Genomic DNA, 70,773 nt, shown 5'->3' with positions numbered 1-70,773 from the left:
CATGTCGGCTCTGGTCTCCCACATCTCCGCGTCTCTGCCTCTGGGTTATGCTCTCCCTTTTATCTACAATAAACTTTCTCCTCTACCACACCTGGGAGCAGTCATGTCCTTCCTTTTTACTTCTTTTTTTCATTCAGTTCTAATTTGTCTCCCTTCCTCAGTGACTGACAGGGCTTGCACTGACTGTAGGTGGCTGTGGAGAGTGCTTGCTGCCATCTTGCTAGCCTCCTGACCTATGATGCTGCTCTCCATCCAGGGCTCCCCCTGCTTTCAGTGATGCTCTATGGTTTTTGTTCCTAAGTATTTTATTAGAACTGAAGCCACTTTATAAATTTCGTTTCAGACCGTTCACTGCCCGTATGTAGAAATGCCATTGATTTTGTGTATTGATCTTTTGTCCCTCAACCTTACCGAACTGGCTCATGAGTTCTAATAATGTCCTGTTGGTCCCTTACTGTTTTCCCTATATAAGCTTATGGCATCTGCAAACAGAGATATTTTTGTTATGTTTATTTGTGGTTTTCTCTTTGAGATAGGATGGTGGTGTGTAGCCCAGGCTGGCTTCCCCCTGCTAGCTATCCTCCTGCCTCAGCTTTCCAAGTGCTGGATTCCAGAGATGCCTCACTGTACCTTGCTGAACCCTTGCCCATGTCACTGTGAGAATGTCCTTTTCAGAAATGTCCTAGGACTGGCAGAAATGAAGATATTACAAAGAGACACTTGTGTCTTTCAGTATGACTATCAGATTATGGAAGCAAGGGACCCCAGAGAAGTGGGAATTTCCCCAGAAATCTCCTTCTGGGTCAAGCATCAGGGAGCTTGTCTCTGAAAGATTCCAGAGGGCTCTAAGGACTGGTCAGACCACCTTACAGGAAGAGACTGAAGCCAAACATGGCCAGTGGCTGGCCGGCCCATCTGCTAGCTAGGATGGTTTCCATGTGTGCATCTTGGCCCTCTGTTTATAAACTTGATCTTCACTTCAGAACACACCCACCCCTCAACCCCAACCCCTGCCTCCGAAGTAAAGTCTCTCTAAGTAAAGTTTCCCAAAGTTCTTTTCAATGTGATCACACTGAGTAAATCTCTCTCCCGCTTTCCACTATTAGTTTGGCTCTTTTGAACTATTTTTAGATTTATGTATCTTATGTATTTGAGTGTTTTGTCTACAAGTATGTATGTGCATGGTGTCCTTGGAGATCAGAAGAGGGTATCAGATCCTCTGGGACCGGAATTACAGATGGTAGTGAGCTGCTACATGGGTGCTGGGAATCAAACCCAGGTACTTTGCAAGAGAACAGGCGCTGTTACTGCTGAGCCATCTCTCTAGCTCACTTTGGCTGTTTTAATTGGCTTGTTGAACACAGGTGGCTGAACCTGCCTTGGGCACAGGCTTTCATCTCCAAGTTTGATAACAAAGGCAGCCAAATTTCTCCAGGTTACACTGACATGGGGGCTCATGGGCACACAGTCTCCTTTGATCTAGTTCCAACAGTCCTGCTCTCAGAGTGGACACGGCTCTGCAGAGACATAACTATAACAAGGCTCTGGGGGGCATTTTCACATTAGCCATTCTCCAACCTGTCAAGCTCCCCACCCCTTAATGACTGCTTCAATGATCAATGCATTGTGCCAGATCATTTTCTGTGGCCAGTTGACTAGGTCATAATACTTGTTATAGGATGGGGTGTGATCCGAGATCTTTCTATGAAAGTCTTATTTTGTTGTTGCTGTTGTTTTTTCAGACAAGACAAACATCTAACATTTAAATCAATAAACTTTGAGTCTAGCCAATGGGTCTTCATTCAATTACTTGGAAGGAATGCAGGCCCTTGCCTACAGACTGACTTGAGATTCGGACAGCCATGTCACCTCCTTCCTGACTTCAGCCTGTGGTCTACTCTGACCAGCAAGCCTGTATCAATAGTCTATCTGTCTGTCTATCTATCTATCTATCTGTCTGTCTGTCTGTCTGTCTGTCTGTCTATCTATCTATCTATCTATCTATCTATCTATCTATCTATCAGCTATATATATAAAAAATCTAGCTAGTCTATCATCTACCTATCAATCCATTTATCTTATCTATCTTACACACACACACACACACACACACACACACTGTTCTGCTTCTCTGGAAAGCTTTAAGTCTGGCATACACACAAGGAAGTGCTCACAAGTGAGCAGCCTGGTGAGTTTTTACACACTGACAGATGAGATCAGGAAGCAGGGCATCAAGCAAGCACCTTCCCGTAAGTCTGCTGTCTGCTTTTGATTTCACTGGGTCACTGACCACAGAGGCAGGCACCTCCCTCACGTCTGACCATACAGAATTGACCATGCTGCTTCGGAGCTCTGTCTGGGTGGATACAGCTTTGTGTCTGGCTCTCACACTGCCTTCCATGTTTGAGAGTGATCCTTCTGTCTGTGAGCCGTGTACCTGGCTCCTCTTCCTTGCTCTAAAGAGTTCATGGGGCTGGGGATTTAGCTCAGTGGTTGAGCACTTGCCTAGAAACAATAACAGAAAGCCAGGTGGTGGTGGTGCACGCTTTTAATCCTAGCATTCAGGAGGCAGAGACAGGTGGATCTTTGTGAGTTCAAGGCCAACCTCATCTACAAAACAAGCTCCAGGACAGCCAGAACTGTTACACAGAGAAACTCTGTCTTCCAAAACCAAAAAAAAAAAAAAAAAAAAAAAAAAAAAAAGTTCACAGTGTGCCTTACCACAGGGAACATATCTATCCCTTCAGCTCTTGTGGGCTGTTTCTCACTTGGGGCTGTTCAAAGTGGTGCTAACTCAAACATTCTGACATATGTAAACAGTTTCCAGTTGAGGTTTTGTTTGGTATTGAGACAGGGTCTCATGGAGCTGATCCTCTTCCTTCCAGCTCCCAAGCCTGAAACCACAAGTGTAATCACCCAAATCCATTATTTTCATTGTGTTTTATCTTTCCTTTCATTTAAATTTTCTGAAATGGAACTCATGGGTTGTAATACACACATACTCCAGTGCAACGCCTAGTCTGTCATATAAAGAGGGAATGAAAGGGAAGCTATCTATAATAAAATAATATTTCAATGTATTCCTGGAAACAACCACCAGGAAGGCAAAAGAAAAATATCCGACTCAGGGCCACCCATAATGAGTAAGTTCGGATTCCAAGACTGTGAGCACCCAATGACCCTTAGACCCCGGAAGGTGAAAGAGCAGGGGCTTCAGCTGGAAATGAAAGTAAAGCCTGTTGCTAGGGTGGGACATAACAGCATGCGCTCTAGTATGTGACCAGAGAAAGCCGGAAAAGAAGAGCATACAGGGAGACACATGGCCACCTGTCACTTGGAGTGTGTCAGCAAGGGGCCCCCAGAGCACACTGATGAGTGGTTCCCAAGTGACATCACAATTAGAAAGAACACTCCCAGCTCAGAGATGCGTCCTGCCCAAAGAGGCTAGCAAGAAGCCAAGTGGTACATCTAGTACTCGAGTCTAAGCAAGCCTGTAGAAGCCTCGCCTTTCCATTCAGCACTCACGGTTGGCTTTGCTGTTGCGGTCATCACAACCACGCTCAGAATCTTTTTCCTATAACTCTGCAAAAGTTCAACTTTTTGGCCAGACAGGCTGTGTGGAACGAGAAGATGATTCAGAAACTGAGTCACTGTCCTCACTCCATTTCTACTTCCCTGTCAGTAACAACCTGTTCCAAGCTAGAGTCCTTCCTGGGACTTCCTGTAAAGCCCTTTGGCTCTGCTGTGGACGAAAGCCTGACCTATTTAGATCTGCAGTGGGTTTTGTTAGTGGGTGTTTGAGTGTAGTGAAGGAAGTAGGGTGAGGTTCTGTGGGAGGAGACTGCTCCGGACATTTTGGGAGACCCAGGATCCCTGATTCTTGAACCCAAAATATCACTCTAGCCCTTAATTGTTGTGACCTCCAAAATAACCTTATAAATTGTAAAATGCCCCCCAGAGACCTGCTGACTTACACTCACACTGCCTGGGAGTTCGACTCTAGGTGGTGGCTGAGTCCAAGCACAGGCTGTTGGAAATGCTCCCTGTGTTCCAGCTCATATACCCAGCCCTCCAGTGCTGCTGCTCCAGGTCTCCGGACATTTTGGTTCTGATGTCCTATGACATATTGCCTCTCATGAGTCATCTTTCTATTTTAAACTGATCTACAGACAATTTGTTGACCTCACAGACCGAGCCTGTCCTGAAGAAAGCGTGGATGCTAGTGTTCATTGGTGGAAATGGCACAGGTATGAGCAGGATCACTCAGTGAATCAGTGGAGCCAGGACCCAGCAGCCTGCCTTAGGCTTAACCTGCTCCAGGCCCCTGGGGAGGGGCTGATTCCTCTGAGAGTGACTCAGTAGCCTGGAGTAGGACCACACACTGCTCAGATCTGGCCTAAAAAGGGGTGGAATCCAGGGGCCTGCTCTGGCCAAGTGCACAGTGTCCACAGGCTCATTTCAACACCTGGCTTGACGCCATGCAAGGGCAGTGAGCCAGCACTAGTAGAGGGAATAGGGTGAACAGCCCTGTCTGATTAGCGACACCATCGGTGCCAGAATGGTGGATAGGGCAAGACTGGCATGTGAACTCCAGGGAGCCCTGGACTCAGCTTTCCCACCAGTAGAGTGAAGCAACCCCTCCATGATGGTTAGTTCATGTCGATTACCAACTTGACAGGAACTTTAATCACCTAGGAGACAAACCTTAGATTGAGTTACCTTGTGGGGGAGGCCCCAGGCTTGGTGTGGGCGGTACCATTCCATGCATTGGATCCTAAGAAACTAAGGGCAGAGGTTCATCACTCTAGGATCCTGACTGTGGATGCGACGTGACCCACCACTGTAGCTCCTGCCCCTGTGTCCTCCCCACTGTGACAGAGTGCACGCTCCAGCTATGAGCCAAATAAATCCTTCCTTCCTTAAGTTGCTTTGGTCATGTTTTTGTTAGAGTGACAAGAAACATGATCATTATACCCTCTTCCCTTGCTCACCCCTCAAAAGTTTTTGTACCAAGGGAGCCTCCACTATTTAGACCATCTAGAGCCATTGCAAAGACACTGACCTGTCCTGAGATGGGAGCCCTTGAAGCACTCAGAGCTGGGAGAAGTAATCCACCTTGGTCAGGTTTTAGCTGGATGCTCTTGATGCTGGGGGAGGGGCCATATAGCACCGAGGGGAGCCTTGAAACCAGTGGGCAACGAGGGGCCACTGCCACAATCCAGATGTGAGATGACAGTGGGGCAGATGTGAAAGGGTCAGAGGTCAGATTCTGGGTATCCTCTGCATGGTGTGAGAGACAGCTGCCAAAACTGAATGGGGCGGGGTGAGGGTGGGGGTTCTGACCCCAGCAGAAGGCAGATGTCACTGTCTGCAATGGGGAGGTACTGAAGGAGGCTTAGCCCTGGACATGGGAAGTGAGTTGCCTCAGACATCCAAGTTGGAATATCCAGTCTATCATAACTGAACAAATAAGCCTGCTGTCCCCTCCCTGGTTAGCCAGTGACCTCAACACTTTGTCCTTGACTTTCTGAGGAAGAGCAATGTGGTCACACATGAACGTCTCGCTTGGGAGCACCCATTCTGCGGCCACTGGTATTTCTCCCTGCTGGGCCTTCCTCCCATCAGCTTTTCCTTATGTCCCAGCTCCAGTCTGCTGCAAGGTGCTGCATTTCCTCTGAGATACCCCGGGGAGCTCCTGGAAACCCAAAGAGAGTACTCAATGTCTAGGCACTTGGTATTTAAAATCAGACAGTCTGGGGCTAGAGAGAGGGCTCAGTGGTTGAGAACACTGGCTGCTCTTCCAGAGGACCTGGATTCCCAGTACCCACATGGTGGCCTGTAACTCCAGTCCCAGGGGACCCAGCACCCATCTATGTCCTCTGTAGGTACCAGGTATGCATGTGGTGCACAGACATACATGCAAATAAAACACCCATACAAGTAAATAAATAAACACTTCATTAAAAACAAACAAACAAAAAGAAAAAAAGAAAGAAAGAAAACAAGACTGTTCCCCAGCCCCCTCCTCCACCCATTTGATGGGCAACAAGTAAGAGTATTTTCCTGCCAGGCAGTGGTAGTGAATGTCTTTAATTTCAGCATCCAGGAGGCAGAGGTAAACTGATCTCTGAGTCTGAGTTTGAGGCAAGCTGGTCTACAAAGCAAGTTTCAGGCCTGCCAGAGCTACACAGAGAAACCCTGTCTTGATCTTGAAAAACCAAAAAAAAAAAAAAAAAAAAGGAGAGAGTATTTTCTTTAGTAAGTCATTGTTCACTCAGAAGGCATCAGAACCACCCTGCGTACAAACCTGTGTCCTGTAAATGGCCATCAGCTCACCCAGACAGCAGGAAAACAGCAGACAGAGTGAACTCTAGCTGTGTCCTCCTGCCTCTGAGTCAGAGATTGACAGCTCCTGGAGCTCCTTGGCTGCCCAGTCACCTGAGGCTCTGAAATCCCCACTAGAGTCAAGATGATTCTGAGTCCTGATCACCTATGTGCAGGAGAGTGAAATCCAGGTCTAAACCCAGGCTGTGGCGTTCCCACGTCACTCAGCAATGTGGTCTCAGCTGGGGCTGGGACCTGGGCTCAACCTTGGTCCAGGACATCCTCTGTATGCACATATCCCCAGGTCCCTTAAAGCAGCCCCCTCCTGCTCCTCCTGATATTCTGTTGCCCAGAGTCTCCCTCTTTCTTCCCCCCTCCACAGTCTTTGTCTGTGCCTCTGTCCATCTTCCAGGTTCTACTCAGCCAACCAGCCAGACCTTTACATGCCGGCTGTCCTTCTAGACTTCAAAGGACCAAAGGATAACCTCTGTGGAGATCTGCTGTGTGAACTGTGGTCATAAGCAACTAAGTGTGTCTCCAGACCTCTTAGCAACCTTCAAACTACTATCAACCCATTTTACAGATGAGCACACTGAGGCTCAGAAAAGGCTATAAAACAGATCTGGGATTCAAAATAGCAGTCTCCATCCCTTCCCCCACCAGGCTCTGTTATCCAGAAACCTTGTCCTGGGGCAATCAACCCACCTCAATGGTCAACACTCCAGCAAACCCATGCTGGAGCCACTGCATTCCTGTGGACCAGGAGAGCCAGGCCTCTTGGAATTGCCTCCAACAGAGACAAACCCAGGCAAAACGTTGAGGAGGCCGAAGCAAACCGAGTGAGTTAGGTGTCTGAAAGGGTGGCTGGGGCCAGGCCAGCTGAAGCTTGCCTGAGTCAAGGAGTGATAACCAAGGAAGCCAGACTTGGAGAACAAGCCTCCGTCCTCAGCAGTACAGCCCAACTAGGGACCTCAGCGGCAGAGCCATCTACCCACGGCCATCTACTTCCACCTCAACTCCAGTCCCTGTCATGGAAACAGAAGCCCTCCCCTTCTCTCTCTGACTGTGTAATTTGACCCTTTACTGTGCCCAGATGTAGGAAATAGGAGAAAGGGCCCCAGAATGCCTGCAAGGATTTCTGGGTTGTTCATTCATCAAGTAGGGAAACTGAGGCAGAGAAACGGTTTACCCAAGGACCTAGGAATTGAATTCCAATCTGCCCGATGCTGAAATCCAGCTCTCCACGCAGGCCTGCCTGGAAAGTGGGGAATGGTTTAGGACAGGACATTGGAGGCTACCGTCTCCAGAAGGGATGTTCAAGGACATCCTGTCAGATGTTTCCACAGCACCAGGGGCCACGCTTTTTTTGGCAAAGAGAGGTTAGCAATGGGCACCTTGAGGTTGAAATCATCTTGCTAGAAAAGAGAGAAAAGAAAAGGGAAGTGGAAATTTAAAAAGCCAGACAGACTCCCAGTGGACAGCTAGCCTCTTGATGCTGAGCCACAGGCTTAGATGGAAAAGCTGGAGGTGGCTGGGTGCTGACATCATTCCTTCACTCATAGGCTTCATTAGACCCTGATCATGACTCACTGTATTCCCAGCCTGATGGAGGCTAGGCCATTGGACCAGCAGGATCCAGTTGAACATGAGCCAGTCCCAAGACTCTAGACATATCAAGAGGCTGGGGACACACATACCTAAAGATTAGACTGCTTGCCTACCATGCCAATGGCCAGGGTCTGATCTCAGGCAGCTGGAGTTTAGGTTTCATCACAAACATGTACAAATGTGACCACCTCTGTGCTGGACAAGGGACAAACTTCAACCTGAGGTGGTTTGGTCAGAGAGGCCTTCCCGATGGCACTGGGGTGCTCGGCAGGAAGTAGGCACCAGCTGGGAAGGCAAATGGGACTGGCAGGTGCCAAGGCCTGGACAAACAGAGAATGGCTTCTTTAGGGAACTAAAGGTGGCTTGGCATGGGGAGGCCTGGAGAGAGAGGCAGCATGGCCTCTGAGTCCAGACGCTCAGACCACAAGATGCTGGGCACTGAGCTGAGGATACTTGGCAGAGGAGGAAGATGAAGGCCAGGAAGGTTCTATGGTACTTCCTGGATCAGATACCTGGCACACCCTCAGCTCAGGGACAGGGCAGCTTCCTGATCTGGTGTTATACATGAGGGTCTTGGTATGCAGCAGGGTAGAGGCTATCTAGAGTCAGACTATAATGATGGTGATGGTGAGGCAGTATGCCCACAGTGGACCTAGCAGGACCTTGCCATTCCCTCTGCAGTACGCAGGGTTGGTGAGTAGCCATTTGGTTCCTGACCAGGCTTCGTGGTCCCCTCACTGTCTGAAAAACGCTTCTGATCTGCTCCCCCCATTCTTTAGCACACACACTGTGCATTCATACAACCAGTAGTCCTCAGTACCCAGTATGCCCTGGGCTTAGGACAGGAGAGTGAACAACACGTCCAGGCAGTACATCTCAACATGGAATGCATACATAACGCAACTGTGTGACTGACGTCAGAGGCACTGAGGAAATGTGGCCAATGAAGAGCAAGAACGTGGTTTCCCGAGAACAGAGGATGCTGACCTGAGTGCTTCAAAGAGGACTTCCTGGAAGAAGGGACCTCCAATCTGAGAGCTACAGGCAGAAAGGTTATATGCAGTCAGCACCCTGCACTTCCTTCTGACCTCAGTCTGGGGGCCTTCAGCTTGCTTCACTGAGCCACAGTTTGCTGTAGGCAGCTTAGACTGAAGGGCTACCTTGACTCACATGTGCACTGAGCTATGAAAATGGCCATCTTCCCAGTTGTCCCAGGGTTCTCTGCTCCTCTGACCGCAAAGGCCCTGTGGTCACCTTGCAACCTCCCTTAACCTCCTGAGGGCCCCACTAATCTGCCTGGGTTACAAAACCATTGCCCAGTTCCTGAAATGCCACTAGCTCCCTCAGGCGCCCTTGAGGCCCAGGGTTACCCCTTTATGCTCAGGAAATGTCAGCTATGGGACACGCTGACCTGGGGTCAAGGCTTTCAGAGAGCGTTCCATTTCTACAGAAAGACTGGCTTTGATGACATCAAAGCCTGGGCAGCTGTCACCATCATTACCCGGTTCATGTCTCAATCTTATCAGGCTTGTAAGTCTCCGTTCATCTGACAAATGTTTGCAGAGTTCCTGCTGCACCCCAGAGAGACATCCTGATCCCAGGCCAAGCAGAAGGCAAGCCACAGGGTGGCTCTGCCCTGTGGTGGTGCTCACATTCCACAAGCAGTGTGGGTAGATAACCAGGCAGGTGCCATCACACCTGGTCACAAGGTAACAGAAGGACTAAGGACTAGATGCTAGATGGGGGCTGAAGAGATGCCTCAGTCAGCAAAGTGCTTGCTGTATGAGTATGAGGACCTGGGTTCAGGTCCCAGGCACTCCCATGCAAGCTGGGGAGTGTGTGTCTGCGATCTCAGCTGGATTCCTGGAGTTCACTGGCCAGCAAGCCTAGCTGTTCTGATACAGGAACAGTGGGGTGTCTTTGAGAATGATAAGCCCTTTTCAAGAGCTAGGGCCCAGGAACTCTAAAGCTGCCAAAGCTGGCCTAAAAAAATGGCTTTGGGGTTCTTGTCTCAAGATTTTTTTTTTTAAAAACTTGTGGGCCATAGAGGAGGAATTTTAGAACGAGGTTTATTATAGATTCATAGGTGGGAGCCTAAGAGAGAGGGGACAAAGCTCCTGGATAGCAAGAGGGGTCTTAGGAAATAGGGTGCCATTGTGTTGTTATTCTAGGGCTTTTAAAAGGATTTATATCAGAAACTGGGGTGAGCTATGGGAGGGGGTGAGCCCACTGGCCCACCAAGTGTCCATTGCCTGTTCTGTTTCAGTCACATTGTGGGGTCATTTTCTAACAATCTCCAGGCAGGAGTGCTCATTTAGGAGCTGACACAGAACAGGAACCAGAACCCTTCTGGCATGCTGGCTTTCAGCAGGGACAGTCTGGCAGCAGGTGCTTCTGAGAGCTCACCATGCCTGACCGTCTCCAATCACCTGTTCATCAGTCCCATGGGCTCCAGGTTCAGGGAGAGGCCCTAGTTCAGAAATGAGGCAGGTGATGTCAACTTCTGGCCTCCTCGGGGCTGCTCACACACTCTCATTGAGCACTGCCCCCAACACCCAGGCGATAAATGAGACGTCACACAAGACCTTCCTCAAGAGGCATGGGAGCTGGAGAGATGGCGAAGTAGGTAACTCTTGCCGATGACCCAGGTTCACCTCCCAGCACCCACATGGTAGAACACAACTATCTGTAAGTCCAGTTCTAGGTGACATCATGCCCTCTTCTGACCTCTGCAGGCATGTGGGGCACACACGCACGTGTATAGCCAAACACTCACATAAAGTATATAAATCTTAAAATATTTGAAGAGGTGACATCTTCTGAAGAGAGAACCAAAGGAAACAAGTAAGCTATGTGCTCTGAGAGAACAGGCACCAGGCTTGGTGCGTGTGGGGTGTAAGCATAAAAGCCAAGGCAGGCGTGCAGTGTGTGTGTGTGTGTGTGTGTGTGTGTGTGTGTGTGTGTGTGTGTGTGTCTATCTGTCTGTCTGTCTTGAGTTAGACATCTTCAGGGTTGCATGCCACAGTGCATTCTTTGAGATTAAGTCTTCCCACATAGCCCAGGCTAGCTTCACAGTTGTGCTCTTCCTATCTCAGTCTCTTAAAGTCCTGGGATTATGGGCATGTGTCACCATGTCCAAGGAGATTCTATACATGTGTGTGTGTGTGTGTGTGTGTGTGTGTGTGTGTGTGTGTGTGTGTGTGTGAGAGAGAGAGAGAGAGAGAGAGAGAGAGAGAGAGAGAGAGAGAGACTCTGGCCCCCTTTGCCTCCCTCACACTCCCCTTCCTGACATCATCGAGATAAAGAGGGGGAAAATCACAGATGATTAGATGATTCTAAAGTGCAAGTAACACAGCGCCCCAGTGAGTGCATTATGCAAATCAGCGAGCGCATTATGCAAACCTATGCAATTAACATCACAAATGAGGTGAGGCCTGGGGCCAAGCAGCTAACTTCTCAGGGGGCCTCAGCCCCAATCTTGCTGGTCTCCCAGTGCTCAGAAGGGAAGGGATGAAGGGGACTGGGTTCGGGTGTGACTCAGACAGAGCTGTACATTTTTTTCTACAGAGAAGGGTTGGACAAGGCTGCATTTCCTGAGCGAGGACTGAGGCACTGGTATGCCTGGCCGCTTTGTGCACAGCTCTGGGTGGGACTCCCTCCCATGAAGTAGTCGCGTTTTATTACTTAGGGTGGTTCAGTGAGCTCTAAGAGGTGCACGTCAGTCCTAAATCAGGTGACTGGTCTTAAGGGCTCTGCTCTGCTACAGGCTTATCCTGTGAAGGGCGGTTGTTGTCACCTGCCTTTCACGAGTTCTGTCCCCATGTTCTGTCAGCTGGGGCCACTTGAAGGGTGTAGGGGGTCACTGGACACAGGAGCCTCATCACTCACAGGCCTGGCGGATGCTGGCTGTCTGTGGGGAGCTTGGCAGTAGATCACAGGCCGGAACACTTCCCTGTGGCTCTCGGGACGTCCTCTCTATGTGGGGATTAGGTCAAGCTTCCTTACAGCTTGGTGGCCGGGCTCCAAGACAAAAATGCATTTTTATGGCCTAGCTTTGAAGTCACACAGTGTCCAACTGCTGCCACACTCTTCACAAAGGGGAAGGACACAGACCTCCACCTGAGCAGCCAGGGAGTCAGCGCCAAAAGGCCTTGAGGGATGAGAGGTGCCCATTGTCACAGGCAGCTTCGGACAGTGTCATCCACTGTACCTAGAGTATGAGGACCCTGAAGTGGGGTCTGAGTCAGGGTCTTGCTTCTGACACTCCAGGCCACATGAGCTCTGCCAGTGGTTGCTCCTCACAGGCCTGTGAGGCCCTTTCCTGGGCCAAGCCTGCCAAGCACAGCCTGGACTTTCTTGCACAGAGAACGCAGAGCTGTGTAGTAGCCCGGCCTTGGCCACTGGCCTTGCGGAGCCTCTCCTAACAAACAATGGAGTAAAAGCTCCCACCTACACAACTTCCTATGACCTAGCTGCGGGTGCAGCCTTGACCAAGGAGATGAGGAAACAGTGAGACAACCAGCTGGGGAAGCCTCCCTGGACAGAGGGTGTGATTACATGAGGACTAAAGGGTGGGGCAGGGACCCTTGGGATACAACAAGGAAACAAGGCTTTTGGGAGATGCTGGGGTACCTGGGTCAGTGCTGAATCCTGAGATTCCAGTGGTTGGACCTCCAGGGAGATGCGAACCCCTGCCTGGGCCTGTGGTAAGTGAACTGGCATTCCCTGTCTGAAGAGGGCTTGCCAGGGCCTGGTAATCTGAATGACCCTGGGCTCAGGGGCTTGCCTGGGGGTGGGGGGTAGTGTGCTGGTGGGTGGGTGGGGAGGGTGGTGTTGCTGGCCTGGGGGACCCAGCTGGCCTGGGGGAGTGCTGGCCTAGTGGGCAGGGCTGACCTGGTGGGCAGGGCTGGCAGGAGGTGCTGGCCCGGTGGGGTTTGCCTTGGTTCTCACAGGAAGCAAGTGGTTGAGCAGGACACAAACCCACTGCACTAGTTCAGCAGAGGACAGGGTTCCAAATCCTTTGGAAAGGGCTCTGTCATGCTTCCTGCCTCTGCGAGCATCCTCCGAGTTGCCTTATCCAAGTCCAAGGCCATGATTTATAAGTCTCTGTTTTTCAGTGGAAAGTGTGAGTTACAGAGAAAGTTTGAGCTGGATGGGAATCCCAAAGCTTGGCTGTCACACTCAGGGGCATGTTTGTGGGAGCCCTCCCTCAGGGTGCTGGAGTGCTGGGATGTTTCCAAACTTTGTTCAACATGTTGGAGTTTCCAGGCCACTGAAAACTAGTGCTCCCAACCTGCCTGGATGTGGCTTTCTCTGCACTGAGTTGTGGTGGTACCACCCCCAGTTATCCTGGTCTGCCGAACTGCTCCTTTTAACAGATGGGTAAACCGAGGCTGAGAGGAAATCAGTTCCCCCTTAAGGGTCGGGGGAAGCTGCAGCTGGGATGTGTTGACTTCCTGCCCACAGCTCCTTCTCTTCTCTAGTGGCTAGATGTGTGGGGGCCACAGAGAGCCAGACCAGCCAGCAGCTGCTCTGAAGTCCTCGTGACTCATCTCACACCCCAGTGGCCCTATCCTCATCTCCCTGTCCAGCCTTGTTCCTCAGGAACCAGAAAGGCATCAGGCCTGTCCCCCCACTTCTCCCAAGAACCCAGAAGATACTGTCCTCAGTACACACATCAGATGGGATGGGCATCCATGCAATTTGCTGGCCAAATTGGAACACTTTCGGGAGTCACTGATAATTACACAGGGATTGTGCATGGCAAATAGTATCTGCCGCCCTGCCAGATAGTCATTGCTTAACTCACATATCAGAACTTGGGCCTCAGGCACAGGACAGAGCCGAGGAGCACAGAGGCAGAAGAGGGCTTGAGAATTCCGCACCCTGAGGGGAATCCAAGTCTGTAAGAAACTGTGGAGGACTTTGTGAGGTGAACCTGGGTTCACATCCTGCTTCTGCCATTTGTGGGCTGTGTGGTGAGCTCAAGAATGTTACTTAACTTCTCTGATCCTTGGTTTCCTCATTCATAATACTACCACAGGACAGTAGTAGCCACTGTGAGATGGGATAACACAAATAAATTGACCACAGTAGCATGTACTTAGTAAATAGGAGACAATTGTTATTTTGTGAGAGTTTAAGATTATTGACTTTGGTGTGTATTAAGAAAATGGAACATTAACATCTCACTTTCAGCCCTGCCCTGACTTACACACAGAATCATGGGAATTAAGGCCAAGTGAAGGAAATTGAAGAGCTGGGCATGAAGGACAGAGGCTTACACACTGTGGGGTCCAGAGTGGACTTACCTGTGGGGCAAGGACATCGGGGTGGGATTCCAGAAGGAGGCGGCCTCTGGGCAGGAATACAGCCAGGCCTCTTTGGAGTATTAAGCCACAGGTCAAGAGGGACACCCATGCCATAATCCGCAGAAGGAAAGCTCACTGCATTGTGCTTCTTGTTGAAACAGTCTTGCTCTGAGGCCCAGGCTGGCTTTGAACTTGTGAGCTTCCAGAGTGCTTAGATGACAGGTGAGCCCTGCCATGCTCTGCTGAAGTTCTGCTTTTTATCTCTATGTAAAACTCCAGTGCTGTGTCTGAAGAGATGGCTCAGCCATTAAGAGTACTTAGTACTTGGGTTGGAGAGATGGCTCAGAGGTTAAGAGCACTGGCTGTTCTTCCAGAGGACCTGAGTTCAATTCCCAGCAACCACATGGTGGCTCACAACCATCTGTAATGAGATTATACATGTAGATAGAGCACTCTTTTTTTTTCTTTTTTTCTTTTTTCTTTTCTTTTCTTTCTTTTCTTTTCTTTTCTTTTCTTTTTTTTTGAGACAGGGTTTCTCTGTGTAATTTTGGAGGCTGGCCTGGAACTTACTTTGTAAACCAGGCTGGCCTTGAACACAGAGATCCACCTGCCTCTGCCTCCTGAGTGCTGGGATTACAGGCGTGCGCCACCACCGCCAGGCTAGAGCACTCATATATACATAAAATAAATAACTCTTTTTAAATAAAAAGTCTTATTTTAAAAAAGAAAGAATAAAAGAATACTTGGTGCTCTTGCAGAGGACCAGGGTTCCCAGAACCCACACAAAGGCTCGCCACTGCCTGTAATTCCAGTTCCAGGGGTTGTCATGCCCTCTTCTGGTCCCTGTGGGTACTGCATGCACACGGTGCCCAAATCCCAGTTGCGCTGGCCTCTGCTCTCACCTGGCTTCCTTCCTCGGGAATGAGAATGGCACCAGGCCATGCCGGCAAAACACACACGGTAAAATAAAAATCAGTAGACCTTAGCAGAAGAACCACGTGTTCTTTTTAAGATGTCAAATGCAGTCTTCCCCCCATTGGTTTTCCTTGGGGTCCTTGGGACCATACTCCTCCTGCACATTGTCTAGTCCAGGTGTGAGAAGAATGGAATTCAGAGCGGGTGGGAGATGGTGGAGCCTGGCAGGGATGCGGGGAGGTCTGCTTCCAGGCCTCTTCCTCTTCCTCTGAGCCCGTTTCAGTCTTTCCTCAGTGCAGCCTGTTGCTTTCTATAAACACTCGGCCCTTTGGTCACATACTTGGTTCAGAAATCACCCAATATCTTTGACCCCCCAATTAAAATCCTGCGATAGGAGTCTTTCTGGCTGCTTGAGCCAACCCCTGCCCCTCTCTCTCCAAGCATCAGTCTGTGATGAAAAGGTAGAGGCACAGGCTAAGCAGAAGGCTAATAGAGTTCAGTAAGAAAAGTCTGTGATCGATTAATGATGTCTGGCACAGGTGCTGCCTGGGTATAGGTAATACATGTATGTGTTCCAAAGTTGAGAACATAGAACTGGATAGGGCCGTGTTGAATGTACCCAGGGATAATACAGTTGTGACCAGAGACAGAGGAGGCTTCTAGAGGGCACAGCCTGGGCAGAGGCTTGGAAGTGGGAATCAATCGGGTCTCAGGGTGCAGAATGCTGGGTGGCTCAGCTGGTATCAACCCTCCTCTGGCTGCTTGAAGGGCAGCCCCCCCACCCCCAGCCACATCCCCATCCCTGATGTCACAGCCCCAGCCAGGGGGAAGTCACAAGTGAGTCTGCCGCTGAGCCCAAGCTCAAACCCTATTTCCTTTTCCAGCCCAGCCACTATGCTGTGGCAGAGGAGGGAGTAGGGGCAGAGAGCGAGGAGAATGAAATCAAGAAATAACAGGCTTCACAGGAGCAGTAATGACATTTTAACTTGAAAATTGCAAGAAGACGGGGCTGGGGAGGCATATGCAAATTTCACACAAACGAGATGCAAATGAACCTGTCTCTGCCTGCCTCTTGCACCTGGATGTGGCTCAATGACAAATCCTAATGGGCATAAGCGTGGCTGTGTGATGGATTATCAAGGCCAGCTGGGATGACAACTGTGATCTTTTTCTGGGAGCCTGGGGGTAGGGGAAGGTGGGGGGATGTAACTGTTCCTAGGTGGCCCTGAGCACTCTCTGGAAGGGGACCCCAAGGCACAGCCTTATCAAGCCCAAGGTTAGCGAACTTAGGGCACATCTACTACCTATACTCCTGCCAGCACCTGTGACAGACATCATTAATCAATCATAGAGTTCTTACTGAGCTCTGGGCAGCCATTACTAATAGAAAAGAGTTGCTGTTAATATTCATTATGCACCTGACCACCATGAATTCCAAAGGACACAGAACAGGCAGGCTCAGTTCTTGCTTACACAAAACAGGTTAGGACAGGACATGAGTATTAATAAAATACTGCAAAATGGCAATTTAGATCCATGATATCAGGGAAAAGTAGAGGTTTATGTAAGGGATGTATTGTGTAAATATGTACATATTGGCTGGGTGGCGGTGGTGCACACCATTAATCCCAGCACTCCAGAGGCAGAGACAGGTCTATAGAGGCCAGTTTGAGGCCAGCCTGGTCTATAGAGCAAGATCCAGCACAGGCACCAAAACTACACAGAGAAATCCTGTCTAAAAAAACAAACAAACAAACAACACAAACAAACAAAACAAAACAAAAACAACCCAAAACAACAACAAACAAAACAAACCCCCAAAAAACCAAATGTGTATATATTGTATTAGGGATCAAATCCAGGATTTTCCTTTGTGTGTATGTTTTAAGTAGCTTTAGAGAGATAAGGCTCATACCACAAAACCCACCTACTTAAAGCATACAACACAATGTTTTTAAAATATATTCACAGGCATATCCTGCCATTACTCTAGTTAATTTTAGAATGCTTTCATCTCAAGAAAAGGAGGAGGAGGAGGAGGAGGAGGAGGAGGAGGAGGAGGGGAAGGAGGAGGAAGAGGAGGAGGAGGGGAGGAGGGGATGATGATGGTGATATCTGAGCTGGAGATATTGCTCAGCAGTTAAGATATTTACTCTTGCGAAGGACCCAGGTTTGATTCCCAGCACCTATATGGGGGTCACAGCCATCCACAACTACAGTTCCAGGGGATCTGATGCCCTTTCTGACCTCCACAAGCACCAAGCATGCAAGTGGTGCACATACATACATGCAGGCAAAATACTCACCCATAAAATAAAATGAATGAATACAAGAGATCCACTGGTTGGGGGCAGGGGGTGGGGCTGGGGTGGGGGGCAAACGCTGTGTTCTGTAGGCATCACCACAGACCTGATGTCTCAGGCATCACCAAATCTTCACTGTGTCCTGCATAAATGGCATCACTGTACCGCAGCCGCAGAAAAGAAAGACTCATTTCTTTCACATAACATGAAGTCTGTAAGGCCATCTATGTTACCACATGAATCACAATTTCTCTCCAAAAATTTTCACTGTGGGAAAATCTGCACAGCATAACTTGGGCCATTTTAACTGCTTTCAGGTGCACATTTTGCTGGTTATCTCTGAAATGTGTGGGCACCAGTGCTAGCTGTTTCCAAACATTTTTCATATGTCCAAACAAAAATTCCCCACCCACTGACAATTCCCATCTCTCCACTTCCCAGCCCCACCTAACTCTTCACCCACTTAACGTCTCTGTGAACCTCTGACCATTTCGCATGACGGAACCAGAAACTGTTCCTTTAGTGTCCGGTTCATTTCACTTAGCATAAGCTTTGCCCCGACCGCAGCCTGCATCAGAACTTGGCTCCTGTTTAAGTGGAGTGCTGCTCAGTAGGTAGAGTGCTCACCTAGCATGCCCTGAAGTTCTGGGTGTGGTGATGCATGCCTGTAATTCCAGGGAGGCAAGGGAATCAGAAATGCAAAGTCATCCTTGGCTACATATTAAGTTCAAGGCTAGCCTGGGATACTTGAGACCCAGTTTCAAAACAAACAAGGACATAATTCCTTTCGCTATATATATGGATGTGTGTGTGTGTGTGTGTGTGTGCGCACGTGTGTGTGTGCGTGTGTGTGTGTGTGTGTGTGTGTGTGTGCGCGTGCGTGCGTGCGTGTGTGCGTGTGCGCACGTGTGCGTGCGTGTGTGCGCGCGTGTGTGCGTGTGCGTGTGTGCGCGTGTGTGCGTGTGTGTGTGTGATGACATGGATGAGCAGAGGTCAGAGGACAGCTTTGTAGAGTTGGTTCTCTTCTTCTGCCTTTACATGAGTTCCAGGAATCGAACTCAGGCTGCCAGGCTTCGGCTCTAGGTGCTTTATCTCCGAGGGGCCAGCTAAACAACTTACCAATGTGCTATCTCCAAACATTACAGCCTGTTCTACAGGCTGTCTTCTCACTTTCCTTTTTGTTTTTGTTTGTTTGCTAGATTTTTTTAACGTGTGTGTGTTTTGTGGGCATACATGTATGTGTGTGTGTTTTGTGGGCATACATGTATGTGTGTGTGTTTTGTGGGCATACATGTATGTGTGTGTGTTTTGTGGGCATACATGTATGTGTGTGTGTTTTGTGGGCATACATGTATGTGTGTGTGTTTTGTGGGCATACATGTATGTGTGTGTGTTTTGTGGGCATACATGTATGTGTGTGTGTTTTGTGGGCATACATGTATGTGTGTGTGTTTTGTGGGCATACACGTATGTGTGTGTCTGGTGCCCATGGAGGTCAGAAATGGGCATCAACTAGAGTTACTGAGAGTAGTGAACTACCACGTGGGAGCTAGGAACCAGCCTGGGTCCTCTGCAAGAGCAACAGGTGATCTTAGCCTCCCAGCCATCTGTCCACTCCCCCTTTCACTTTCTTAATCAGGTCCTTTGATGCACAAAAGTTTGAAATTGGGGAGAAAGTGTAGGCTTGAACGTCTAAGCCTCTTACCTTCACTTTCTGAAAGTTAGAATTAGCGGTGTGTGTCACCACACCAGCCTACCAATTTTTAATTTTGGTGAAGTCTAATTTATGTATTTTTACTTTTTTTTTTTTTTTTTTTTTTGCTTGCTTGTGATTCAGGAGCCTGAGAATCCACTGTCAAATCCAAGCTCAGGCTTTCTTTTAAGCATTTCTTAGGTTTATTTCTTTCTTTGAGGTCTGTGATCCATACACTCCAGAATATGGGGTGAAGTAGGGATCCGACTTCATTCTTTGCATGTGGAAATCAGGCAGTCTTGGAGCCATTTGCTGAAAAGACAATTCTATTTTTAAATTTTTGCTTTATTCAGTATTGTTGTATGTATATTATATATGCGTTTGGGTGCACGTGTGCCATAACAAGCACGTGGAGGTCAGAGGACAACTTTACAGCCTGGGATAGAATTCAGATCACTGGGCTCAGGCAGCAAGCACCTTTACCCACTGAGCCTTCTTGCTGGCCCTGAAGAGACAACTCTTTCTTCACTGATAGATTTGGCATTGTGGTCAAGTCAACTGGTCGTAGACACGTGATTTTCCTTCTGCCTCTCCACTCTGTTCCACTTGTCCATGTGTCTATCCTTCTGGCAATACAGCACTGTTTAGGTTTTTATAGTAAGCCTTTATATTTATAGTAAGATTTATAGTAAGCCTTAAAACCGGCAACTTGGAGTTCACAGCTTTTTTTTTTTTTCTTCTCTTCTTCCAGGTTGTTTGGCTGGCTGGGGCTTTTTGAAGTTTGATGTAAACTTGAGGACTGGCTTCATTATTTATGCAGGAGAGCCTGCAGGAATTGTGTGAGGCTTACCCTGAGTCTGCAGCTTGCTTCTGCGAGACCTATGCTCTTAGCAGCGGAGCGTCTTCTGCTATTGGAGCTTTCAGGCTCAAACTGGGCCCTGGCAGCTCTACCAAGCTAGACGTGGCCACCTACTCTCAAGGGACCAACTGAAGAGACACGTGAGAAGCTGAGAAAGGAGATTTGTTCAGTGCAGCCACACTGGGAGGAAGAACAAAGGTCCAGTGCCACCCAAGTCTGTTTTGGGGGTTCTGACATGAGGTTTAGGTTTAAATGGAGGGAGAGAGGTATGCATCACTAACTAAGTGGTCCTGGTCCAGGTGTGGTTCTGCCTTTCAATAATCCATCATTGCCTCTGTTCCAGTCTGTCCTACAAGATGGCCTGGGGAATTATCTGAAGTGTGTGGAATCTCTCTTCCTGGGAGACCATCTCCTCATCTGTGACTGCACCAGGCTTCAGCCCTTCCTTCCCTGAAGCATGGGGCTGCTAGGGAAACTTTAATTCTTTGGGGCCTGTAACTTCAATATCTGGTACTTGTGCAAGTGTCCTTTAGGATGTCGCCTCTCCTGCCAGGACTAATACAACCCCCTTCTCTTGGATTTTAGATTTCCTCTGGAGGGACTTGAAGTAATATGCTCAACTTGATGCGAACATTTCTGAAATAAGCCTGTGTCTGGAACAAACTTCATAAACAGAATACTAGGCTAGAAGCCATCCGGTGAGTGTCAACTCATCGCGAGTGAGGACTGTTCTAGAACTCGAGATCTCTGCTCCAGGACTAGCAGGCCCAGGCAGTTCCTTTTTACTGCTGGTTTGAGACAAGGTCTTGCTATGTAGCCCAGGCTAGCTATGTAGCCCAGGCTAACTATGTAGCCCCGGCTGGCCTCCAGCTCATGATTCTTCTGCTGCCGTGGTAGGGGGGGTAGTAAACGTCAGATGTCAAGGAATTGGTGCAGATAAACCCTTTCTGGCAAGTTTTAAGCAAGTAAGGGGGTGGAGAAGGAGTAACTCTTAGGTGAGGCCTAACTGGAGTCTGTTCTTAAATTTATTTTAATTTTTTAATAACTTCATACATGAGTACACTGTGTTTCCCTCATTTCTATTCCTTCTTCCCCACCAACTCCTTTCATGTTGCTCCCACCCCCTTCTCCTCCATAATGTTGCCACGTCAACTGGTGTGCTGGCAGCCATATTGTTCAGAGTCCATGAGTGGGCTTCCCTGTCATTCCCAGCAGACACATTCCTGCAATGATTATCTCCATCCTCTGGCTTTGACGTTCCCGCCCTCTCTTTCGAAGTTCCCCAGGCCTTAGGTGTAGAGGTAATGTGGTAGGTGTCCTATTTGGGTCTAGGCACCCCACAGTCACTTGTTCTGTGCGTCGTGACCAATTGTGGAACTCTGCAATGGCCTCCACCTGCTGTGGAAAGCAGCTTCTCTGATGAGGGGTGACAGCTGCATTTATCTAGGGGTGCAGGATAATAAGTATTAAAAGGCAGCTGAGAACTACATTATTTTAGCAAAATGGTAGTTGTAGATCCTAGGGCCCCTGACCTCTCCAGCTGTAGGTTCTTGGCTTCATTTCCAGTACCGGGCATGAGTTCCCTCCTGTTGAGCAGGCCTTAAGTCCAACCAGACAGCTGTTGGTTGTCCCCAAGACAGACATGCCACTCTTGTGCCGCTGAGGCTGCCTTGATGGGCCAGCTGTTGCAGTGGTTCTCAGGCTTCACAGCTGGATAGACATGTCAATGGATGAACGTTCTCTCTTGGCAGTTTGTACAGCTTCCTCTGTCGCTATGAGAGCTGGACCTCAGGGATGAGGCTGCCAGGTCAGTCCATCTTGATTTCTGCAAGTCCTGTTACAAGTGCGCAGTGGCTTCAGCAATACCGTCTTCTGTCGAGTTCTGTCAGGCAACCGAGAGAATTAATTTTGTCTATTCTGTAGGTGATGTCTTAGCATCAGAGAGAGAGAGAGAGAGAGAGAGAGAGAGAGAGAGAGAGAACAAGCAAACAAAAACCCAAATACTGTTTATGTAGTAAAAACTGCAGCTGTAATTCTGCAGACTGTTACCAGACAACAGTTATACAATTTTACAAAATCACAACCAACAGGAGCAAATATTTAAGGAAAACTAGCCTGCAGATCAACTGCTTGTTTACAGAAGTATTCCCAAAGTGACCAGTGTCTAATACCTCTTAATTGCTAGGGAACAGTGCTTGGATTGCATAATGCCAGGGCCTGTCTAATTATCTTTGCTTCAAGAGAACAGTCATGATACAATTAGGGACACATGAGGGAAGGCCTGGGAAAGGTAAGCACGCTCACAATTCTCTCTTGGAGCATAGCAGCTTGGTAAAGTGTTCTCTCAGGCGTGGCCGCGTAGAAGGCTGAGATGACAAAAGAGGAACAGACCTATATTGAACAGGCAGAAGAGCCAGCCACAGTTAGTGTCAGTGCCCAGACAAACATCCAAACATTAGACCTCTTACAAGGGCAAGGGACAGCACTAGTGACGACAAATAGACCTGTCTCCTGATGTGCAAGTATACCCCATGGACACATTAGCAGAAGATGTTTAGTCAAGAGACATGGACCAGGGTTTAAACAGCAGGCCTGCCCGCCCACATGGTGAGCTTGTCATCTGAACAGCACTGATTTAATGATGGCAGAAACACCAGGAGAATTTTCTTGGCCATTTCACGTGTTAAAAATCCAGATATAAAACATATCATATAAAAGAGGGCACTTGCTGGTCATTTTGTGCACATCAGATTTGCATTGCCTTTAGCTCTGTGAGCTTTTGTATAATATATAGATAAAGGGCTGCCAACATGGCTCAGAAAATAAAGGTACTTGCCGTCCAGCCTAATGACCCGAGTTTGATTCCTGGAGCCCACGTGGTGTAAGGAAAGAAGAGACTCCTGTACGTCGTCCTCTGAGGTCCATACACGTGCTGTGGTGTGCTCACATGCACAAGACCGCATGTGTGCACAAACACACATGATAAGTAAATGTCATAAAGTTCAGACACAGCACTCCTTGCATTTCTAACCACAAGTTATCTGAGGTTAAACGCACTCAAATCACCTTAAAGTAGTTGTGTATGAAGCAGTCATTCAAAAAGACTTTAACACAAATAGATAGTTACATGAACTTTGACTTTATTGAGACTCGGTTTCCCAAGTAGTGAAAAACCTGCAAAATCAGCAGAAAACATGAGCAACCCTAACAAAACATAACATCTGGATGGTTTACAGTGCGCACACACACCAAGTTAGATATTAAAATATCTGGTTTCATAACATTACTTATAAGAAAATATATCATCTACTCCCAACCAATTAATGCTGAGCAGTGACTTTATTATTCCAACTGCAAAATTAGCCCATATTTCAACATTGACAAAATATATGTCAGTTCCATAAGGAACAAAACCCAGAAACCTTGTAGAAATGATTTCTAAATATGGGTCAATATAAAAATTCGTCTTTTAAATTTACATTTTTAACTTTGCCTGGCAAAATCCAGCACTTAACAAAAGCACACTTTAACACTTGAGTTACCCTCAAAGGCAAGATTTTAGCTCACTTTTTGGTAAGACTTAATAATAAGCCCCTTTCCTGTTACATTTAGGGTAAGCTTACCGAGTCTTGAAAGCTACTATTTGTAGGGAATGAATTTTCCTGGAAATTCCAGTATGAAAAGATTTAACATAAAAATATACATATATATTTCCATATATATAATAGCTTTAATAAAAACTTACACTGGGTTTCTAGAGAACTTACATTTATCAATTGCATATTAAGACTATCTGGCCAATTCCCACACACACTCCCCCCCCCCCCCCCCCCCCCCCCCGCCTTGTAGCAGGTGGCAGGTGGGGAGCTGACCCTCCCCCTGACCAGTTGCAGCACTTGGGAATGAGAGCCCTGCTCCTCACCTGAGCAGGACAGGAGAGCTGACCCTGTTGACAGGGCACAGGTGAACAGCAGGGCAGTTGGGAGAGCTGGCCTCGAGGGTCAGAAGAGCAGAGGGCTGCCCCCGCTTCTCACCAGCTGCAGCACTCAGGAGACTGCCCTCTGCACCTCTCCTGGGTAACACAGTAGAACTGGTTCTGGTGGTGCAGATGTAGCTGAGCCGGCCCTGAGGGCGTGAAAGCAGGAGAATGGGCCCCACCCCTTGCTCCTTGCTATGCAGGGTGAACTAGCTGGGACAGTGCTGGAGAGCTCACCCTGGTGGTGAGGACCGGGAAGAGCTGGCAGACTGACCAACCCTGCAACTAACTACCCAGGCCCAAGAACCAGGGTTATGAGTTGGCCCACCCCAACATCCACCCCATCTGTGATCTGCTGGAGCATGAGAAAGGGCTGGTCCTACAGACCCAAAGCTGCAGCATCTCAACAACACAGGACCACAACAGGATATCCAAGAGGAATTCCAGAGAAGGCCCAGCATTGATAGTGTAGCAGAAACCAGAGCCCTCAAACCATACCAATGTATATTTACTAACAGGTAAACTCTGTGACTCACTGTGTCACACTATAGCTTCCATGATGAAATTTTTCTTTTTTCTATTTTCTCTTAAATTTTATTTTATTTTATTTTGAGGGGGAGGGTGCAAGGGCAGAGGGCCAATATGAAGGAACAGGGAGATGAATAGGATCGGGATGCATGTGCAAGATACAAAGAATAAACAAAAAGAAAAATTTTAAATCTATATATCTGGCCAGCAAGATGGCTCAGTGGGTAAAAGCGCTTGTCCCACAACTGAGTTCAATCCCGGAAACCCTCAATGGAAGGTGACAACCAGCTTCCAAAAGTTGTCTTCTGACCTCCCCCGAGCACGTGTGCACCCCCGCAACACACATCACACACACACACACACACACACACACACACACACACACACACACACACACACACATACAATAATAGTAAATTAAATTATTCCTAAAAAAAAAAAAAAAAAAAGAATAGTCCTGGAAACCCATACAGTAATGAAAGAAAAAAGGTTTCTTTTTCCAGCTTCAGTTTCAATTAATGAATTCAGAATTAACATTTGAAAAGTATGCAGACCCAACCCATTCTACAAGCTAACGCCATAGGACAGCGGTTCTCAACCTTCCTAACACTGCGATCCTTCAATACAGTTCCTCATGTTGTAGTGACCCCCCAACCATAAAATTATTTCCATTGCTACTTCATAACTGTAATTTTGCTACTATTATGGATCATAATGTAAATATCTGATATGCAGGGTATCTGATATCAACCCCTGAGAGGGTCATGACCACAGGTTGAGAACTTCTGTTTTAAGACATCAGACACATGCTACTTTACAGGTAAATTCAAAATTAAGCTTTCATTTAGTAACATTGTGGTTAGGTCTGAGATCATGTCTCTGTATAACCAGATTTCCGAAAGTCTGGAACTATCCAGCGAACTGATGAATCCATGTGTTTTAGCTATTTGGGAGATGTGTGTTTGGATGGCTGTCAGTGGGAATTTCGGAGAAAGCAACTGTGTGACTTATTACAAAGCTGTGGGGGAGCTTCTGTTGGGGTTGAGAACAGGTTCAGGGTCTTGTGACTGGCAGAAGATGAAGAAAAGACTATGTGCAGAGCACGGTGACATTCAGCACAAGGCTGGGGACTTCCTGTAGCAGCAAGGGATGGTCAGCTTTAATTGCCCCTGGATACAATCTAGAGTCCCCTGAGAAGGGGCTCCTAATGAGGGCTGTGCAGTTGGCTCTGGAGGGATTTATAGGGGGAGGGATTGTCTTAAGTGGATTAATTGATGTGGAAGACCCACCCTGAATGTGGAAGGCACAAGATCCTGGGATGGGTTTTGGATTGAGTGGAGAAGAGAGGGCGCAGAGTACTGAAAAAACATGTATATTTATTCTCTCTCTGCCCTCAACTGAGGATGTGACCAGCCACCCTCGCCCTCACAACAATGGGCTGCAACTTGAAGTCGTGAGCTAAAGTAAGCCTTCCTCTCCATGTTGCTTTTGTCAGGGTATTACATCACAGAAACAACCAAACTAACGCATGACATGCTGCTGAAATGCTCCCATAGGCTAGTCGTTTGATGGTTGTTTCCCCAGCAGACGGCACTGTTTTAGAAGGTTCTGGAAAAGCTAGAAGACCTAGCTGGAGGAAGAAAAGTCATCAGGGTTGCATGCTTGGGGGTATAGCCACTTTTACTCTTGTGCTTCTGTTTGCTGGCCTGTGATGTCAACTGCTTTGCTCCAACACACCCTCCCTGCCATGACTGACCGAACCCTCAGAAACCCTTAGTCAAGACAACTCCATCTCCCTTGTAATTTGTTCCACCTGGTGTTTTACACCACGATGCCTATGTGGCTAATGCCGGGCTGAGGACGAGGCTCCGCTGGCAGAGTGCTTGCCTAGCACACACCAAGCCCTGGATTTGACCCCCAGTACTACATGAAACTGGGCATGGTGGTATACATGCCTGTCATCACAGCACTTAGGATGTGGAGCAATTGGATCAGAAGGGTTAGAGGCTAGGCTACATGAGACCATACCTAACTAACAACAACAATCAAAATGATTAGTATGTGCACCCCTGATATACACCGGGGTCTCTGGACATGGTGCAATGACCTGTCCCTGTGGCCTGCAGTCAGAAGCAGCCAGAGTGCCACACTGCAGCAACTGGGCTTGTGCCCAAGTCCTGCTCCTCTGCGGGCCGGTGCCATTTTTAAAAGGCTTTTTTGATGTTGCTTCTTTAAGTTTTCCTTTTATTTTTACAGCACATTTAGAGTTCTGAAGAGGTTTGAGGACATGTTTCTCTCCTTGGTGCCAGGATGGGCTATTAGTGTGTGGAGAGGGAGGTAGGATGGGGAGGGCAGACAGGAGCTTCAGATGACAAATGCCCAGCTGCCATCCTGCCTCCACTCCCTAAGATCAGTCCCTCACCACAGGCCACTAATAAGATCGCCCTCAAAAGCTACAGCAGGTAGGATTCTGCCACCAACCACCAGCTCTCTGATGGACCCTGGGTGGGCATCCTTCAACTCAGGTCAGGGGGGCACTGTCTCCTTGGGGCCAGAATCAGATGGCACAGGCCACCATCTTGGGCCCACAAGACTGTTCCCTGCTTTGGATGCCTATCACATGCCTTGAGCTGTGATCTGTGTTTCTGAACAAACAGCTGTAAGTCAGGAGTCCCACGTCCCGCCCACTTGGGCTCCGTTAATTTGTCCAGACAGATCACAGAACCTGGGAGCACACTTGCACATACAGGCCCCCTGCAAAGGTAAAGAAGACTGGCCTGCCAGGGTGGAGCAAGTGCAAAGGGGCAAGAGCCTTGTGCCCCGGCTGGGCTCTCCACCCTCCTCTATTCCCCGGTGTCCAGCCTGTGGCAGCTCCCCACCCTACTCCCCGACCCAGGCCTTGGGCTTTTTATAGAGTTCTTACAAGGCAGCCGTCACTGCTGAATCACAGGCCATTGGTAGTCAGTGTGACTTTTGGCCCCTCAGTCCTCCTTGGGCCCATAGATGGGATGTTGAGGCTTGGTGATCAGCCCTATCCCTTGTTCACACTCTGAAGACCCCCTCACCCCTCTGGAAACCTGTTGGGGTCCAGAAGCTGTAGGCCAGGGGCCAGGATCCGAGTCTATCACAGCACCACACCCCCATTGCGTGCATGGGGACAATGAGGCCTGAGGAGGTCCGTGGTCCCCCTCCTAAGCCACCCACACCCCAGGGGTGCTGCTATCCCTGGAGTGCCTCCCCAGGGTCCTGCTGGCTCACATCTATAGCGCTATTTTTCAGTGAGGGTGGGGTTCTGGACTGGACAATTTGTCCTGGGCAGCAAGCCAGCTTACAGCCCCTGGGAACAGTGCAGCCCTGTTATTTGAGGGCAGACTGTGCTGTGACCCTGGCCAGCTGTCCCGTCTACATCTGGAGTGAGTGACTAGTGGGCACAGAGTGTGCATTGCCTACTTAGGAGTGGAATGATGCTCTCCGGTAGAGTCTCCGTGCTGTCCCAGATGCCACACTGATCGGACAGGTCTGCATCAGAGCTCCCTCCTCTCCATCCCTGTCCCAGCTGTTCAGCCTTGGACAAGCCCCCATCTCCAGGCATCCCTCTACTTGTCTGGAAGTGTCTCAGAGGATGACTGCTGCACCATCAGGGCTGGGGTGAACAGCAGACAAGGATACAGTCAGATGGAGAGCACCATGCAAATGCTTCTTCTACTCTCCTCTGGGCTCAGTCCTGCCTCTGCCCCCACCTCTGCCCAGCTCGCTCGCTCTAAAAGCTTCCCCCCTTCACAAGACTGACACCCACAGAAAGGAAAGGCCCAGTGCTGAGCTCGGGGATCCAGACACCAGTGTCCTGATCCAGCAGGCTTGTCAACCCATTTCATAGATGGGGGAAACTGAGGGTAACCATCTGCTCAGAGGACCAGGCTAGTGAGTCTGGGTTCAAAGCCAGGGCTTTGTGTTTCCAAGGTGGAAAGGATTTCCATCCATCCAGAGCACCCATTCGATAGATGAGGGAGTCTGAGTATCAGAGACAAGCAGCCACCTGCTGGGGATCACCCCAACATCTCAGGCTGTGTTCCTTTACCTGTGGCCAGCCTCCCATTCCCTCAGGTCGGGGGAGAGGGGTCCTGAGAAAACTAGATAATTGATCACATCACTGATCTACTTCGGGGTCCCTATAAACTCTTTCCTTCCCCCACAAAGGGTTACAAACTTTTGCCTTACGTCCCAGGACACCACAGCTCCGGTCTCTCAGAGCAGTCTCTGGGGGTGTGACTTTGCTATTTGAAGCTATGGTCACCTGGTTCCCATGCATGGCAACTCCTTGCCTTGTTCCCACCTTGCCAATAAATTAGGTCCCTGTGGCCTTCAAGAGACAACTGGGGATTCAGAAAATATGGAAAGCCATATGATTGGGAGTGACAGTGTTTGGGAGTCAGTAGGGGGCTTTGCCAGGGCTCTTGAGAGATATCTTCCTGGATATTCATCATTAACAAAAACAGGGGCTGGCGGGGCTGGTGCCAGAGCCTGAGTCTTGATACCATTTAGTGAGCAGTTACTATGTTCCAGCGCCTATCTGAAGAATTCCCACAGCTCAACTTAAGGAACATTTACAAGCCTCTGAGGCCTTGTGGTTTTCCACTCTCTAGGTCAGGAAACCAAGAGACAGAGAGGTACTTCATTTGGCCAAGGGCACACAGCTTGTGACTGATGCACCTTGAGCAGGTCAACTCCAGGTCCTCATCATTAACTACCCTCTAAATCTGCTCACGTTCTACCAGAGGTCCTGTGTAAGTGCCACCCAGAGAACCAAGCCCAGCCCACCCATTGCCCCAGGCACATGCCAATGGCCAGGGACAAAAGGAAATACAAAGGACACAAATCCACAATCACTGAGACCCAGCAATCAGCCCCAGCTTGCATGCAGGTGGCCAAGGCATCCATGTCACATGCAAGGTCCACCTCAGTCATTTGCTGTATTGGACAAGACATCCCAAGCCACTGGAAGTCTTGAGTTCCTCCTTAGGAAAAGGATGGGAGGTTAAAACCAATTCCATGGGGCTGTTGGGATGCACATCAGCGAGCCTTGCAGAGTTTTGTTTTGTTTTGTTTTTTAAGGATCTCAGTGCAAAGCTGGATGCGGCTGAAACACCAGCTGATTCCTTACTTTTTTAAGTTTCTGCATGCCTGTGTATGTACATTCGGGAGGCCAAACAAGACAACAGCGGCTTTTCGCTCCACCTTGCTTTTTGATACAGAATCTCTCACTGAACCTGGGGCTCACCAATTCAGCCGGGCTAGCTGGGTGAGCCTCGGGGATCTGCCTGCCTGTCTCAACCCCCTTGCTCCAGGGTATAGACACACACAGCCACACCAAGCTTTTTACATGGGTGCTGGGGAATCCATGCCCAGGTTCCCATGCTCACGTAGTAAGCACTCCACCCACTAGGCCATCTTCCCAGCCCTTCCTCATTTTTGAATGTGGTCATTCACCCGTATTCCACATCTGCACCTTTTCTCCCTTGGAGCTGCCAGGAGCAGGTCAACAGTTGGGATACAGTTCTTTTTGGAAAGAGGAGGATGTGTAAGACCTTGGGGTCCCCTCCTACCCAAAGATCCTTGGCTCACTCATCCCTTCCCCCCCACACCTCATTCCCAGGTGTGGTTGTGGGTCGCCCTGAAGTCAGCTTTCCTTCTTGCTCCCCAGGTTTCCTGCTCCTTGCCTGTGGTCTCCACTGGCTGGCTGCTGTTTCTATGGCAACAACAGTTTAAGAGCCTTAGGCCCCCCCTCTGAGGTGACAGGCTTGGATGGAGATGGCTGATCAAATTCCTCAAGCATCCTCAGTCAGCCTTCTGGATGCAAGGCCTAGGAGAGGAATACAAAGTCTGAGCTGCCTGGGACCTGAAGCCCCAAGGACTTCCCAAGGGAACCAAGGTTTCAAGTGTCCTCTGAAATTCACGTGCTGGAAACTTGAGAGATGGAGGTAGAAAGGTCATACAGGTGCCCACTGTCCTCCTGTGGGATTGATGTGGGAGCAGCCCTCTTTTAAGGAGGTTTGCTCCTTCCCCCTCTTCCACGCACGCTCCATCTATAGGCAATGCTCGCACACAAGAAGGTCCTCACCAGAGGCAGCCCCTGGACTTTGGACTGCCAGACTCTAGAACTGTGAGTCCAGCAAGCTCCCATTGTAAGTCACTTAGCCTGTGACAATCTGTGATGTCAGCAGAATGGACAATGACCTGGAACGCCTGATCAGGTGGCCCCCATGCGGCCTCCAGTCTCCCCCAGGCCCTGGGCCTGGTTAGTGTGTGCTGTGGAGGACTGTCATACCCTGAGCGGGCTGCCTTACAATCACCTTCACTGGTGCCTCTGAAGCAGGCAGGCCTCAGGCTGTGCTTGGAGAAATCCTGAATCTCAGAGAAGATTCTTGAAGCTGCTTGGGGCTGAGACATCTCCCGTGGCACCTCATCCTCCCAAGCCTGGTTCAGGCTTCCCTCTCCCCTGACACAGCCTCACTGGTGGGGGTGGAGCAGGTATTTCACCCTCCTCTCAGGGCCTGAAAAACTCAGGTAGGGCTGCCAGCAGGGCATCTTGGTAGTCAAGACTGATTCAGAGCCCTGTGAATCCTTGCAACATGTCAGCGCTCAGAGGTGACACTAGGGGGCGCTACGCGGCTCGGTAGAAAGCTAGGTGATATAGAATAATCCTCTTCCCATTGCACCCAACCCACCTGCTTTCAAAGACGGCACCACACCTCCATTGCTGCCCTCGATGACACTGGGCTGTTGACACGGAATGTGGGACTTGGGGATGAAGTAACACTCCATGGGAACTGGAGGTGTCTATGGAATGCAAGGACAAGATCCCAAGTGCTTTCTTGAGTCTGAACTGGGGAGCTGGGTTCCTGGGGAGAGCTCTGTGTCAAGCAGTTTCTTCCTCTGCCACGTTCCTGCCCTTGTCCACTAGAGTCAGCTCCTGAGAGTAGGGGGTGAGGGCCACCTCCCCTCTCAGATGGGCATCTATGAGGCCCACTGCTGTCCCCTGGCAGACCTCAGCAGGATGGAGCTTGCTTGACAAATGTCCTTTATTTCCCTCCCCCTGCTTCCCACCCTCTTCCCAGAGGCTCCTGGGGTCACTGCCAAAAGCAAAGTCTCAGGGTCTGTTACCCTGGGCTCAAGACAAGAGGCCCCTCCCACTACTTTGTTACCCATGTGAACCCCAAGTTGCAGTTTGGGTAAGACTTTGCAAAGGTGGCCCCAGCCGGCCTTGCCATAGGAGACCCTGTAGTCATAGCCCAGTGTCCTTTCATTGAGTCTGGATTCTAACTCCCACAGACACTATTCTGTGTGGGTAACAATCCATCATCTTGAGGTTTTCTGGAGCCAGAAGGTGGTCTTCCTAACATCACTCCATGGCCATGTCTGTTAGGGTGGTATGGGCTCAGCAGACCCCTTCCATTGGTCCTATCCCAATCCCCAGAGCTAATGTGATGGTTCAGATCCAGTTAGAGGGATGCAGGAGGGCTTGTGTAGGGTGAGTCCTCCAGGGATGTCTGTGAGTCTGTCCCCTCAGAGGAAAAGCTGCCACCAGTTGGGTGAGAGGCCTTGCTCTGTCTGGGAAGGTGATGCCAGGACAAGAGAGAGGCAAGCAGCCGCTCCAGTGTGGGCTCAGGCAGCTTGGGGGCACCTCGGCCTTCCTCGGTATCCACAGTCTGGCCAGTTTCCTGGGGTGGTAGGCCTGACCACATGCTTCTGCTCTGCTCCCCTTGGAAGACATGGGGAGACCAGTGGGATCTTGACACATCTGCAGCCAGACAGTCCTTTAGGGACCTGTCCCATTTGGAGACCACTTCTCTAGGCAGACCCTGGCCCTTAGCTGCTATCCTGCTTCGATCTGTGTGTGCTGGGTGAGCAGCAGTGAGCTCTGGACACGGGCAGTAGGCCAGTGCCTTCCTCAGCAAGCCCTGGACCTTCTGGTGTTGCTCCTGGGTCTCTTCCCACAACTCCTGGCCCAGGCCAGCCCAGCTCAGGGAGGCCACCTGGAGCTTCATGGCCAGGAGCTTCTCAGTCTGGAACTCAGACGCCAGGCGCTTCAGGTAACAGTGGAGGCGGAGGTGGAGCTGGTCCCCAGGGCTGGCCCTCGAAGTCTTGCCTAGCCTGAGCTGGGTCAGCAGGTCCTGACAGTCCATGTGGAACCGGCATACCTAAGGACAGAAAGGAGAAGACAAGATGAGCCTGTGAGCAGGAGACTTTGAGTCAATGTGGCTGACTGAACTATTAGGTGCACAGCCTGGAGACTGTGATGACCATTGTCCCCCTTCTTTTCGGATGCATACCCCTGCCACCTGCAAAGAGCCTCTAGCACCCTTGGGCTCTTCAGGCCCCTTTAACTGACCCACAGGCCAGCGGGGCAGATGTAAAGCAGGAGCTACAGAAATGACCGGGAAAGCCCCCTTCAGAACGGAGAGTCCGGATCAGAAGAGGGAGGGTTCAGTGGGGAAAGTGCTTGCAGCACAGCATGAGGACCTGGGTTCAGATCCCCAGAACCCCATGAAGCTGCAGTGGGGAGCTTGTAACTGTAATCCCCCTGCTCCTGGTGTGGAATGGGAGGCTGAGACAAGACAATCTCCACAAGCTCTAGGGCTGGCTAGCACGGCATGCTCAGTGACAAATGCCAAGAGACTGTTTCAAAAAAGGTGGCAGTGAGAACTGACACCCAAGGTTGTCCTTTGACCTCCACAGGTCAAACTGAGTGTAGTGAAAGCCTGTCATTCTGGCCACTCCAAAGGTCAAGACTGGAGAATGATACATTCAAAGCTTTCCTGGGCTACAGAGTGAGTTCAAATCTAGCCTGGGCAATGTAAGGAGACCCTGTTTCAAATAAAAAGTAAAAAGGCTAGGGATGTGAGTTGCTGCTGGTAGAGTGGTTGCCTACCAGGCTTGAGGCCTTAGGTTTAATTCTCAGCCCGGGGTGGGATGGTGGGGTCAGGGCAGTTGAGACACTGAGGAAGGAGTGTTGCTGATGCATTTCAGAGAGTCATCTGTTTATCTGGTTCCATAAGTGCCCCAAGTCACTACTGTGAGTTAGATTAGTATCCCATTTCACAGAGGGAGAAACTGAGGCACAATGCAATGAACTCACTTACTCCAAGTCACACAGTGCAGTAAGGGGGAGCTGGGATCCCATCATGGATCCAACCTGCCTCCTTGTACCCAAAGAAAAGCTGGCTCAAACAGGGGTGGCAGTCAGTCCTGCAGGCCCCAACAGCTCATACACCAGCTGGGCCTCTGCCCATCATGTGACTCTGCCTGTCCCCAACACTCCCCCCCCCCACTACCCCCACTGTACAATACAGCAGCTGATGCAAAGGATAATCTCTCTCTCCATTAATTTAGGGCCACTGGCCAGGGGACAGCAGAATCATTTGCTGCAAGGAGGCGTTTTTCTGTGGATTAAGGGAGCTTGTCTTTAGATAAATGGCTTCATATTCACAGTAGCACTCAGAACTCATGGCGCCATAAATCTCCCTTAGCAGCCAATCGAGTTAGGATAGTTTAGGGCAGAAGGTACAGCACTCGGGCGCCCCACCTGGGTAGAGCCCTGTCTGAGTGCCCATCTTCCCAGCCAAGCCTGGCAGTCATGCCCAGGGACTCAGACACCATCCCCAGCTCCTCCTCGCATAGCAGAATGGCCAGGGCAGCAGTGTCCAGCCTTGATCCAACTTTGCTGGAGGTGGACAAGGGGGCGGTCCAGCCTGCCCCCACCCATGCTGCTCTTCCTGCTTAGGAAGAGGGCTGCCTTCCCCCAGGCCCAGCCTGCTCTCTTCCCTTTACCCATCTCAGGCTAGGACATCAAGTGTGCCCTGCCTCTTCAGCGAGCTCACAACCCAGAGAGCACACCAGGGACAAGCAGGCGACCAGCAGTGGATCACTTCAGATCCTGAGGGGCAAGCTGTTGCACGGTAGGTGTAGTGGTCAGGACAGGCCTCGGCTTTTCTGGCCAAGGAACAGCTTTCCAGGCAGGGGGAAAAGCGGGTGCAGAGGCTTCAGTGCTAGGAGCTGAGTTGCTTCTGGGAAGGCTGCCGGGAGGAAGTGGCCAGCAATCGTTGGGCGAAGAGAAGCTTCCAGACGGCCTTGACGCTAGGCACATTGCTCTGAGGGGTTCCTCAAATTTAATCTGCTTTCCTCCCTTTAAAAATTTTATTTTATTTTCCATGCATGAGGGTTTTGCCCTCATGAATGTTAGTGCACCACATTTATGCCTGGTGCCCGGGGAAGTCAGAAGTGTGTGTGTTGGATTCCTGAGAACGGGAGTTATGGCCTGTGGTGAGCCATCATGTGGGTGCTAGGAATCCAACCTGGGTCCTCTTGGAAGAGCAGCCAGTGCTCATAACCACTGAGCCGTCTGTGCAGCCCGAATCTGCTTCTCCTACCACCTGGGTGGGAGTACATTCAAGCCAAAGACCTGGGTTTTGAACTGCAGTGCTGCCATCTGCCAGCTCTGTGACTTTGGGTGAGTCATTCAACCTCTCTGTTTTCAGCAGAAGGTTGGTGTAACAGGGAAATGATCAGAACCGAGCCTGGCGTAGAGACCCTGCACCGGTGCTAGCCATTTATACTGTCAGCAGGGGCTGAGGTTCGGAGGAGTGAGGACAGCTGTCAACAGCCCACATGGGCTGAATCCTGGACGCTGCCCTCCTGTGCTCTCCAGGGTGCCCCTTCACTGCCACTGCTGACAACTGCCTGCTTGTCCCTGACCCAAGGAGACAGGGAAGCCCTGTCCTCTGGGTCCCCAGGCATTTGTGAGTTGTCTGGGTCCCTCCCACTGTCCTCAGAAGCATCCCATGTTCCCAGATGTCCCTTCATGCCCCGAGCCACCCAACAGCTGGTGGGTGGGGTCAAGCCCCTCCCATGCTCTGTCCCTTTTGGCAAGTTCAAGGGGCAGCTGAGGGCATAGGGTAGTCATGTGACTTCCTGTCCAGCTGGGACCCAACTCTTCTAGCCCTTCTTTTTTTGTCCATAGGCCTTAGTTTTTCCACTAGGAAATGGGGGGGGGGTTGAGGTGGGTTAGGTGCATTTAGGAGTGAAACTTTGAAGTCAAATCCTACTCAATGACTGCCTAATCCTACCTGAGTAGCTTACTTCTTCTGGGCCTCAGTTTTCTCCTCTGTAAAATGGGCACAATGCAGGTGGCCCGGACTCACCCAGAAGCAGGCAAGTATGAAGTGCTCACTTGCAGGGTCTGCACTCAGGCGGGCTTCCCTTCTAGCTTAACCACTTCCACCTCATCTTCACCCTGCCTACTCAGATAAGGGATCCAGCTGCCACTCTGCCTCTCTTTGGAGAAGGACCCAGGCACATCCCCAGGTCAGGACACACTTGCCCCCATGCCAGCTTCCTCTCCCTGATTGCTACATGATCTGTGTCCAGGCCGCCCCGACCCTGTACCACCCTGTAGGAGGATGTGGGTTTGTTCTGATGGGCCACGAGGTTCACTCACCTTCTTTCTGAAGCGGTGGAGGTGGAGCAGAGTCTCCAGGTCAGTGCGTTGCCTCTCGGCCGCCATGTAGAAGTGCGTCAGCCTGGCTTGGAAGGCCTGCTGCGTGGAGGCGAAGGCTGCCAGGTCTGGGAGCCCTGTCTCCCCTGCCCCTTCCTCTACAGCTCCCAACTGCGCAGCCTGCTTGGACAGTTCCAGGCCCTGGCGATACTGGGCCTGAGTGGGTAAAGGACATTCACTCAGCTCCCGCCTGAGGATCTGCCCAGCAGTCAGGAGCCGCTGTGGCCTTCTGAGCCTCAGTTTCCCCAACTACAAAACTCAGCCCACAAAGACTGATGCATCCAACAGCCCAGGCCTTTGCCTTGGAAGTTCACATTCTTCTGGGAGGTTCTGTGAATTTAAAGCCTGGGTCAGAGGCTTGGATCCCCCACAGTCCTCTCTGCTGTGTCCAGAACAGTTCCATCCAACACTGCCTGAGAGTCCCCTGAAGGCTGTGACAGGCCAAAGCATCCTGTGTCCATCACAAATGCAGCATTCCTGACTGTCTCTCCAAGTTGACCCAGGAGGCCAAGATCTGGGCCCTGGGTACCTGAATTTTAAGAAACCCTTGCGGATTCTGACTCCTTTGGATTTGGTCTTGGAAGACTTCCTGGAGGAGGCAGAACCTAAGGTAATGCCTCTGTAATCCAGGATGACCCCTTGCTCTGTGGTCAAGGTTGTCCCCTCACAACTTCTGGAAGCTCCCTTGTACTTTCTCACCCCTGAATCTGGGACCTAAAAGACCCCACCTCAACGACCTCTTGGCATCTTGGGCCCTGGAACATACCGCAACCTGCAGGAAGAAATCCTCAAACTCGGCGTGGACTTTCTCCACTGTCTCTGCACATATATCAACAGGGGATAGAGCCTGCAGATACCGGCTTCCTTCCCGCTCCATCCAGTCACTGACCTGGGCAGAGGACAGTGGTTCAGTTGTGATGGGTGACCAAGGAGCCATCCTGAGCCAATTGTCTATTTCCTTGTATGTGTCTACATGCATGGGCTTGTGCAAGCATGCAGATGTGTGTATGTGTGCAGGTGGGTGTATGTGAATGCACTTGTGTGTGGGGACTAGAAGTCAACTTGGAATTGCTCCTAAGAAGCTGCCCATCTTTTTCTTTTTCTCTTTCTTTCTTTCTTTCTTTCTTTCTGACTTCTTTTTTTTTTTTTTTTTTTTTTTGATACAGGGTCTCTCACTGGGATTTGGGACTCATTTGTCAGGCTAGGCCTGGCTAGCTATTGTACCCCCAGGGTCCTCCTGACTCTGTCTCCTCAGCGCTGAGATTACAAGTGTACACCACTACACCCAGTGTTTTACTTAGGTTTTGTGGCTCAAACTCAGGTCCATGTACTTGTGTGGTGTAAACACTTCACCAACTGAGCCAACTCCCTAACCCCTTGATTTCTTGAGAGGCCAAAGCCCTCTTGTCCTCAGTCAGTCGTGGGCCTGGATGGATGGAAACCCTCCCCATGAAGGGCAGGAGAATCAAGGAGGGAAGAGTGTGGTTGCGTTTTGCAAATGTCAGAGGGCAATGGACTCCCTTAGCTCAACCCAGAGGGGATGTGGTACTGTGAGTGCCCTGCACCAGGAGACCCTCTGTGTGTATGACAAAGTCAAGGTGGCATGAGGTGGCAGGAAGGCAAGGCTTAGGTCAGTCTGGCCACTGACTGTCACCTGGTCATAAAAAGTTGGTCTCTGGGGAATGAGCTCCCTGTCTCAGGGGTGTGTAACTGGGACTGGAGAAACACCTGCAAGAGCTCACTGTGTCGCTGCCTGGCCCTTGCTTCAGTTTATGGGTGATAATGGATCAGCATTATGTGGCCCTGTGGTGCAATGGATAATGGATAGGTACGAACAGCCAGAGAGGGACAGATGGTGAAAAGTGCCTCTAGCCTGTGGTAGTGTGAATGTGATTGCCCCATAATCTCATAGGCAGTGGCACTACTAGGAGGTGTGGCCTTGTTGGAGTGGGTGTGGCCTTGGAGTGGGTGTGGCCTTGGAGTGGGTGTGGCCTTGTTGGGGTGGGTGTGGCCTTGGAGTGGGTGTGGCCTTGTTGGAGTGGGTGTGGCTTTGTTGGAGTGGGTGTGGCCTTGTTGGGGAAGTATATCACTGTGGGGGAGGCTTTGAGGTTTCCTATGCTCAGGATACCACCCAGTGTGTCGGTCGACTTCCTGTTGCCTGCAAGATGTAGGGCTCTCAGCTCCAGCGCCACATCGGCCTGCAGGCTGCCATGCTCCCCGCCATGATGGACAGAACCTCTGGAACTACGAGTGAGCCACCCCAATTAAATATTTTCTTTGTAAGAGTTGCCATGGTCATGGTGTCTCTTCACAGCAATAGAAACCCTAACTAAGACATTCCCTGTGACAGTGCTAATCTGAACTTGACAGAATGCAGGGTCACCTAGGAGACTAGTCCCTGGCGCTTATCTTGATTTTATTAATTGCAGTGGGAGACCTGCCCACTGTGGGTGATGCCATTCCCTGGCTGGGATCCTGGACTGTATATTCCTTACTGTGGATGCATCATGATCCTTCCACCTTGACCCCCCACTGTGATGGACTGTACTCTTTTGTTGTTGTTGTTGTTTTGGTTTTTCAAGACAGGGTTTCTCTGTGTGGTTTTGGTGCCTGTCCTGGAACTCACTCTGTAGACCAGGCTGGCCTCGAACTCACAGAGATCCACCTGCCTCTGTGTCTCCAGTGTTGGGATTAAAGGCATGCACCACCACCGCCCGGCTGGACTGTACTCTTAAAGAGCCAGAATAAACTTTCTCAGGTTGTTTTTGTCAGAGCATTTTTCTTATCACAGCAACAGGGAAAGAAAATAAGGCTTTCTTGCTCCGGGGATGCTGACAAAGATATTTTGTCTTTGCAAAACTCAAGGCTAGAAATGAGGACGCAGAGGCTTGAGCAGTCAGGTGACCTGAGAGGGTCAAGACTAAGTGCCTAGCAGGGATGACCCCACCCAGGGCAGACAGGGGTGTGTTGATGCTAAGTACTGAAGCCAGGTGAAGGCGTACTGACAGCTCTAGTCTCAGACTCCAGATGTGCACAGATGTGCATCCATAGTAGGTGGTATCTGCCCGGCCTGGTTTTCCCCATCTGTGGTGGGGAATCCCTAAAGCTCCTATGTCACTGGTAAGAGACCACACTGGAAGACAAGAATATTCACAATATTCTAGTTCAGGCATACACTCAGTCGGCGCTCAATAGGTGCAGCCCTTATGTTCATAATTTAATCCTTGAAGCACTGATTGGATGACATCTTTTCTGCCTTGACCCCAACCCCAAGGGCTGCCAGCCTGTTTTAACTCCAGAACTAAGTGACCCTTGTAAAGCACCATGTCCCCCAGTAGCCTCCCCTTCACCTGATGGATGGCAGCTTCCAGGTGGCCCAGTTGGACACGGAGCTCCAGCCTTCGGAGGAGGTGATTGGACGCAGTGACCAGGACGTGAAGCTGGTCATCCACAAGGTTGTACAGGGCTGCAGCTTCAGTCAGATGGCTCCTGGGAGGGAGAAGAGGGTGAGAAGACGTCCCTCCTTGTGTTCTCGCCAGTCCTGGGCCTGCCCTCCTCATCTGTGGCCCCAGCTGGGCTGCCAGCCACTGACCTGCTGTGTGACCTGAAACAGATCCCTAGCCCTCTCTGGGCCTCAGCCATGAGCCTGAGGATGCAGCAGGAAATTAGCAGGATATCAAGCCAGCTGAGTAGATTTGAGTCTGAATCCCAGTCCCACCACCTGCTAGTGTGGGTCCTGGTGCAATATCACCACTTTGGGGGGCTCTGGATCCCTGTTTGTAAAGTGGGAATAGTAACAACCCGCTGCCCAGAGTGGCTGTGAGCAGAAAGTGTTCAAAGCAGAGGCTTCCACACCAGACTGCTGCACGAGGCCCCAGCCTTGGAACTTTCTAGTGCTGCTTAGGGGTTCTGGGAAGCCAGGGGACCTTCCCTCCTTCATGAGAAACACTGAGTGGAGTGCCCAGAACTAGGGGCTGGCTGGCGCTCACACCCTATCTTCCCAGCGTCCACTCTGCAGGACACAGGGGCAAGAGAGGGAGGCAACTGTAACTCATCATGGTCTTTTGTCTCCAATGGAGTCTCAGTGTCCCAAGCTGGCTTGTGACTCCTATGTGACCAAGGATGACCTTGAACCTGGGGCCCACCTGCCCTGCAAGGCATTTTCAAAGTGGCCAAAGCCAGAAGATCTAAAGCAGGTTTGTGACCAGAACTTCTCCCCCGGCGATGCTCAGTGAAGGGAGAAACCTGGAGCCTCCCCACAAATGCGCTGGGGAGCCTGTTTTCAGACAAAGATGATGGAAGGAAGGCTGCCTTTTGGAGGGACCCTCCGTCCCGGGTCCACCTACATCAAAAGAAAGCCCAAGATGCTTGAAGAAAGGGCGAGCCCAGAGGGCTGCAGGGACCTGCGCTGAACAGGGGAAGGGCCGCGGCGAGCGTGGGCCCACAGCGCCCTCTGGTGGAGCTCCAGCTCAAAGGTCTGGAGGGACCTCAGGTAGACAGGAGGGGTTGGGTGAGGCCGGTGAAGCTGGAGCATGGTGGGTAACAACAGGGCATTGTGAGGGGCGGGAGGTGGTCCACGTTAGACACCAGGCCCCACCGTGGTTTCAGCTCCACCTGCATGAGCCTGCCCGCAGCGTCTAGGTGTGCATCTCAGGGTGCTGTGTTCTGCCAGCCTTATCTACTTCTGGCCCCCACCACGCTCCAGATGTGTGACCCTAGGATACTCAGTGCACCTTTCTGAGTCTCAGGTTCCCCTACTGTAACAAAAGGAGACTCCTGGGCTCCACCTCAAAAGTGGGAATTAAATGACTTAATATGTACAATTCTTTAGAACAATGCACACACACATCAAACGTTGGTTCAGTGCACAAGCTGTTCTTAAGCGTGTGCCTCAGCTTTGCATCTGGCTCTCATATACATACTATGTTTGACTAGAGCAAATATTTCTAATTGCTGGCCAATTCAATTACATGCTCAGCATCCCTTCTTTGAGCCCAGAAGCATATCAAATTTAGGAGTTTTTCCAGTTTTAGGATATTTGAATATATATAATGAGGCATGTGGGCAATGGGACTTCAGCCTAAACAAGAAGTCCATTTGCATTTCAGATATACCTTTACACACAGCCTGAAAGTAATTCTGCACAATGGTTTCTTTTCTTTTTTTTCTTTTCTTTTTTAATTTGGTTTTTCGAGACAGGGTTTCTCTGTGTAGCTTTCTGCCTTTCCTGGAACTTGCTCTGCAGACCAGGCTGGCCTCAAACTCACAGAGCTCCACCTGCCTCTGCCTCCCGAGTGCTGGGATTAAAGACGTGAGCCCCCACCGCCCAGCTAGCACAATGGTTTCAATTATTCTGTGGATGCAGCAAAGTTTCTCAGGTGTAATTTCCCAGAGTGTCTGAGTTTACAGCAGGCAGGACATCGATTTCCAGATTGAGGAGGTTTCACTTCACAGCAGTCAAGGAAGCTGGTGTCATCCAGTCAGGCCTGTCACCCACCTGTGGTTCCTGAGGTCCTTCTGCCAGGCTGAGTGTGGGAAAGGCAGGCCCGTAGGGTTAGCTTCCTAGCTGTCTCAGCCCGGGTTCCTATGGGCCTTACTACTGTTTCCCAGTACTCAGTCTCATCTTCTTGCTAAATAAGAGTGGTGTGGGCAGCATCAAGTTCTTGCCAGGAACAAATGAGACGGGTCTTGAAAGGCTTGGACCAGAGTCTGGGTTGGAAAAGGACACAGTCTGTGTGTGGAGGGAGGAAAGAAGAGAGCTGGTCCTCAAATGCCTGCTCCTGGCTGAAGACGGCCAGAGAGGAAGGCGGGGATGGCGAGGTTATCCCCAAGGCTCAGAGGGTGGGTGTGAGGCAGCTGTGTCCCTAGACCCACCCTACGCTTTCCCTTCACAGGGCAGCCCCACCTCTAAGCTCTGATGGGGAATGAAGGACGGGAGATCGTCTATACCTGACTTCAGGGTTGGTGTTCAGCATGCTGGCCTCCTGCTGCAGCCTGGCCAGAGTTGCTCCACCTTCCCTCTGAAGAGCCAGCAGGCCAGGGTCCCTCAGCACAGCCCCCATCAGATCCTTGGACTTGCTCAGGCACCTGGTGGCCTCCTGCCGACATAGGAGGGTGTCTTGAGGTCCCAATCTCCACGCTTCCCTTAGCCTTCCAGGCTCCGCACACCCATAGAGCCTAACTTTCCCACTTGGGTATCCAAGCATCTCCAGGAATTCTGCCCTTTAATCTCCAGCATACTTCTGAAGCTATGGCCCTCTTATCACCATGGTAACCTCACTGGGCCTGGCTCCATCCTCTCTAGGGACCACCCATCTCAGACTCTTGGTTGAACTCTCTGATGCCCTCTGGCGCCCCCTGCAGCAAAAAAAGGACATCAAAGGGCAATCCTATGATGCCCTGCTTCAAACTCCCCAGGCCTTCACTGCCGGGTTCCTGGGCCAGCTCCTTCTTCTTTCCTCTGCTCCAGACCTCCAGCTATCCCCTGCCTCAGGGCCTTGTACGTGCCTGCTCTCTGCCTGGAGTTCATTCCCCTCAAAGACGTTCTTTCAGGCCTCAGTTAAACACCGTCTCTTCAAAGACCACTCACCTTTCTCACTTTTACCACTTCTATGGCTTTTGACACAATTTGTAACTATCTCCCCACCCCCCTTTTTTTCAACTCAGTGTGGTGATATTGTGTCCCCAATATATTGTGCACCTTAATAAACTTATCTGAGGTCAGAGAACAGAACAGCTGATAGACATAGCGGCCAGAAAATGGTGGCACACACACCTTTAATCCTAGCATTCTGGAGGCAGAGATCCATCCAGATCTCTGTGAATTCGAAGCCACACTGGAAACTGCCAGGCATGGTGACACACGCCTTTAATCCCAGGAAGTGGTGGCAGGAAGCAGAAAGGTATATAAGGCATAAGGACCAGGAACTAGCTTGGTTAAGCTTTTAGGTTGTTAGCAGCACAGTTCAGCTGAGATTCATTTGGATGAGGACTCAGAGGCTTCCAGTCTGAGGAAATGAGATCAGCTGAGGAATTGGCGAGGTGAGGAAGCTGTGGCTGGTTCTGTTTCTCTAATCTTTCAGCATTCACCCCAATACCTAGCTCCAGGTTTGTTTTTATTAATAAGACCTTTTAAGATTCATGCTACAGCTTGGGGTCTCTTGCATCCCAGGCAAGTGTTCTACCACTGATCTACATCCCCAGCCCCTCATAACTACCTTGCAAATGGCCACTCTGCCACTACATCATGACCCTCACTAGAGCAGAGGCAAGCTGCTTCCTCATGGGTCCCCAGTGCAGGGCACATGCTGGATGCCCAAGATCTAGTATCTGAGTGACAAAGTGAAAAATAGAATGACCACTCTGGGTGTCCCCTTCCCAGTGCTCTTGATACTTAGAGGTATGCTAGAGGCATACAAGCTTACCTGCACCCCACCAGGGGGGTCACCATTCTCAAACTCTTGAATGGAAGCCTGCAGCAGGGATGAGGCCTGGCGAAGGTCAGTGACAAACGGGTCCAGCTTCTGCAAGGACAGGCACCAGAGCGCAGAACTCAGCCTGGGTGACCAAGAGGAGATTTGTCTTTCCCCAGGAGGACGTGGGAAGGCACCAGGCAGGGCTTCTAGAACTTACACTACATCAGAACTGTCAGGAGAGCTGGTGAAAGTGAAGCTCTGGATGACCCCACCCCCACCCCATGCCCCTGACTTTCTCCCATCTCTAGCCTGCCGCACCCCCACAGCTGAGCCAGTATCCGGGACAGAGTCTAAGAACATCTACAAAGTCTCCAAGCCACAGTGCTGCTGCTGCAAGGTTGGGGGGCTTCTAGCGTGGGAACCAGAGCCAGAGGAGAGAGAAGATGGGCCTGAGCTGTTCGCAGACCCTGGGGGTCTTCATAGAAGGGGCAGGATGGGGGTGAGAGGGTGGACTGGAGAAGCACATGTGGTCCAGCTCAGCCATCAGCTAGCTGTGAGACCACAGGTAAGCTATTTAACGTCTCTGGGCTTCCCTTTACTTCTGAGAGGTGGTTTTTTACAGCAGGGTAGGGGTTTGCTGGATTAATTTGTGTACAGGATTTAGAATGCAGCCTGGAACATGCCAGACTCCCGATCACCATAAAGTTTACTCTCTGGATCACCCAGTACAATCTCACTTAAAGGGACAGTCTGAAAGTTGAAGTTCAAAGGTCACTGGGTTAATGGGAGGCCTCTGGAGAAGGAGGCGGAGCCTGGGAGCGGGATTTGTCACTGAGTGTGTGTACACACTGTCCCTCCACATCTCTGGATCACCCAGTACAATCTCACTTAAAGGGACAGTCTGAAAGTTGAAGTTCAAAGGTCACTGGGTTAATGGGAGGCCTCTGGAGAAGGAGGCGGAGCCTGGGAGCGGGATTTGTCACTGAGTGTGTGTACACACTGTCCCTCCACATCTTCAGGGGAGTGATTCTAAGATCCCCGCCCCCCAGGACACCAAGACCAGGATGCCCAACCCTTTATGCTAAGTGTCCTGTAGAACCATGAACACCTGCTGGGGACTAGAAACTGGCCGGAAATGACTCAGAGACCTGATGCCAGGTGGACACCGCCTCCAAAGCTGTACTGGTTGTTTCCAGAAAGCACCACCTCCCTGCTTCCTCCCCTTCCCCTCGCCTCTCTCTCCTTCCCCCTCCCCTGATTATTATTATTATTATTATTATTATTATTATTATTATTATTATTTGGTTTTTCTGAGACAGGGTTTCTCTGTGTAGCCCTGGTTGTCCTAGAACTCGCTCTGTAGACCAGGCTAGCCTCGAACTCACAGAGATCTGCCTGCCTCTGCCTCCCGAGTGCTGGGATTAAAGTCCTGTGCCACCACTGCCTGGTTCTTTTGTTTGTTTGTTTACTTTTTATTGGGAGAGAGGGTTGTAAGCATGGTTTGTGGGAGAGAGAGGTGTGCACGCCGTGGTGTGTGATGTTAGAGGGTGTTCATGGAGTTGATTCTCTCCTCCCACCTTTACGTGGGTCCCACGGATGGAACTCAGGTCACCGGGCTTGCATGACATGTGCTTTTACGCACTGAGTCATCTCAGTGGGACTTTCTCTGGGTCTATTTGTTTTAGTTTCTTGCAACAGGGCCTCATGTAGCCCAGGATGGCCTTGAGCTGGCTATGTAGCCAAGGATGACCTTAAACTCCTGATCCTCCTGTCTCGGGTGTTGGGATTACAAACCTAAATCCTTTCAGTCCAACATTGGTTGACTCCAGTTACACTGTACTCAACAGTGGACAGCAGCAGGACACGGAGGCGCAGGCCTATTACTCCAGCACTTGGGAGGCAGTAGTCAGGAGGCTCTTGAGTTTAAGGCCAACTGGACCACAAGGGAAGTCAAGAAGATATAGCTGTGTGGCCTGAGCCACATCCAGACCCTGTAAGCTTGGGTACGGTGCTTGCCCAGATCACTGGCAAGAAAAAGGAAAAACAAGCAGAACAATTCACACGAGGTCTCTTACACAAACAGCAGACAACCACTTGTCACACCATTGGGAGAGACAGGGTTTCTCCGTGGAGGGTGACTTTGACCCCCACCCTGGCTGGAAGCTGTCATACTTTGTGCGGAGAGGCAGGGAGCTGCCGGTCACACCATAGTGGAAAAGGGAACCCTCAGGCCCTGGCTGAGAGGTCCTGACTGGGCAGCTGGTGGAGGGGCTCTGGGTGGGCGTTCAGTGCCTTCAAAATAGACTATTCCATGTGCTGCCCTGCTCCTTGTGGCCTCCTGAGTTAAGCTGGGCACCAAATACCCGCTTGTGGAGTTGTGGGAGGACAGCTGAGGCAGGTTCCTTCCGTGCCCTACAGGAGGCAATACACACTAACCCACCGCGTGTGACACGTCCATGGCTCGGCGGAGCAGATGCCTGTCAATTCACTTTCAGTTGACAGCAGCCAAAGCCTTTACTAACATGAACTCAATCCTCATAAAAATCCCACAGGAAGGCAATTTCATTGCCCTCCCCATTCCCCACTTTGCTGATGAGAAAAGCAAGGCTCAGAGAAGGTGGGTGACTTAGCCAAAGTCACAGAGCAGAGCTGGACTGGAACCCAGAAGGCAGGCCCCAGAGCCTGAGGCCTTATGGGGGCTACTCTGTACCTTCATTGTAAATGTTTGTTGAATGACTGTCTGGTCTTGAACCCTGTTTTTGACAGGGTTGAGGGACCCATGGGGCAGAGCAGTGAAGGGATGAGGAGAAGTAAGGGTTGGAGACCAGAGGCTACGAGAGTAGACACCTGGAAGAACTGCACCCACTCGCTGTGGTGGTAGGGGAAGGGGCCCTCCAGAGCCTCGGGCAGCTGGCTAGGGTCCACGTGGTTTCTGAGGGCCTTCAGCGAGGTCAGTACCTCCACCTGCAGATGAAAGGAGAGTCAGGAGGCATAGAGGAGTCTCCCTAGAGATGATGTAGAAGGTCCTGCTTAGATCTCTGTCCAGGCACCACATCTCTCACTGGGAAGGTCCAGAGTGGTGCTCTGAGCAGTGAGTCTTCTCTGTAAGCTTTGATCAATCATTTGAACCGGACCCTGATTGTGGAATGGCATATACACAGCACACATACTTCTATTTCCAAGTCTGTGTTCAAGGCAGACATCATCAATCGACTGCAGAACTCATTCTTCCAGGGCTCAGCTCTTTCTCAATACTGCTGCCCAGGCCTCTACTCACCTGGACAGGTAGTACAGGTAGCTGAAGACTGGATGCCTTCTCTCCCAGGAGGAGCACTTTGCTGATGGAGGCTGGAGCCAGGGCCTGTGAGGAGAGAGCCTTGTCAGGGCTGCTTTGTCCCCTCTCCCCCTTTCGTCTCCCCCTCCTTCCTGAGGGACATGCATAGGCATGGTGTGGTCCCCTGGGTGGGGGCTTTGTGTGACATGTTTAGAGTGAACCACTAGCCTCAAGAGAACAAACCCAAGCTGTACTGCAAGCCTTCCGTGAGGTCTCAGTTTCCTTATCTATAAGACATGAGGTCAGATGGCCAAGGAGGCGTACATCAAACCTTCACCCGTCCGGCTGCTCATACTGACTAGTCAAGAGTCTTCTCTGTCAGGGGGTTTATGTGGCCCAAGGCTAAACCCTGAATTCCCCAGAACATGGGGCTTAGCCCATGTCAGCCAATCAGCACTAATGATACCCCCAGAAACTTTGGCAGGAACCTCTCTCTCCTGTGTCCTACAGGAACCAAAGGACTGTGTGACTTTCAAGCTGCTGGGAACCATACTGCCACCCAGTGGAAGTGAGGCCATGAAAAAAAATGGCACCCTTGTAGGAGGGCCTGGACAGAAATAGCGACGACGGTGGCTCTCTCTGAGCCCTTGGATGGGTATGCATGCACAGCTTGATTCAGCTCCTGGCTGTGAGAATACGGGCCTGCCCCTTTAAGACAGTGGTCACTCTTAAAAGGCCTGATCCTACAGACTGAAGAGACCAGGCCACACCTTCCTGCAGCTCTCTCTGGCACAGAGAGCGAAGAGGTAGCCAGTGACTTGATTTCCCTTTGTGGTGTCCGGCTCTCCCTTGCTCTCTGTCACGTATGGTATATTGAGATAAGTCGTGTGATGTAAAACTTCCTGCTACCCCCACAAACTTATAAAGGTCCGATGTTTCTCTTGTTTCTGGGGTTGCTAGAGGGATTCGCTCTGGCGGCTCTTCTGAGGAGACTCCTGTACCCGTCCCGTCCCTCTTAGTGGTTGGTTCTCTCTCCTCTTTCACACACTCTCTCTAATCCTCATTCTCTTTTGTTTTGTTTTGTTCTTCTGAGTCAGAGTTTCTCTGTGTAGCTCTGGCTGTCCTGGAACTCGCTCTGTAGCCCAGGCTGGCCTCAAACTCACAGAGAACCACCTGCCTCTGCCTCTGTGTGCTGGGATTAAAGGCGCCACCTGACTCATCCTCACTCTTAAATGAAGCTCTTCTCTGGGTTTTAAGGGGAAGCCCCTCTACTCTTTAAGGTCCCTGCTGTATCTGTCTCTCCCATCACGCACCAGTTCTCTCTAAAGTTCGACCTCTCACCTCAAGGCCCCATCATGCCCTGCACCCCTTTAGCCTGACACAGTGCGTATTCTGAAGGGAGCTATTCATCACCCTCTCTTCCAGCACCCACCGCTGCAGCTGCTTTTAAATCGATTCATTATACTGAGCAAGGCAACGCCCTTTGTCTAGAAGCCTGCTCGCAGGGTTTCCTTAGTTGCCACCAGAACTCTCTGCCCAGGTTTTGCAATGCCAGCCTTAAGCCCACCAGGCTCTGGGCATGCCACAGTCCCTTGGAGACTCCCAAGACCAGCTAGACTAAGGCTTCCTACCTGGTACTCACCTGTGTGCTCTGCAGGGCGCCGACCAGAGCAGGACTCGGGGGCCCTTTCCTGGCATCAATCACCACCAGCAGCCCCTTGGCTTTATCCTCCAGCCTGTGGGTAGAAGACAGAATCAGGTTCTGCCAGGCAGCCTGGGGCTCAGGAGAACCTGGTGGAAGGGTGAGGGAAGCGAGTTGGCAAGAGTCTTCACTCTGCAAGACCAATGCCTCCTCCAGGAAGCACCCATGATTCCTCCTGTAGAATCCACAGCCTTTCCATTCACAGCTCAGGCCCAGGTGATTCATCGCTGTGGTCACTGTGAGACTGTGTTCACCACCCTTTGTGGTCAGGGATGTGGCTCAGAGGTTGTGTGTGAGCCTCTCGGTTCCGTTCCCAGAGTTCCAAGCAAAACTAAATGAGATGAAACCGCCCCCTGCCTATTTCTTTGTGTAGGCAGGACCCCCGGTTTGTTGCGATTTACCAGCTCCCACCTGTGGTTTTCTGATCTGTAGAAACCATACCAGTGACCCAACTTCCCTGGCCAATGACTGGGCTAGGTGGGTTCATATGACCGATCTTTTCCCAATAAGATGAGAAAAGCTAACTGAATGACTTCCGAAAAATCTGTTTTCTCCTTTAAGGAGTTCTTCGGAGGGCAGAGGGAGGTGCTGGGAAGAGGGGAACAAGCAGGCCAGAGGAGACTGAGAGAGGTTAACTAACTGAGTGACACAGAGCCATAAGGAAACCCCTACTTTGTATAATTACTATAACTCATAGTGTTGCAAGGAAATGAAGAATTAATTCTGGACTCAAGGCAGACAACCAGAGGCTGTTCTCAACTTGAACTGAAGCCACTCACATCCGGCTGCCCCCTGCTCTTATCACCTGAGTGGGCAGGATGGATGGTGGCTGCTTCCCAGGTCCCAGGCTAGCCTAATTACAGACCCAAGTCAAAGGGGAGTCTTCCCCCATCCCCACACCGCACCCTGGCCCAACCCAGGGCCCTCAGACCTTGAGCAGCAGATGCAGGTGGGGGGCTGGTGGGTGGGGCCCAGGGGGGCTGGTGGGCAGTAAGTGCCCTCAGCCTCATCTGCGTCATATGCCCACTCCTTGCCCAGAGCAAGAGGGGCATAAATGCTTTCTATGGCTATCCCAGGCAGGGGAATTGACACAGAGCAGCCAGCCAGGCAGTAGACTGAGAAGTTGGCCTTGTATATTCCCCTCATTCCAGATGCCTGTGACCCTACCTGGGCCCCCTGGTCATTTGAGGGGACAGGGTGAGTCAAATCATTGTCACAAGGTCACAGATCAAAGTGGGTGGGGAGATACTCCAGGGCTCTGTTTACCACAGGGCCATTTCTCAGGGACACAGGCGGCCATTTTCCACCTGCAGAAAACCTGGTGTCTGGTGGCCTGCAGGAGACAGGGGGCTCTGGGGAGGGGTGGTAAAGAAGATTCCAAGGAACTTCATGGCTCCCTAACCTCCCCCCAGATGCTGAACCTCCAGTTTGCTGGGGTTCTATAGCTACAGGGCAGGGAAATGCCACCTCTGCGTGTCCTGATGGGAGCCTGTGTCTCAGAAGCCAGATGGGCTTCTCCCCAACCATGAAGTCTGAATCATGGGCTGGAGGCTAAGATTGGAGAGACTGGGGGCTGGAAATCTGTCTGGACCGCGCACCATTTGGGCTTATTCTCATGCGTTTATGTGTGTGCTTGTGTGCAGGTACTTAAATGTAGGAGTGCCGAGGCTGGAGAACAACCTCAGGTACCATCCTCAGGGGCTCTCTACCTTTTTTGTTGAAACAGGAACTCTCATTGACTGGAATATGCCAGTTGGCAAGGCTAGGCTGTCCTATCTGTGTCTTCAAACGTGCCCCACCACACATGCCCTTTTGTACATGGGTTCTGGAGTTAGAGCTCGGATAACCTTGCTTACAAGGCAAACATTTTACTGACTGAGCTATGGTCCCAGACTCTGATTCTTTAATTCTCTCATTCATTCACTCACTCGTTTGTTTGCCCTGTCTTTTGTTTACTCGACGACACTCATGTCTAAGATGCCACTCCCCAGAGAAGCCTTCCCCAGCTTCCCAGCTGAAATCAACCCTTTCACCTTTTCCGTACTACAACAATGCTTCTCAAAGATTACCTCTGCTCCAGCCTCTGACATATCAGTGTCACCAGGAACCTATCTAGAAATGCAGATTTTCAGGCCTGCAGAGTGTGAAGCACTGGGGATGAGCTGAGTGAGCTGCTTCAACAGCTCATTTAACCATTCTCTGACTCCAGTGCACTACCAGGTCACAGCTGGGAGTTCGTACTGCACACCTCCCCTCTCCCACCAGCCTGGGAGGGCCCCGGCTGAAGGGACAGAGCCCAACTCCTCGCCTGAGGCTGGCTGTGCAAACACATGTGGATGGAAGGACCTGCAGCCTTCCCACTACACATCTGGCTAAGGGGTGGGGTATGACAGTGTCCCCTTACCTGGGAACACCGCATAAGTAGGACAGCAACTCCGTGACCTCCAAGGCAGTACACCAGGGTGCCTCCCAGGCCTCCTGCATGGTCGACACCAGAAGCAGAGGCCGCCCCATCCGGTCCCTACCACCTGAAGGATAGAAGACACATGAGTAATGGCAATTCTGGGGGACCCTCCATGGGAGCCTCCTCTGTGGCTCTCTAGGCCTTTGCCTACACTGATCTTTCTGCCTGGACTGTCCTTTCTTCTCTTCCTTCTGTGACCTCCAAACTCCTCTTCATCCTCCAAAGGCCCAGCTTCAATGACACTTCCTGAGAAAAGTCTCCCTGAGTTCTTCTTCAGCACAGAATCAGTTCACTGTCCTTGAGACTGTCTCTGGATAGGACATGCACCCTACTGCAGTGCATGGACCCCAGGAAGCAAAGCTAGTGCAGTGAGCTCTGTGGTCACAGAGACTAGTTCACATCCTGACTTGCTGTATGTCCCTCGGTAAGTCTGTGAGTCTCTGAGCTTTAATAATTTCATCTATCTCATGAGACAAATTCAATTCTAGGCAGATGAGGTTTCTTTGGGGATTAACTGAGTTAGTTCCTGAGAGTGTTCAGCACTCAGCCAGGACCAGTGAATGCATCTGTGGTGACTGGGCACCATCTCTGTCACATCTCACACAGACCACAGCAGGCTGATCCTGTTATTTCTTCTCCAGTTGTGTATTGCTGACAGGCCATTTCCTCTTCTAAGGGAATGGGGCTGTGTGTCTCACTGTCCCTGGGGACTCACAGCCCAGGAAGTCAGCCTAGCTAGCAGGACCTTCCTTCACCCAGCTCTGCCTGTCTGGTCCGCCCCCACCCTCCAGTCTCCAGCTCTGGAGATCCTCTCTGGCCCCTGGTCTGGCCAATGCACCACTTCCATATTCCCCTGCTCAGGGCCCTGCAGGAAGCTGTCCCATCGACTCCACTGCCTCCTGGGACTGGCTTAGGACAGCATCAGAGCATGGATGCCTGAGGAGCTGGCCGGCACATGGAGGTTAGAGCAATGCAGTCCAAACTCTGTAAGTCTGGGAGCTTGCAGAGTGCAGGTAGACCCAGTGGCCCAGCTTGCCTCCTCTCCCTGGCTCCCAAGCAGTACAGATGGAGTCAGTCCCTAGGCCCAAGTTTGAATAGTCAAAGGATCAGATGCTGGGTCCCCTGGGACATGGCAACCATGTAACCATAGTCTGGCTCTGCCTGCCCACCAAATGCTGCCTGGATCAGGAACAGGGCAACAGGCAGCACCCCACACAGGAAGCATCATTGTCCAACCTGATTTGTTTTTCACTGGACCAAAGAGATCCTTGTGCCCCAAACACTGCCCTTGCCTGATGGGCGGTACCAGAAATACCATCTCTAGCCCCAGAAAACCCTTCTGCTATGGGCATGCTGCGTGACCAACGTCATGTGGAAATAGGGAAGGCTGGGGCGGGAGGAGTGCAGGAGGCTCCTATAGCCTCTGAAAAATTCAGTATCGCTTCAGCCCATGACTGGGGCACCAGCAGAGGCCTCCTCTGGGATCTGCAGGGAGATGGGGCCAGGGAGATGTGGAAGTCCAGGAGTAGCAAGGTGGCAAGACAGATAGTTCCCAAAGGCACAGGGGTCCTTTGTGCTCCTGACCTTTACATGTGGGGTTCCCAGTTTCTGAAGTGCTGTCCCCCACATTTACATGGCTAGCTCCTAAGCTTTCCTGGCCTCTCCTGCTAGAAGCCTGGGCCAGGAGCACTAATTATTTTCCCAGTTCCTAGACATTTTCTTTATGTTTGATTGCAATGGCCTGTTGTGGTTTCTCTAACGCTAGAATAAAATGTGTGTGGGTGCTGGGGCCACATAGACTCGTTTCCTAACAAACCCACAGTGCTGAGTCTAGGGAAACAGCGATCAAAGAACTACAAATCGGGAATAAAACACCCAAAGCTTGGAAGCTGTCAATACCTGGTCCAAAGCCCCTTAGTGTGCGGAGTACTTGCTTGTTCACCAGAGGCTGGAAGAACTATTAATAGAGGCTCACAGATGCTTCCTTCCCTGAAGAATTGCCCTTAGCTGTATTAGCTTATTAGCTTGCCCTGCATCCCATTCCAGGATCAGCCTGCAGTTAATGATTGACACACCCAGAGTCAGCCTGCAGTTAATGTCTAACAGACCCAGAAGTTAAATACTGACCCCCGCACCTTAGCCAGCCAGCTGGTATAACCCACATCTTGGAGCCTCCCCGGGTCTGGCATCACCTTGCTCGTCCCTTCCCCTGCCTGCCTTGCTTTGCTTGGGCCCATTCTCATGGGAGCCATTCCAAGAACCTTTGTCTCAAGCTCAGCTTCTAGGGAGCCAGAAACACACCTCGGCTTCCTCATGGAAGTCTGGATAAATGGATGGATAGATGGTTGGGTGGATGGATAGGTGGACAGATGGAGTGATGGATACCTAGAAATGGCTTGCCTCTAATCCAAGCTTTTGTTGGAAACTTTGCAGCCTCCTAGGCCTCCCCCTCTCCCCCCCACCAGCATCTGAGCATGCTCTGCTCCCTCCCCTCCCCCTGAATTCCAGAACCTGGCAGGCAAGCTATCCTGGAGTGGAGAAGCTTGGCTCCCAGAGTCCCGATCCTGGGCTCAGGCCTGGAACACTCCTTCAGGCTAAGTCTTCCTCCTGGGGGACCTGCAGAATCTTTCCGGAAGCCAGGCAGTTTCCCAGACGGTGGGGCTGAGCCAGATGTTCTGGGGAGAGCTGTCCCATCTGGGGAAGAACAAAGCAAGGCTGTCATACAGGAGACAGACTTTCCGAGGGACAGTGTTTTTTGTCTTCCATCCAAACGATAATACGGCTTATAGCATGATCTACTCTCTGCCAGTGTTGCCAAGTCCCTTTCTTCTGGTACGTCTTGAACCATCAGAACAATTCTGTGTTGGAAATGAGCCTCCCCACCCCCAAGTACAGAAAGAGGCCTGATCTCAGAGAGGTTAGACATCTGGCAAGGTCACACAGCACAAGGTAAAGCTGGAATGTGAACTCAAACAGACCTAATGAATAGCCTTGCTCAGTTCTACACTCCTGAGACTTGGACAGCCTTGTGACCCCTGTCTCTCACAGCCTCCTGCACCAGGGAAGCCTGGTTCTTGCCCTGCTGAGTGTGTGCTCTTACCTTTCCCTGGGGTCTTGGCTCCGCAAGGCTGCAGAGAGTTGAGGGGGCTCAGGGCCTTCCCAATATGCTGGAGTAGGGCCTTCTCAGGGGGCATCAGAGGCGCCCTCTGTCCTTTCAAGAAGGGGAACTGGAGCCCAGGAGCTGGGGACCCACAGATGGAGATGTTCCTACTGAGAAAGGCCTCGGGCTTGGAAGGTCTGCCATATCCTGGTGTGGTCTCCTCTGTCTTTGTCTCAGAGGCTAGGGCTACAGGGGCAGCTGAGGACAAGAGAGGAGAGGGTGTTTGTCTTGGCCCAGGCCTGAGCTCGACCATGGCTGCTGGCATTCCCAAAGGCGTTTGCATCTTAGAAGCTCCTGGCTCTTCTTCAGTGTCCTCCACTAGGCCAGAAGTACAGTCCAGCAGCTTCTCCAGGACACCAACGTGGGGCTGCTGGGGCTGTCTCTCTGCAATGTGGTCAGATGCTTTGTGCCTGCCCTTTCTTCTTGAGCCCCCACTACAGGGCTTCTCTTCAGAGTCTGTTGGCTTCACATATGAGGGAAGTCCCTCATCTGGCCCAGGGGGAGGTAGGACCCTTCCAAGCAGAGGTGTCCCCTTAGTTCCAGATGTCTCCTTCTGTGATCCTTGAGTGTTCGTACTGAGTGTAACTACCTCCCTGTCTGGAGACCCCCTTCTACACTCTTGGAGAAAGCCCAGGAGAGCCACATAGTCCCCCTCCAGGCCCTCCTTGGTCTCACTGTCCATCCTGAAGGCCATCTGCTCTGGCCTTGCTGGCTCAACCTTGATGAGCCCGGGATATTTGTCTCTAGACAACTTCCCTTTATCCTTAGCCCAACTCTGGGCCACAGACCCCACACTGCCCAAGGAGCTGGCCTGGCCCAGCTCCTGGGGGCTGCTCAGATGGAGCACCTCTAGAGGACAAGTGTTCCCATCTGAAGAAGGGATGTTCACTGCTGGGGGTCTGTCATCTATAAACTCTGGGCTGGTTATCCTGGTCCAAGGCACAGGCGTGATCCCATTTTCTGAAGCCACAAGACAGTTGTATAAGGGGCTTCCCTCAAAGTCACTGTTGATGGCTTCCAGCCATTCTGGGGTGAAAATCAGAGAATAGGAGGTCTCAGGAATAGGCTTCTTGTCCACCTTGCAGAGGTCTGAGGAGAGACACTTGAGTGTCATGTGGACAGACTGCTCCTCCCAGGACTCCACTTGAAGGTAGAAGTCGCCCTGACGCAGCAGGAGTGGGTTGAGTGGTGCCAGGTGGACCACGACCTCGTCCCGCAGACACAGCGGCCAGCCCTCGTGCAGGAAGAGGCAGTGGGTGTAGAGGGCCTGCAGAGAGAGGGGGACATCAGAGAGACAGGCCCCATGGCACCTGGGGTTTGGTCAACTTCCTCCCCTCTCCCACATGGGACTTTGAACAGCCAGGGAATAGGCAAAGACAAGAGAGATACCCAGAACCAGGCACTGAAGAGGCCTTTGTTGTCAGGGTACCTGGGGGTCACTTGTTCCTACCTACCCTTAGCATTGGCCTTGAAGATGCTTGCTAGCCTCCTGGGCGGACGGAACGGCTGGTGGTCCAGGTACATTAATCAGCAAGTACCTTCCATGGCAACCCTGCTTGGCTCATGACCCTCTCCTCCCCATCTACCCATAACTTCTCCCAACCCAGCTGGAGCCTTAGCACCCCTTCCCTTTAAAGCCAGGAAGTCATGGATCAGAGGTCTAAGTGGGATGTTTGTGCATGTTCTGAGCTGCTCTGATATCTGATTTCTTTTCCTTCCTTCCTTCCTTCCTTATTTCTTTCTTTCTTTCTTTCTTTCTTTCCTTCCTTCCTTCCTTCCTTTCTTTCTTTTTGAGACAGGGTTTCTCTGTGTAGTTTTGGTGCCTCTCCTGGATCTTGCTCTTGTAGATCAGGCTGTCCTCGAACTCACAGAGATCTGCCTGGCTCTGCCTCCTGAATGCTGGGATTAAAGGCATGTGCCACTACTGCCCGGCAAGATCTGATTTCTTTATCTGCAAATTGGAGTTAAGTAAAACACAGCAGTATCCCAGGCTGGCATGAGACAGATTGAGTATGGATGCAGAGAAGTCAACGTGATGCTTGGGGAGTGTCCAGAGAGCATAAATTCACTCCCTTTTGAAAACACCTGCCCTTTGAAAAAGTTTGTGTGGATGTGTGTGCATATCAGGGAGTGTCCATGTGGAAGTCAGAGAATAGTTTAGTGGCCTAGGTTCTCTCCTTTCATCTTTACATGGGTTCAGGCATCGAACTGGAGTTACCAGGCTTGTGTGGCAAGAGCCTTTAACAACTGAGTCATCTCCCCAGCCTCAAACCGAACAGTTAAAATAACAGAAACAGTTTTGAATGGGACGTCAGGAGACCTGACCCTGCCACTGTCTTGGCAGATGAACTTGAAAAGGCCACCACCATTTTACATTCTGCCACTGTAGTCTCTCTTACCCACAGAAGCTGGGGTGGTGACACCGAGTCCCAAAGAGGTAACGTGGATCCCCCATGTTCTCAGTGATTGAGTCTTGATTTGAAACAGAGAACCTGACTTCAAAGGACCTACTGTGAATCCCTCTTTGTTTCTGTCTATTCTGAAGTGACATGAATTAATCCATGGCAGCTAAATCAAATGTGCCTGTATTTAAAAATAAAGGCTGTAAAAAATAAAGGAGGGAACGGGGCAAGTGGTTTTGACCTTGTTTCCTTTTCTTTTAAGACAGGGTCTCATGTAACCCAGGCCGGCTTAGATCTCACCATGTAGCTGAGGATGACTTTGAACATCTGATCATCCTGCATCTCCTGCTGAGGGCTGATATCACAGGCAAGCATCATCTTGCCATTTATGTGAATGGATCCAAACCCAGAGCTTTGTGTATGTCAAGCAAGCATTCTACGTACTGGGCTACATTTCCAGCCCTGCAAATGTGTTTTTGAACAGCCAAAGTGACAGTTGTGTGGCTTGTCAGGGAGAGGAAAAAGAGGTGGGAGGGAGGATCTTCATGAAACATGGTCAGGGGGTCATGGCAGGGCCACCAGCAAAGACTTCTGGGAGACATTGCATTCTATTCCGGTTCAGGAGCATTTGCCATGGCAATTTTCCACCTGGTGCTGTGGGTCCTAAGACTGCCTAGCGGCTCTTGATGCTGGGTGGCAGTGGGCTCAGGGTAACTAACAATAGCTCAAGGACACTGGCAAATCTCTGAGGGAGGAGGGCAAAGGAATCGGAACTGTGATTCCTTGGTGATCTCTCCACTATTTTCCTAAAACAGTCTCCTTCGAGAGAGCGTGCAGGAGTGGGGTGGGGAGTGTCAATCTTAATACCCAATTCTTCTGGTCAACAGTGATTGGTCCAGTCCTGGACACATGACCACAGTCTGGCCAATCAAGATCCTTCCTGAGAGCTGCTGTGGATGCTGGCTAAGTGGGAGAGGCCAAGGCTGGAAGCCCAATGTGTCTTCCAGTGGGTTGACTGGGGTAAACTCGTGGCTTGAGTGGGAACTAAGTCGTTTTATGCTACGGCCTAAAACACTGTCTCTACACCTCGACCCAGGAGTCACCTCCCTGAAATCTCAGGAGGTTTCTAGGGATAAAAGTGGGAGTCCTTTAGGAGAGCTCTGGAACATGCTCTGCTGCCTCTATGGAAGCGGTCCCACCAGGGCCAGAGCCAGAATGGTACCACTTAATGGTGTTAGCACCCAGGCAGGTTCCCCCAGGGTCAGGGGAGGTTCTTGGACATCTGGATTTCCTCCCGGATGATGGAACGTAAATGTTGTTGGCCCCTAGTGTCCGCGGCCATGAGTCAAGTAACCCCCTTTCTCCACGGGCAGGTGGCGTTTCCCTTTGGATGAGCAGCGGTTCTTGGGAACCCTCCTCCCCTCAGCCACCACATTTCTTGTTGGGGAGACACACCTTGCCCACCTCCCTCCCTTCTCAATTCCAGCCCTTTGGCCTTCTGAGAGAGCTTGCTATGGCAGCCACACAGTGTCCCCAACATACGCAGGCTGCTTCTCGCACTTGCTCACACAGGCGCTTGGCAGGGATGAGGAAATCCAGGAGGAAGCTCAGCCCATCTCCCCGGAAGTCGGAGTCCAGCAGCCGGAACACTTGACCCAGGACAGTAGGGGCAGTGGCTTCAAAGGGCGGGTAGAGCCCTGCCAGGGCGTGCTGGATGGCCATGTCAAGGGCTGAAGAGTCCTGCTGAGGACAACGGGGAGGGAGAACAGTTACAGCAGCCGCTCTGACCCTCAGGACCCCTGTGCGTGAGACCTTGCTGAATCCAGTGGCCAGGGCCAGTCTCTCACTTCACTTCAGCCTAACTCAGGAACCTCTCAAGCCTGTACTTGCCTCTGCCCAGTGATAGCCCCACAGCTCAGCCAGGCTCCAGGGCGGCATGCATGCCTTCTGCAGCTGCCTTCCTGATGCCCCGCCCCCATCAGCCCTCAGCCAAGTCCCATTCAATGGCCTCTCCCTCTCCAGCTCACCCACCTATGACTCCTCCCCTGCCTAGCTCTCCCACCAATTTCATGCAACGGCCTTCTCTGCCTCAGCAGCCTTTGGTCTTTGGAACTCCAGCCATCTTCCACCAGGACCCCAGAGCAGCCTTACTCTGAGGCGTCAGGCCCCTGCCCAGCATCCCTCAAGAGCTCCTCCCATTGCCTCAGGAGGCACCAGCAGCCTAGGTCTAACTGCTGGGCTTGATGCCAGCCCCCCTCAGCCTCGCTGCCGCTGTCTGTCTCTCTCATGGCAAGGTGAACCTCACCTCCACCCTTTGCCAGTGTTGTCTCTTCCCCCGAACACCTGCCTGCCTCTTTCTCTCTCACCTCAGCTGGCAACTCCTTTCTTTAACCTCAAGACTCAGGCCAGCGCTTGCCTGTTCTGGAAGGTACTCTGTGACTTCACATCTGCCTCCATCCAGTGAGGTCAGGTGTCCCCTCCTCTGGCACCTTACCAGAGAAGTTCCCATATGGACTTCTGTCCCCCAAAGGGCACATGGGGCAGGAAGGACAGCCCCCAAAGGTGCCCACATCCAAATCTCCAGTCTACAAATACAGGCAAAGAGGAATGGCATGCAATAAAGCAGGGACTCTGAGGCAGGGGAGAAGGCACGGCTCACGCTCCACCAGATTCCAAAGCCAGGGGTGTGAGACAGAGGCCGCGGTCCTTCCCATCTGAGCCCACCCTGAGCAGGCCACGCCCCCCCATGTTGGCAGAATAAGTGAATGAGTGAAAGAAGGAAAGTGGGTCAGATGGCATGCTGCTGAGCTGTGGGAAGGGGAAGGTCACTCCCTAGAGCTGGTGGAGGGATCCTTGGAGTGGCAGAGCAGGAAGGGGTTTACTGCTGACCTTGCTAGTGCCCCCAGCCTCACCTACCAGCCAACCCCTGTTCCCACTGCCAGCGTCTGAATGAGACTGACTCCCACAGGCTCATATACTTGAACATTTGGTCCCCAGTTGGTGGAACTGTTTGGGAAGGATTAGGAGGTGTGGTCTTATTGGTGTCAATGGGGATGGAATTTGATGTTTCCACAGCTAAAGCCATTCCCAGTTAGTATTCCCTGTCTTGTGTTTGTAAGTAAGATGCAAACTCTCAGCTGCTGGCCCAGCACCGAGCTTTCCTGCCTGGTCCCTTGCTCCCTGCCATGATGGTCATCGACTCTAATCCTCTGGAAATGTGAGTCTCAAATAAACCCTTTCTTCTATAAGTTGCCTTCATCATGGTGTCTTTTCAGCAATAGAAAAGTGGCTAAGACACTCACCAACCTGGGGACAGTGAGAGAAAGAGGTCACAAATGTCATCCAATACAATCTGCTGGGCCTGCATCCCTTCATGCCACATGCCCCACTGCACCCTGTCCATGCTGGGCACCAGCACACCTGGCTTCTGCCTCCTTTTGTGGCCTCGACTAGGGTCTTGCTCTCTCTGGGCCTTATCACTAGCTGTGCTGTTTGCTTCATTTTTGGAAACATAATTACTCATGATATTCAGCATCTGTACTATGAAAACTGTTGTGTTTGTTTGCTTGTTTTCACATATACCCGTTCTGCAGAAAGGCACTGTCTTAGTTAGGGTTTCTATTGCTGTGAAGAGACACCATGACCATGGCTATTCTTATAAAGGAAAACATTTCATTGGGGCTGGCTTACCGTTCAGAGGTTTTAGTCTATCGTCATCATAGCGGGACATAGTGGCAATGTAGGCAGACATGATGCTGGAGTAGTAGCTGAGAGTTCTACATCTTGATCCACCAGCAACAGGGAGGGATTGCCACACTGGGTGTGGCTTAAGCATATATGAAACCTCAAAGCCCACCTCAAAGCCTCTATAGTGACACTTCCTCCAACGAGGCCATACCTACTCCAACAAGGCCACACCTCCTAATAGTGCCACTCCCTATGGATCAAACATTCAAACACATGAGTCTCAGGGGGAACATACTTATTCAAACCACCACAGGTACATAATTGTGTTCCTATCTCAAGAAGGGGGAGGGGGAGGAGAGAGACCCTATACTCACAGTCTCTTGCTCAGTGTCACATACACTGAAGCTACTGCCAAGCCTGGGCACTCCATCTTGCTGGTAAAGAGTCAGAGCCAACCTTGCCCAGGGTGTTAGGGAGAAAGAGAAAGACAGTGTGGGAATCCAACCCAGACCCAAGGCAGTGAAGGCAGCTCACTTCCCCCACCTCTGGCTGCCTGTTTAGTCTGAGATCTAGTCCTTTCAGGGTGGTCTCTCCTGGATTCTAGTGGTGCCTAAAGAAACCACAAGAAGGAAGTCAAGGCTTGCCTGCTGAGCCAACCTTGGCTTACACAGGGTGCCCCCACTTGCCACACATTTTAGCCACCTTCAGAAGTGGCTGGACAGTGGAAAATTCCGACGGTGGACTGGCTGCACTCTTAGTGGCTCACTCGTTGTCAGAGGCTTGACTCTTGGGACTCAGAACTGTCCAAGAATTCAGGAAGAACATGGTGGACAGGCCCCAGAGGCTACAAGGAGGAATGCCGGCCCCTTGCCATCACAAATGAACCTAGCAGCCCAGCCCTGGACCACAGGAGTCCAAGTGCTGCTGCCGGACTCTAAATGATGGCCGTGAAACTTGATGGACGCGTTTCCATCCCTTCCCAGCCAGCAGCCCAGCCAGCAGTCTGCTGCTCCTCACAGGAGCCAGGCGGAGATGGTGCTTACAAGAAAGGAGGCATGACCAGCTCCCTTTGCGACAAGGCCAGAGAAAGAGCCCAGCACACCAGCCAGGAATGGACAAATGAGCTGGAACCCTAATTTTCTTTTTGAAGAGCTGGGCTGGAACCCAAGGTTTGTGTGTGTGTGAGGTGAGGTTTACAACTGCAGCCCCTGACCTTCACCACTGAGCTGGGCCTCCAGCCCTTGGTGTTTTGAGATAGGTTCTCACCAGAAGCTAAGGCTAAACTCAAACTCATTATGTAGCCCAAGCTGGCCTCCAATTCCTACCTCTGCATCTTAAGTGCAGAGATTCCAGGTAGGCACCACTGGTCTGGGCTGTACACATCTCACTGTACGATCTGAGCATCTTTACAGTGAGCTATTGTCCTCCTAAATGTGAATTCTATCAAGAAAAATCAGCAAACACAAAGTACACAGATGAATATATTTTTTCTATGTGCTGATCCTTGCAACCATTACCCAGCTCAATATACAAGAGTTCTGTCACCCCACAAAGAGGCTCTCTCCTAGCCAACTGCTCCCCTTCTAAAACCAAGCTTCTATTGCAAATGTTTTTAAAGAAAATTTTCCATACTGTATAGTCCACAGAATGTGAGTAGATCCAGACAGAGCCCAAGAGGGCATTAAGAAAAGTTGCCCTGAGGGCAGTGAGGGGCAGGGGCCTCACGAGGCGGCTTTTTAATTTTCTTCTGAGCTTGCCACATTTTCCAAACATTCTGGAAACAGTGAGTATAGCTTTTATAACCAGGGGGAAAACATAAAAGTGTGATCGTGTGCTTTTAAGGCTGGCTCCTTTTTTAAATGGTCTCGCCAGATGTTGTTAGCTGGGGCTTCTGCGATGTGGGCTGGACTGCCTTAAAGGTCTAGATCTTTCCACTGATTCCACAGGGCCAAGATTCTAGTCTCATTTGGCGGGGCTGCTTCCTCCTCCTCCTCCTTCTTGTCCTCCTCCTCCTTCTCCTCCTTCTCCTCCTCCTCCTCCTCCCCCTTCCTCCTCTCCCCTCCACCTCCCCCCTTCTCTCCCCTCCTCCTCCTCCCCTCCTCCTCCTCTCACTCCTCTCTCTCCTCCTCTCCCCTCCTCCCCCCCACTCCCTACCCCCCCACTCCCCTCCACCCCCCCCACCCCGGCAGGGTGGAAAAGGAAGAAGGGCTGGTGTGGGCAGGGTCCCAGAGCTGCCTCAGCTCCCCGCTGCTCTGTGGGATGGCTGAGCTGCAGCTTGGGGGTGGAGAGCACTTGCCTACTGTGGACAGGCCTGGGTTCCAGCCCCTACCACAAATGGAGAAGAAGGAAAAAGCAAAGAACGGTGAGACACTGACTACGCAATGCCAGGTGACTTCGACCTGTTTCTCCACCTGTAAAAGGGAGGCGCCCGAGTGCCTGGACCTCCTCAGGAATTTTCTTCGTGGAGTTGACCACCTTAAGGCAGAAATTCACAACTGCTTAAGTGCACAGGACAAGTGTTTGTGGTGTTCTCGGCCACAAATGGGCATCTACATCACACCTCCTCCCCCAAGGCTCAGACCTTCATGGAAGATGAGGCAGAAAGATTTTAAGAGCCACAGGTCCAAGTTGACCTTTAGAGTCTTAGCCTAGACCAGTTCCAGAGGCGCATCCTCAGAAGTGCTGGGAAGGACAGTGTCTCCTGGACAAGCCAGGACCACTGCACTCATGAACGGGCAGCCGCCATGGCTGCCTGCATGGGAACTGCACAAGATCAAGTCAGTCAACATCCCTGCATGGAGGGGAGAGAGGCCCATGAGCCTTCCCTCCCCTGCTGAGGGGGAGCCTTGACAGTCAATGGTTTCTGCAGGAGGTTGAGTCCATTTATTTTGAGGAGGTAGCACCTGGTAGAGTGACCAATACCCAGTAAACAACTCCACACCCATGAGTATATGAGCAGCACAAATTGGTCTCTATGGGTTATAAAACAAAAACAAAAAACATAGGCTACAGAGTTGGGAGAGAATGGGAAGTAGAAGGTGGGTCTGGGAAGAGTTGGGGGGAAAAGTAAAGGTGAATATATATGATCAAAATACATTGTACACTTGCATGAAATTCTCAAAGAATTAATAAAAGTATTATATTTGTTAAAAAGCAATAGGCTTATCTATTCTAGGGTTGTTCTAGAATTCTCCAATAATTTTGTTCCGGGAGATGTGGGGTTAGGATGTGCTTTCTAAGTGAACTAATTGTCAATTGTTGAGGTTTCAAACGCCCGGCCTCATGCCCTGCTCCTGCCGGTGATATGAAAATCATGTGAGGAAGCACACCCACAGACCCTCGCAGAGGACCCCCACCCATCCACCTCAGGAGCAACAGTGTTGGGACACAAGTGCAGTGTCATGGAGGCCCCGCCTTGCCTGATCTTCTGAGAATTCAGTGAACCTCCCAGTGTTTTGAAGGTTGGCCAAAGCAAGCACAGCTGTGAGCCAGCTGCTGCCCAGCAGGTGTCAGGCTGCGACCTCTAGTTCCTGGGACTCTCCTTCTGAACTTGTCTAGGCTGAGGTCCCAAAGTCAGCTTCCAAGCTGCTGGGAAGTTCCTGTTCACATCCAACTCAAATTGCTTGCGCTCTTTGTCTGTGTGTGGGTGGATGGAGGCTGGAGGGAGACTCTGGCTCTTTATAAGCCAACCTCCAAATCAGCTCTTTATAAACAGACTTCCAAAACTGGAGGAACGGCCCACGTACAGAGAACCAGGACGGGAGTGGGTGTCAAAAGAGCTACATTCAAGTCCAGCTCAGTCATGTGGCATCCAGTGAATTATTTCTGCTTCTCTGAGCCCTCCCTAGTCTAATGTTTGCCCCTGTCTCTCTCCTGTGCCTCTGGCCTGGGGCACAACTTCTCACTTAAGCCTTAGGAGACAAAGTTGATCCCTAGGGTTGCCTGAGTTGCCCTGAGCAAGCCTTCAGGGTGTGGCCTAGGCTGAGTCCATTCCATGCATTTTATGTGATTGTCCTGATATTCCATGGACTGGGTGTCATATCCCCATTTCACAGGTTAATAACAGAGGCTCATGCTGTCCTTCTAGTCAGTGAGCAGGAACATCTCTTGAGGCTCTGTGTAGACTGTACACAGAGCTCCAGCTGAGGCCCTCAATAACAATAGCTTCAGGATCTGGTCGTTCAGCCTAGTGTTTAGGGCTCCCATCCTCCCTGCCCTGCTTCCTAAACAGACTGGTCTAGCCAGGGCTCCCCTTCTTCCACCTGCCCCATGTGCAAGGTTTTCTTGCCAGGTTGACATACTTGGATTTGTTATTTGCTTAATATTTACTCTTCATTATTTAATGTTTGATTTTTCCCCCATCCATTTTCAGAGTAAACTTACTTTATTTATTGTCATGTGTTTTGCCATTTCAATCATTTCCATAAAACTTTCCTCTAAGTGCCTCCTCATTTGGCCTATGGATACATTCCTGAGCACCTGCTGTCTCTGCACACACTGTACCCTCTCTGCTCACACTGTACCCTCTCTGCTCACACTGTACCCTCTCTGCTCACACTGTACCTCTCTGCTCACACTGTACCCTCTCTGTACACACTGTACCCTCTCTGCTCACACTGTACCCTCTCTGTACACATTGTACCCTCTCTGCTCACCCTGTACCCTCTCTGTTCACACTGTACCCTCTCTGCTCACACTGTACCCTCTCAGTACACACTGTACCCGCTCTGCTCACACTGTACCCTCTCTGTACACACTGTACCCTGTCTGCTCACCCTGTACCCTGTCTGCTCACCCTGTACCCTCTCTGCTCACACTGTACCCTCTCTGCTCACACTGTACCCTCTCTGTACACATTGTACCCTCTCTGTACACACTATACCCTCTCTGCTCACACTGTACCCTCTCTGTACACATTGTACCCTCTCTGCTCACACTGTACCCTCTCTGTACACATTGTACCCTCTCTGCTCACCCTGTACCCTCTCTGTTCACACTGTACCCTCTCTGTACACATTGTACCCTCTCTGCTCACCCTGTACCCTCTCTGCTCACACTGTACCCTCTCTGTTCACACTGTACCCTCTCTGCTCACACTGTACCCTCTCTGTACACACTGTACCCTCACTGTTCACACAGTACCTCTTCTACCCAGAGTCCTGCTAGAGCGGCAACTCTTTTCCAGGTTTCCATGGTACCTGTGCTTACTGGCAACAAATATAGACTCCGCTTGGGTTCTCCTACCTACTCTCTAAGTATAAGAAAGAGTTTCAGGTTGAAGGCCAGCCTGGGCAACTCAGTGAGATCCTGTCTCAAAATAAAATAAGTAAAAAGAGAGCTGGAGATGTGGCTCAGTGGTAGGGCAATTACTTAACATGCATGAAGCCCGAGGTTCAATCACCTTTAAAAATCAGAACATTAAATCTCCTCCAGAGCCAGCAAAATGGCTCAGCAAGTCAAGGCACTTGCCACCAAGCCTGATGATGAGTTTGATCCCCAGAACCCACACAGTAGGAGACAATCCACTCCCGCAAATTTTCCTCTGACCTCCATATGCATGCTGCATCACACATGCATCCACATGCATACATCTACATGCACACCAAATTAAATACATACAATTGTAATGATTTTGAAAGCCATTTTCTGTAGGAACTGGGAGATGGCTCAGACACAAGTGCTTGCTGAATGAGTAAAGACCTGGGAGGCTGACTTCAGATCTTCAGCACCCATATAGAAAGCCATGTGAGGCTCCTCCACTGTTGGTGGGAGTGCAAATTTGTACAACCACTGTGGAAATCAGCATGGCGGTTTCTCAGAAAATTGAGAGTCAATCTACTCCAAGACCCAGCCATACCAATCTTGGGCATATACTCAAGGAATGCTCAATCATACCACAAAGACCACATACTCAACTATGTTCATAGCAGCATTATTTGTAATAGCCAGAACCTGGAAACAATCTAGATACCCATCAACTGAAGAATGGATTAAGAAAATGTGGTACATATACACAGTGGAGTACTACTCAGCAGAGAAAAACAATGACAGCATGAAATTTGCGGGCAAATGGATGGAACTAGAAAAAAATCATTCTGAGTGAAGTAACACAAACCCAGAAGGACAAACATGGTATGTACTCACTCATAAGTGGATTCTGGATAGAAAGCAAAGATCAATCAGACTGCGACCCACAGAACCAGGGAGGCTATATATATAGCAGGGGGGACCCTAGGATGACTGTGGCTTATAATAAGTTTTGGTTTTACTCAATTACTGGGCAAGCTTCAGTGAAACATTCCACTATTAGGATAAGAATTTATACTCTATCAAGCTGATAATAGAAAATAAATAAATAAAATTGAAAAAAAGTAACATTGAATGAAAGAAAGAAAGGAAGGAAGGAAGGAAGGAAGGAAGGAAGGAAAAAAGAAAGAAAGAAAGAAAGAAAGAAAGAAAGAAAGAAAGAAGGAGCAAGCCATGTAAGGTAGTGTGGACCTGTCCTCCAGAGAGTGACCCTGGAGATCCATGGAGCTAGCCTTGCCAAAGCAGGTTCAGTGAGAGACCTGTCTCAAAAAAAATGGGGGAAGGCGGGGGGGGGGGGCAAGGGGAAGGCAGAGAGTGGTAGACAAAGATGTCCAGCATCAGCTTCTGCCTCCATATGCATGCACACACATGTAAATTCACTTGCATACGCACACATATATACACATGAACATTTACACGCACAACACACACACACACACACACACACACACACACACACACACACACACACTTCCTTCAATTCTCTCTCCTTCCTGGTGACACTGAGGAGAAATTCCTAGACTGGGCTCAGTCATCCTTACTCCGAGCAGTCCTGGATGAGGTGCTGCACAGCTAGCCCCCTCTAGCCAGAACTCACTAACCTGCCTCACAGAGAACTTTGGTGCCTTTCTTTATATGGTAACAGATACTGACTGATCACAGTTAGGATATAAAACCTCACACTCAAATGCATTTTATCAATACAGTAAGTTCACTTTAAAAAAAACACTGTACAAATAAGTTCACCTCGTTTTCTTATAATATGTTCTCTAGTAAGTAGATGTGTCAAAGTTGTATTTGAGGGGTGTGGGGTGGATAGCCCTGAACCCCTTTGTTATAAGATTCCTGGGAAAGCCATAAACTGTCCCTCCAAAAAAGACAGCTGAGATGGGTGCCATGATGAAGGCATGCCTGAGTGGCATGCTCTGACAAGAGTGTTGCAGAGCGTGAGGGAATATACCATGGTGGTGATGTTCGGGTGGAGACTTATGGGACAAAGAGGAATTTCCCAGCAGAGACAGCACATGTAAAGGTCCTGGGGCAGGAGAGAACATGAGCCCTAAGGAATTCTGAAACAAGGCTAGAGTGCTCAGGGCACAACGGTGAGATCTGAGAAGTGGGTAGGTGACAACATTAACTATTTAAAGAGAGAGGAGTGGACTAGATCCCAGCGCCCACATAACAATCTGGCTGTGGTCTCATGTATGCCTTTAACCCCAGCACTGACAAACAAGGGAGGATCCCTGGGCCTTGATGCCTTCCAGCCTAGCCAATAAAATGCAAGATCCAGGTTCAGGGAGAGACCCTGACTCTAAGGAATAGGTAAAAACTACCACCCCAGGCCGTCCTCAGGCTTCTGTGTGCAATGCAGGCAACTGTACACATATGTGTGATATATCATGCACACCTCTCATGTACACACATGCATTCCTTCACACCACATCACAAGATACACACACAAAGACAGGAAGACGTGCCTATCCTACCCACTCAGGAAATGCCTTCTCAGCCATTCTGAGGAGCACCCCAGGTCTGATCCTTGACCCTCTGAGAGTCTGAGGTTCATTGGAGGGGGTGAGGCTCAAATTAAAAATGAACAAATGGTTCCATCAAAACCAGACTTTTGACAAATAGATAGCCGTGGAACTACGGTGGCTGTGTGGGGTTAGAAATCTGGCTATCCTACTTTGCATTTCCTGGAAGGGTAACTTTGTCAGCCACCTAGGCTCCTGAGGCTTCAAATTCCCATCTGTGCAGTGAAAGGCCATAGTCCTCAGTTACAGTTGCTGGGAGTGGCATGTCCCCCACTCACAGAGTACCTGGCACAGGGGCTTGCTACAGAGGCAAACAACCACTGGCTTAGGATGTACTTTAAACTGCTCCAAGAGCAGTGTGTACACATGCTTCTGGTGTCTGTGTACCTGTATTCAGTGTAGGGAAAGGATGTGTGTGCACATGCATGGTGTGAACACATCTCTCCGTAGAATTCTGGGTGTGGACCTGCACAGGAAGGGAAACCCACCCAAGCCAGCACAGTGAATCAAGGGGTGGACGCCCAGGCCTATCTCCCAGCTCTGTCCAAATCCCCCCGAGATTTGAAAAATCGCTCCTGTGAATCCTGCCGGATCCTGAATCTGTCTGGAGCTGAGCTAGGAGTCTCTGGAACAGGCTTCATTTCGAGTCTGTCTTCCTAGATACTGGTACAAAGGCACATACAACTCTCCTTGAGGTCCTTTTCCCAGGGTGCAGGTCCAGGAAGCCCAGGCACAGAGGTACCGCACCCCTCAGCCTTCAGCCCAGTTGACTCTACACCTCATGCCTACGGGAGCACTTCATGGTCCAACATGTGCACATTTAACTTGCCAAATCCAGGCGTCTAAAATCGTAAGCACACCCACCCAAGAGTTGGTGAGCAATTCCCTCTTATGCACTCTGCCGCCCTCAAGGTCCTCCCTTTCCCAGCACAGCACACTAGTGCTGGGAGGGGACTTCGATTCCCACCTCATTCCAAACCCCCTACAGGACGTGCACTGTCAATCAGTATAAAGTTTAAAGTACAAAAAACAGCCCAAGTTTTCTGCATGGCCCAAGGTCCAGAATTCCAGTTCAGATTTGCATCCTGGTTTGGAATGAGATGAAAGCATGCATCCCTGCAGAGAGGCCCAGACAGGACGCAGCCCAGGGGTGGATCTGCGCCCCACTCTTGTCCTAACCCTGCTGGGGCTGTGCAATTAAGCACCGAACCAGACCAGGAACTTGAGGGTCTCTGGGTGCACCCACACCCACCCGGGGCTGTGCCAGGAGAAGAAAACCCAGCAGAATGCGGTGGTCCAGGCCCAGGAGGGCGTTACCATGGTGATGCTCCTTGGGTCCCACGTCTGTCTGCAGGCTCTGTCCCGCAGCGGCGGCGGCGGCGGCGGCGGCGGCGTAGCTCTGGTTCCCCTAGCCCTGGAGCTAGTGAGGCGAGTGGGCAAGGGACTTTCAACCCGACCTCATCCCGAGGGGCAGCCTGCCCTGGACAGGGAAGAAGGAGAGGGGACCCAGACTGAGTAGGCGAGAGAGGGAATGGGGGGGAGAGGCGGGCCACCCGCGGGGGGCGGGGCGGCGACGGGACAGCGGCCCTTTGTGCGACGCCTCGCCCTGCGCCCGCCCCGCAGCCGCTGCCTGTGATGGGAGCCCAGCCTTCCGCCCACTCCGCACCCCCTGCAGAGGCCACCCGAGCCGTCTGCGGGTGCTTGGCGCTGCCCTGCTCTCCCTCCAGTCTCCACTCAAGACTGCCGAGTCAGAACTGGTTTCTTGTCCCTATCTGCAAGTCATTTTGTCACCTGAGCCTCAGTTTCTTGGCCTGTAAAATGGGGAGGTGGTGGAGATGACGCTGGTGAGGACAGCATCCCCTCCTGGAATTGGGGAGCAGAGGTTAACATTGGTTCTGACAGTCCAGTCTCAGGCTTGGGGTGGTGGATAACATAGCCGTCAAGAACTTGAAGCTCCCATGACAGAGACCCGATTGCTGTGAGGCAGAGCACAGGGCATCCCAGACATCTACCCTGCCGGTGCCTTGACCTAGTACCCCCAGTCTTTGGAACCAAGCATGAGGGGAGAAGGTGTGTTGTTTGAAAGCCCCAGCCCAACATGCTCTGTACTCGGTTTCCTGTGGGATGACTCTGGAGTTAACCGTTTATTATCAAACACTGTGCCAAGTGCTGAGCCCGAACAACAGAGACAACCTTCCCTGAGGGCTGGGGGTGTCTTCTACTGGGAACAAACAAGAAAGAGAGGAACAATGATGATTAATAATAATAATAATAACAACAACAACAACAACAACAACAACAACAACAACCGAGAGTTCACTGCTGAGAAGGAATGGAGTTGATCAGGAACTCCAGCAAAGGGGAGATTTGACTGCTCTTCTAGAGGACCCAGGTTTGATTCCCAGCACCCACAGGACAGTTCACAACCATCTGTAACTATTAGTCCTAGGGGCAGCAGTAAGATGGAGCTATAGACCGTGAGAACAGCACATGTAAAGCCTCCAAGGCAGTGCAGAGCTTAAACAACAGGGACAAGTGAGCAGGGGACAGAAAGGTGACAAGGTTTTCATCATGGCCCACATGGCCCACAGCCGTGGTGATCTAGTCTCTTGAAAGAACCCGAGTTAGGAACCACCCCATCTTGTTTCATACTTTTGACAAACCCCTCCATGCCCCTCGGGCCTCTGTTTATTGCTGTTGAACTAGTAATTCTCCAGTAGTTTCACTATGCTGTGGAGTTCCAAGGGTCCCCTTGGCTTC

The 70,773-nt window shown here is 50.8% G+C and overlaps 1 protein-coding gene across 3 annotated transcripts; it reads right to left on the bottom strand.

Annotated features, from left to right (window-relative positions):
* Positions 1-25,218: 25,218 nt before the first annotated feature.
* On the bottom strand, positions 25,219-69,618 carry Kiaa1755 (KIAA1755 ortholog). 3 transcript variants are annotated; one of them, XM_036185919.1, is made up of 14 exons: positions 69,331-69,618; positions 58,028-58,228; positions 54,024-55,350; positions 53,435-53,617; positions 50,864-50,987; positions 48,400-48,493; positions 46,761-46,844; positions 46,331-46,447; positions 43,493-43,591; positions 42,018-42,166; positions 39,419-39,557; positions 36,835-36,957; positions 36,012-36,224; positions 25,219-32,715 (listed from the first exon to the last, which is right to left on the bottom strand). In XM_036185919.1, exons 1-14 carry the CDS (start codon positions 69,331-69,333, stop codon positions 32,017-32,019), a joined length of 3,555 nt encoding a protein of 1,184 aa, XP_036041812.1. In that variant the 5' UTR covers positions 69,334-69,618; the 3' UTR covers positions 25,219-32,016. The 3 variants fall into 3 exon arrangements, with proteins under 3 accessions (XP_036041812.1, XP_036041813.1, XP_036041815.1); XM_036185920.1 differs by having other exon boundaries at positions 58,028-58,225; XM_036185922.1 differs by lacking the exon at positions 46,331-46,447.
* Positions 69,619-70,773: the final 1,155 nt, after the last annotated feature.

Source organism: Onychomys torridus, chromosome 4, assembly GCF_903995425.1.
Source record: "Onychomys torridus chromosome 4, mOncTor1.1, whole genome shotgun sequence".
NCBI classification, from domain to species: Eukaryota; Metazoa; Chordata; class Mammalia; order Rodentia; family Cricetidae; genus Onychomys; species Onychomys torridus.
The sequence above is the reverse complement of the archived record's forward strand: the minus strand, read 5'-3'. Positions and strand labels throughout refer to the sequence as shown.

Excerpts from the sequence above, each read along its gene's own strand:
- Kiaa1755 (XM_036185919.1), bottom strand. Across the intron at positions 43,592-46,330 it reads AGTGGGTGCAGTTCTTCCAG|AAGCTGGACCCGTTTGTCAC; the intron begins GTGTCTACTCTC and ends CTGTCCTTGCAG. Across the intron at positions 39,558-42,017 it reads AACACCAACCCTGAAGTCAG|GAGCCATCTGACTGAAGCTG; the intron begins GTATAGACGATC and ends TCTCCCTCCCAG.